The sequence below is a fragment of the Pteronotus mesoamericanus genome, unplaced genomic scaffold (genome assembly GCF_021234165.1).
Source record: "Pteronotus mesoamericanus isolate MK-2021 breed Mesoamerican mustached bat unplaced genomic scaffold, CSHL_Meso_final contig_2, whole genome shotgun sequence".
Lineage (NCBI taxonomy): Eukaryota > Metazoa > Chordata > Mammalia > Chiroptera > Mormoopidae > Pteronotus > Pteronotus mesoamericanus.
Window position 1 is genome coordinate 21,415,669 of NW_026555084.1, and position 70,372 is coordinate 21,486,040.

The 70,372-nt window shown below is 52.9% G+C and overlaps 1 protein-coding gene across 4 annotated transcripts; it reads left to right on the top strand.

Annotated features, from left to right (window-relative positions):
* The first annotated feature begins 16,208 nt into the window (after positions 1-16,208).
* On the top strand, positions 16,209-53,719 carry PCDH1 (protocadherin 1). 4 transcript variants are annotated; one of them, XM_054568275.1, is made up of 6 exons: positions 16,209-16,350; positions 24,172-25,034; positions 27,957-30,152; positions 35,268-35,487; positions 37,662-38,052; positions 53,674-53,719. In XM_054568275.1, the coding sequence occupies exons 1-6, from the start codon at positions 16,311-16,313 to the stop codon at positions 53,693-53,695; spliced, it is 3,732 nt and encodes a 1,243-aa protein (XP_054424250.1). In that variant the 5' UTR covers positions 16,209-16,310; the 3' UTR covers positions 53,696-53,719. The 4 variants fall into 4 exon arrangements, with proteins under 4 accessions (XP_054424250.1, XP_054424252.1, XP_054424251.1 ...); XM_054568277.1 differs by lacking the exon at positions 53,674-53,719 and adding an exon at positions 36,440-36,478 and having other exon boundaries at positions 37,662-37,779; XM_054568276.1 differs by lacking the exon at positions 53,674-53,719 and having other exon boundaries at positions 37,662-38,570.
* The last annotated feature ends 16,653 nt before the right edge of the window (positions 53,720-70,372 follow it).

The following is a 70,372-nucleotide window of genomic DNA, read 5'->3' on the forward strand; positions in this document are numbered from 1 at the left end:
ACTAAGTTTATAAAACATCACTCACCTAGTAGTGTTTCAGAATCGAATGGGGTAATGCATGTAAAGCATTAAGCTCCATTGCCTGGTGTATAGTATATGCTTGATGAAAGTTACTTTTTTTTTGAGAGAGGAGAATGGAGGGAGAAAGAGAGGGCGAGAAACATTAATGCATAAGAGAAACATTGATTGGTTGCCTTTCACCAGGCCTGGGCACTGAACCTGCAACCCAGACATGTGCCCTAACTGAGAATCTAACCAGCGACCCTTCACTTTGTGAGATGATGCCCAAACAACTGAGCCACACCAGCCAGGGCAAAAATGACTTTTTAATGTTGAGGGAAAGATTTGGAGCATTGGAGAAGGCTACATGCCACATGATCAAATTAAGAAAATGATAAAATTAAGAAAAGGCCCTTTTTCTTTGACGCTCATTCACTTCCTACTTTTGTGGTATCCTGTGTGTAAGTGTAAATGTGTGTTGTTAGGGGAGGGGATTGATTTAGGGTTAATTGACCCTCATAAGCTTAGTGCAGAATTGGAAAGCTTCACTCTCCCTGCCCAAGAAGACACAAAGGGGAGGGGCCTGGATGAGAGAGGTAAGAGCAGTGAGAAGAAAATTACACCTGTGCAGGCCCCATAAGAGAGGTGCAGGCCTGAGGATCCAGCCGGCCCTCAGGATGTCTCCCGCACACCCTCTAGGCGGCATCGTACTTCCTGCAGTGTGGAGGAGGCCTTAAGAGTCAGCAAAGGCGACGGCTGGATGGCCCAGGCCCAGCTCAGTGACAGTGAGGGAAGCCATTCTGCTGACTATGCTCTAAGGCACCGCGGAAGCGTCCAAGATTAAGAGCAGTCCCCAGCCAAATGGTGCTGGGATCAGCTAGGTGGCCAGGAAAAACTGGCCAGAGCCTTCTAGCTTGGAGATGCCAACAGAGGTGTGTATGTCTGGATGCTGTGACCGACGGTCTCAGAACTGGGACTGCTGTGCCAGGCTTGACCAAGATGAGCTCCCTAGCTGTGCCTCCCTAAGAGGAGTCCAGTTTGATCCTGGGGAGGCCTTCTTTCCCAACTGGAGTGTGCTGATTTCCACTCTGGGGTCTGATACGCTTTGCCACGTGGTGGGAGTCATGGAGAGAGGGGAGGCTAAACCCTGAACCCCCACCTGGACTGTGGGTTCCTAGACTAGAGACTCTTAGGATTTTTCCCATTTTACTCTGACACTCTCTGGTTAATCCAGTTCAGTAATTCTACTCACTCCATAATTGCTGAGGACATGTAATGTCCAGGTGCTTTTCTAAATGCGGGAGATACCATGGTGAATAAAGACACAGGGCCCTGGCCGAGTAGCTTGGTGGATTGGAGCGTCATCCCAATGTTGTGGGTTTGATTCTGGTCAGAGCACATATGGGAAGTAACCAATAAAAGCATAAATGAGTGAAACAACACATCGATGTTTCTCTTTCTCTCTCTTCCTCTCCTCCTCTCCCTCTCAAATAAGTAAATAAATCAATTTTTAAAAAGAAGACAAAGGCCCTGCTCTCAAGGAGTTTAGAATCTAGGGAAAAAGAGTGCAGGATAAATAATTTCAGTTATGAGTTATGTTACAAAAGGAGAGGCTCAAGCAAGCCTGGAAGAGGATCAGTAGGAGGTTTAACATGGTTTAGTGATGTTTCTCAAAATATGGTCCCTGCATGACCTGCCTCAGAGGCATTTGAGGTACTTGTAGGAAATTCAGATTCCTGTCTCTCATGCTAGATGTACTGAGTCCAAGGTTCTGAAGGTGGGACCAGGAATCTGCTTTTTTTGAACAAATTGAAGTAAAATTTACATAACATGTAATTAGCCATTTAAAAGTGTTCACTTCAGTGACATTTAGGACATTACAATGCTGTGCAATCATCACTTCTATCTAGTTCCAAAAAAATTTTCATCACCCCAAAAAGAAACCTCATGCCCATCAAGAAGTCACTCTCCACCCCCACCCCTATCTCTTGGCAACCAGTAACTGGCTTTCTGTCTCTATGAATTTACCTATCTTGGACATCTCATATGAATGAAATCACATCTCTTTTTTGTTGGCCTCCGTTTACTTAATAATTTTTGAGGGTCATTCATAAATATTGTAGCATATTTCAGTCCTTCATTTCTTCTTATTGATGGATAATATTCCAATTCAAATATACAATATTCAAAATGTATATACTACATTTTGTTTATCCATTCATCCATCAATAGGTGTTTGGGTTGTTTCCACATTTTGGTTATTGTTAATATTGCTACTATGCTCTGGCTGGTGTGGCTCAGGAGACTGAGCGCCAGCCTGCAAACCAAAGGGTTTCTGGTTGGATTCCCAGTCAGGGCACATGCCTGGGTTGCGGGCCAGGTTCCCAGTGTGGGGCACACAAGAGGCAACCATGCATTGATGTTTCTCTTCCTCTCTTTCTACCACCTTTCCCCAATCTAAAAATAAATAAAATCTTTAAAAAAAATATTGCTACTATGAATATTCATATACAACTATTTGAGTACCTGTTCTCAGTTCTCTTGGGTATGTACCTAGAAGTGGAATTCCCGGGTATGAGGTAACTCTGTTTAACATTTTAGGAAGCTACCAAACTATTTTTCACAGTGGCTGTATCACTCTACATGTTGACTAAGAATGTACAAGGGCACAAATGTTGCCACATTTTTGCCAATATTTGTTATTTTTCTTTTTAAAAATTTTTATAGCCATTCTAGTGGGTATAAAGTCATATCTCATGATGGTTCTGATTTGTATTTTCCTAATGACTAATGATGTTGGGCATCTTTTCATGTGCTTATTGGCTATTTGCATCTTTTCTTTGGAGAAATGTCTATCCAAGTCCTTTGTCCATTTTTAAATGGAGTTATTTGGGGTTTTTTTGTCATTGAATTATAAGAGTTCTTTATATATTCTGGACACCATAACCTAACTGGATATAATTTAGGTCTCTGATCCACATTGAGTTAATTTTTTGTATATAGTGTGAGGTAGGGATTCAGTTTTTTTCCCTTCTCCTTCTCCTTATTGTTATTCTTTTTGGCATGTGAATATCCAGTTGTCCCAGCACTATTTGTTAAAGAATATTCTGTTCCCGTTTGATGGTCTTGGCATCCTTGTTGAAGATCAATTGACCGTAGATATATGAGTTTATTTCTGGACTCCCAAATCTATTCCATTGATCTATATGTCTATCCTTATGCCTGTATCATACTATTTTTATTACTGTAAATTTATAGTAAGTTTTGAAATCAGGAAATGTGAGTCCTCCAACTTTGTTATTCTTCTTCAAGATTGTTTTGGCTATTCAGAATCCCTTGTAATTTCATATAAACTTTAGGATCAGGTTTTCCATTTCTGCACTGTCAAAAGCTCTGAAGGCAGGGCCCAGAAATCTGTTTAAAATAAATTTTTTAATTGTGGCAAAACATACATAACATAAAATTTATCATCTTAGCAGTTTTAAGCATACAGCTCAATCAGTGGTAAGTATATTCACATTGTTGTGCAACCAATATACAGAATTTTTCATCTTGCAAAACTGAAACTCTATGCCCATTAAACAATAACTCCCTATTTCCCTTCTCGTAACCCCTGGCAGTTACCATTCTACTTTCAGGGTGTATGAATTTGATTACTTTTGAAATATGGCATGAAGGAGAACTCTACAGATAGTCTGGACTGAGAGAAAGTTGAACAAGTGGGTCTTAGAGCAAATTAAGCCTGAAACATCACCAGAGGCAAAAATGACAAAACTAAAGCTGTCCTACTTTGGACACATCCTGAGAAGTCAGGGTTCTTTGGAAAAGACAATAATGATGGGGAAAATAGAAGGCAGCGGGAAAAGAGGAAGGCCAAATATGAGATGGATTGACTCCATAAAAGAAGCCATAGGCTTGAGTCTACAGGAGCTGAGCAGGGCTGTTGGGGATACGGCATTGTGGAAGTCATTCATTCATAGGTTCATCAGGAGTTGGGGCTGATTCAATGGCATGTAACACACACAGATACCTCATATACTTGTAAGTGGAATCATACAGTATCTGTTGTTTTATGACTTGTTTATTTTACTTAGCATAATGTCCTCAAGGTTCATTCACGTTGTAGCAGGTGTTAGAATTTTCTTCCTTTTTAAGGCTGAATAATATTCTAATGTATGTATAGGTGATATTTTATTTAGTCATTTATCCATCAATGGAGATTTGAGTTGTTTCTACCTTTTGGCTATTGTGAATAGTGGCTTCAGTGAACATGGGCATACAGTATCTCTTTGAGATCCTGTTTTCAATTCTTTTGGGTATACACCCAGGAAGATAATTGCAGGATCATATGGTAATTATATTTTTAACTTTTTAAGGAACCATCCTACTATTTACCAAAGTGGCTATTTTACATTCCCACCAACAGTGTACAAGGGCACCTTCTACATCCTCACCAGCATTTGTTATTTTCTGTTTTTGTTTTAAATAGTGTGAGCTGATATTTCATTGTGTTTTTTAAAAGAAACTTTTATTTTTGAATAATCTTAGATTTTTCCAAAAAAGTTACAAAGATAGTAAGTACAGTGATATTTCTCATTCATTTTCAGTTTCCCCTAATGTTATCATCTTATATTGTCATGGTACTTTGTCAAAACTGGAAATCTGCTTTGTAATAAAACCACACAGAGTGACTCTTGCATGCATTAGAGTTTGAGAGCCACTGACGTAGGAGTCAGGAAAGTCCTTTTTGGGAAATACATTTCAGCTGTTGCTTGAAAGATGCGTATAAGTGAATAAAGGGTGTGATCCAGGGAAAGAGAGCACACTGTGCCAAAGCTGGGGAGCCATATAGAACTTGGAGCATTTGAGGATAATCAGAATGGCCATAATAGTAATTTATTGATACTTACTATATGCCAAGCACTGATAAGCACTTTAGAATATTATTTTGCTTAATTTTTCTTAACAGTTCTGTAAAGTGGGAAATGTAATCATCTCTGTTTTATAGATGAGGTAACCAAGACTTTCAAGTAACTTGCCCAAGGCCACTCAACTCTAAAATTGCAAAATCAGGACTTGAACTCAGATCTTTCTTTTCCAATTGCTTTTCCTCCACCAGGCTCCAGTCAAGTTTAACCATCTGCTTGCAGCAAGGAGCAAAATGTTAAACATGTGCCTGCCTTTCCCGCCCCTTCATCTAGTTTTCCCACTTTCTCAGGCTATACTTATCCCTCAGGGCTCAGGGAGGCCCTCCCATTCCAAGGCTGTTCCTTACTGCTATTCCCTCTCATGGAACTGGTGGTTGCATAAGTACATGAAAAGAAATAAGTAGCAGCAGCAACCATTTGCAATTATATACTTATTTTTGTGTCTATTTGTTTAATGCTTTTTCTCCCACTATACAGCCACCCCATGTAGGTAAGGATCCAGACTGTTTGGTTCACCTAATACCGGTAGGTGTTTCCTAAGCATTTATTGTGTGAATGAAGATAGAAACTCCATAAACATTTTTGGATATCGAATGAGTGATTTTTATTTTTGAGACAGAAGAACATCACATGGGTTGTCAGATGTCCTTTAAGACATTAACCATGGATCCCCCTCTCTCTGGGGAAAAAACCTCAGCCTCACTCCTCCCACTGTCAAACCCCGTAGAAATTTCCAGTGGTTTTAGCTCCTTGGAAAGAGGTACAAAAGGGAACTTGATTTGACCCAAGAAACATACTCTTCACTGTTGGGAAGTTCAAATTCTGAGATGGGGGTGGGAAGTCTCTATTCAAAAATATCATTAAGAAGAAACTAGAACACCACCCTCACAGCCTCAGACAGCCAACTGCAAGGAGGGTAGGGGACAAGTGACCTCCCCAGCCCTTTTCTCACTCTGGGATTTTGCTTTCCAACATAGCAGTATGGAGCCAGCGGAGTGACCATGCTGCGGGTGAAGCATAATTGCTCCTTACATCCCCTGGCTCTTTCAGTGTTACATTAGCTTTATGTCAATACCGCATCGGCAGCTGGGATGAATTATTGAAGCTCATTCACTGCAATGGGCCCAGGTCTCACTTGCTTTATGGAATGGAGGTGAATATGAGCATATTATTTCTGTTTGCCTTGTTGCAATCAGTACATTTTCAGTCTTTTGTTAACATGAAGGGACTCAGCCCTGACCAGCAGGACATGCCAGCCAGCCTCTGCTTCTCATGAGATCAGCAGAGACAGGCATGGTGGGAGGGGACGAACACACAAACAGGTGTGCGGGCCCCACACTCGCAGGGCTCTTAGTTATCACAATTTAACTCTGTCGTCCCCAGACACCAATTCATATACACATAAGCGCATGCACTCAGCATTCACACACGCACGTACGCATGCATACATTCAAAGTTTCAATAAAGGTACACTTCCCGGAGGCCCAAGACCAAAACTATGGAGGGTGCCTTCATTTTAAATAATACTTTTCTAAAAGACTAGGCAAATTTTAAAGCCTCTCCTCTTCTCTCTCCTTCCAGACCAATGCTTCCCTAGCAGGCCCGGTTAGTTTGTCCCCTACACTTGCCAGACATAGTTGATCTGGGATGTCCCAGGTCAAAGGTAAGAAACCCAACTGCTGGGGGCTCCTACGTGCATGTCAGAGAACAGTTTTCCTTCTCTGCCCTCCCCCAACTCCCCCATGAGTTGACGTCTCTGTGGATTTAAAGAGATCTTTCGCTGCTTGGCCCAGATGACAAAATTATTAATTATAGCTCCGCATTTATCCAAACACACCTGCACTGACATTCATAGTCATGAACATGCATCTAGATGCCCACACACCTCCCCCTCCACTCACACCCACTATATACACAGAGATAGGCCTCCTGGCCACATGATTGGGTTTGGATGCTGTTGAGAAGGCCTCCTGACCCTATCAGTTGGGTCACATGTCTCTCAAAAATCCCACCATTAAATATTTATCCCTTTGGGAGTCCCCAGTTAAGAATCAAATACCTCTGGTCAAGGCAACACATCATAAAGTTATCATCTAACATTTTGGCAGACGCTCACTCTGCCCAGGCCTCCTCCCCCCACCGGCTGGCTGGCTCTTACTCTTTCTTCTGGTCTGACTTGGCCTTCTCTGCCACTCCCCTTCCCCCAGATTAATAAGGGAGGTTAAGTTCCCCCATTATCCACTATCATTACTCTCTTTTATTTTCCTGGGATGTACCTATTATACTTGTAATTAAGTCAATATTTGTGTGATTAAATATTTATAGTTTGTGTTTCCTATAGACTGAGCACCCCAGTTGGTTAAGGGCTGCTTTCCTCTCTGCTCTCCACTGTCCCCCAGTGCCTAGCATTGCGCCTGGTACAGAGCAGATAGCTAATAAAATTTAAATGAAGCTGGAAGGTTTGGGGAAAGAAAAACAAAGAAGGATGGAAAGGGGCATTAAAAGTCACAGCAGATGGTTCCAAACTCTTATGACTTGGGTCTCTGAATATCACTAGTCTCTCCCTTCCTCACCTGCCAGAGTGACATCAGGTCCCCCTTTCTGGGCGTGTTAAGATGTCCAGTGGAACCATAGAAGGACAGTACAGGGATTCAAGGGGACAGAGACTTCTCAGGGGGAGGGAACAGGTTTGAGGGCCATCCTGGCCTGGTTTGGCTCCCCACTAAGAGTCTGACTCCTCATATTTCAGGAGCAAGCCTTGCATGAGGAACCCTGCCTTCTAGATGTTTCCTGGTAAAATGGAAAAGATGTTGCTGAGAACATATGGTATCAATGATAATAACAAAAATACTATCAGCTATAAGGTTACTATATGCCAGACACTGGGCTAAACATTTTCTATATATTTGTGTATAATTATTTCAATTAATTTTCCAACCATTTTGTGAGGTTAAGTACATATTATTCCCATTTCGCAGATGGGGAATAAGCTCAAAGGTATCATGTCACTGGCCCAAGGTCACACAATGAGAAAGCAGCTGAGCCAGGACAGGACTGTTGAGGCCACACTTTTAGCCACCAGGTTATACTGCCTTCCTTTCGAAGCCCACGAGGAGATGCCAGCCCACCCCTTATCCCTAGACTTTCCTACTCACTCGACATACATAAACTGATGCCACTTGTGGACTGAGGATTTACTTGACATATTGGAAGCTGCTACTGTTTCCTTGTCCTAGAATCACCCGGACCTGGCTCTTGATTCCTGGAGCCAGAGAAGAGGAGAGATGCCAAAACATTTGGAGTCGCAGGAAGAAGCAGATACAGGCAGCTGGAAGGTGCCTGTTTCTGTGTTCCCCAACAAAACACTCTGGGGCTCAGGCCTTCCTGCTTGAGGGATGGACCCATGTTAGTCTTCCCTCTACTTCTTTACTCCCTGTGGTCATCCTGGGAGCTCATTACTGAGGCAGGTGACAGGTGAGCCACATAGGGCCACAGAAACCAAAGCCAGTCAGGGTGAGGAAGGAGCTGCCACTGAGCAATGGGCCCTCTTTACCCTGGATTATTGTGTGCAGCCCCTTCCAGGAAGTGAGAACTGTCTTGGACATTGGGTCATCATCTCTTCTTTGCCTCTCTCTCTCCCCAGGGCACTGACTTCAGTTTTGTTCCTCCAGCAACTAGCAGCGCCTGGGCTCTGTAGCTCCAAATCAGATCTGGAATCCCTTTAAGACTACTAAGGTCCCAGACCTCATGTGGATGAAATTTGGTCTGTCACAGACACTTTCTGGCTCATCCTTTCAACCTGCATTGATCCTGGTGTTACTTTCTCTAGTCTGTGAACTCCTAAAGGGCAGGGTCTAAGGGAGTGTTGAATATGGTCAATTGGCATGTGTCCTCTATTCCTACTTTCTTCCACTGTGCTACAAAGACTAGAAAGCCAGAATTCATTTTCCTGACTCCTTTATAATTAAGTGCACTTGTGTGACTAGGAGGCAGAAAGGAGGAAAAGGCCTTCTCTCTGCTATTTTTGGCATTCTATGGGCAAAGAGGATCCTGGAGACATGGGGTTCTCCTATAAATGCCACACCAACTCCCTGGTCTCTCCTTCCTAATTCCTAGAGGGCAAATCTCTAGCAATGTCCCTTAATTCAATAGTTCCAGTGGTGGCCTTTTGAGTCCCCATCTTTCTAAGTATTAATAGTTCTCCTGGTATTATTAGCTCTCTTGGTGCTACTTATAGGAGTTTATTCCACAAGTCTTTTAGACATTGTTGTAAAGAGTTAATTCCTTACATTAAATTCTCTTCAGTTTAAAATACCTACAGTAGTTTCTGTTTTCTGCACTGAAGCAAATCCTCAAAGAGCTGTGAAATGACTTCTTCAAGAAACTGGGGTGGGGGAGGGGAAGCAAGACTGGTGTAGGGTAGGAAGCTAGTGAACAGAGACAAACATGCATTATCATAAGCCAGCTTCTCTTACTGATAATCAGCAGGCTTTCCCATTCAGAGTATAACAACAGTAGAGGCAGGGGCAGAGCAGGTAGGTAGGTAGGCAAAGAAGCAGGCTTTTATTTGAAGGGCTGTATGACTTATATGTAGGGGACAGACAGGCAAATAAGCACACAGTTCAAATGTGGGTGTTCAGAAGTTCGCTGTAGACCCACCACGGAATGTGAATTAATGTGTGTAACTCTTAGACAGACAGACAGACAGACAGGCACAGACATATACACACACTCTGACTCAGGAAGGGTTCTCTCTCCTAGTTTGCAAATTCAACACTTTTATTCACTATCATGGCCCCAAATGTGATGAAGAATTGATATAGAAGGTAAAAGATGCATGTGTGTTGTGAGAAGGATAAGAATCAAGGTGAAATGATAAGACTACAGTTAAAGAAGGAAGAATAGAGTGGGAATATTGAAGGAAGAGCTGGAAGTAGGTGGGAGGGTATATGGGAGTGAACTTAAATTGAAAGGAGGGAAGGATGTGAAGGAAGGGGTGTTCCAAGGCAGATAAGTAAGAAAACCAATCTTCCCTTCCTGGATAACTTAATCTCTACTACACAGTGCCTGGAAAATAGTAGGTATTACATGTATATTTACTGAACTGAAGAACAAAGGGAGGATGGAGAGGCAGGATCAGGCAGGATGGAGGAGTATGTGTGTACTAATAACCACTAACATTTGCCAAGCTTCACGCTGAACCAGGCATTCTGCCTAAGCACTGTACATGCACTATGATTTTAAATCCACACAAGCACTCCATGAGGCAATCATGACATTATCCCCATTTACTAAACAAAGAAACTGAATCTCTGATAGTTTAAGTAACTCATCCAAGGACACATAGGTAATAAATGGCAGAGTTAGGATTTGAATTCTGACTTGTGTTCAAGACCAGCGCCTCTCACCACTACATTGTATGTATTCCCCTCTGAGTCCGGGGCAGGTCCACATCCCCACCCCCATCACACACAAGAAGTTTAGAGGGAACCCTGGACTGTTGGAGAGGAGACCAGGAGAGGAGGGCAGGAGCAGGCAGCTGGGGCCAGGCCAGGCCCCCTGTCTGGGGAGGGACCGTATTAAAGCTTCATCTTCAACAACAGAAAGAAAAACAATTTGAAACTTAATCATCTCCCAGAATTATGATCCCTCCCCACAGCAGGGAGCACATTAGCAGAGCTGAGAAATGATAATTCAGCAGCCCCCAACCCAGCAGGGAGGGAAAGAGAGGAGGATGAAGGAGAAAGGGAGGAAAACAGAAACAGGAAGAGAAGGGGGGGCGGGGACAGGCAAGGGCCTGGCCTCTTAGGGTTCTTTCTTCTGCCTTGTTTGAAACAAAATTGCGAGGGAGTGGCCTGGGGGCACTTGACCCTTCGATTCTGCTCAGATAAGGCAGGGGTCAAGTTACTCCTTGGGTAAGTTCTCAGCACCAATGGATACCACGTCTGAGGCTGCGTTCAGGCCCACCCAGGCCAGGTGTGATCTGCGGTCTTAGCCAGCGTGAAGGAGAGCTTCCGAGTCCCCTGAGCCCCTTCTTGTCCGAAGGCACCCAGGCAAATCGGCGGTCCGTCAGGACCCAAGGTACTGGACAGCTCCCAGACCAGAAATGCTTTTCTGGAGTCAGCGGGAGGGGTGGGGCGAAGCTTCGCCCGCGCCCTGTAGGTCCCCACCCTCTGGAGACGCGCGAAGGCTGCTGGGACCTAGTGGGGGAAAGGGCTTGGGGTCGTGAAGGGGTCTCGATGGAGATCTGGTGGGGACCTGGAGACTGAAGCCCTGGGGGCAACTTCTCCAGACGCATTCCTTCCTTCTGAGTGCAGACCCCCCACTGCCCCCACCAACCCCTGCCGGGGACAATGGCGCCTTCAGCCCCCAGAGATGAATGGAGCCTTTGAGAGCCGCACGCCACGGGGTCAGCGGCGGCCACGGGTCTGAGGCTGCCCAGCCTCCAGAGCACGCTTTGGAGAGGAAAGCATCCTATGGTCCCCGTCTTAGAGACTGGTGGCCCCTGGGAAAGAGATTCATCCCGGATCAGGCCGTTCATGGTAAAAAATGATCTGGGGAATGGTGCTGGGGAGAGAAAAACTCCCGCCCCCGTACCAGGAGCGAAAAGAGTTGCATGTCCTCTCCTTCGGAGGCAGCACAGCAATCTGCATGGGAACAGAATCTAGGAAACTTTTGCTACTTCTTCTCTCCCCTCCCCAAATCAAGGCCCCACCCTCCCTTTGGATGGGGCAGCTTCCCCTCTTCTCTCAGGGCCCGCGTCTCCTCTTCTGGGTCTGCCCTGCGGTCTGGTCTCTCCCCCCTGCTCCTGTCTCCCTTCCCCTTCCCGCAATGCACAGACTACCCGGTTTCTATAGAAACAGGCCCAGGAAGACTCTGCCAGGAGGCCAAGGCCAGTATTGCTCTTGAGGGGGAGGGGTAGATAGGAATGGAAAGTGAGGAGCAGAAGGTGAATTCTAGCTTTTCCCAGAAGGGGAGGAAACCTGTTGGGAGAGAGACTTCCACTGTTGGGGGTGGGGAGTGGGGAGCATCCGGAAGAGGAGCCAGAGATATAATTGTGTGATGTGATATGATGAGGGGCCCTTTCTGCCTCCTCCAGCTCTCGGTGCCCCAGACATCTAGGCAAGCCTCCTCAGGGGAGAAATTACCAGTAGTGGGCGCATACAGGAGGGAGGCAGGTAGTACCAAGAGCTCTGCCCGTTCTGTTCACAGGAGGCTCCATCACTTTACTTTTCTTGGGGGACATACCCACTTGAAAGAAGGAGGGGCTCAGGAAACTGGAAGGGCCCAGCAACTGGGAGGGGAAATTGAAGTGAGCATTCAGGGCTGTTCAGGAATGTCCCTTCGGCAACTGGAGCAAGAGATGGCCAGAGGCCTAGGGGTGCCTCCACTTGTACTTTCGGGGCATCCCTGCCTAGCACCTCCACTGAGGAGCTGGGGGTGGGCCTAGAGGGGGCAGCTGCCTCCCTTCTGTCCATTCTGTCAGGATTGACCATAGAAAGAAAAAAGTAGAGGTGGCCAAATAGGGGTTGGGAGCGGAGAAGGAAGAAGCCTAAGGAAGGAGGGGCCAGAAGCGGGATGGGTACTGATGTGTGCGTGGAGGTCAAGGCAGGTAGAGAGCTTCTTAGAGGCTTGACTCGCAGCTCCTGGGAAATGAGTCGCAGTCATCATGCCCTCCCAATGCTCCCACCTCAGGCAAAGCTGCCTCTTGGGCCGGGACCATTGGAAATTTTGGAGTCCTGGGAGAATGCGTGGTGGAATCCCTTGGGAAGGAGCCTCCCAGGTTATCGGAAGGTTAAGCAAAGCTTCCCTGGGAAGAGGGGGGAGTGAGAGGGGTCCCTTGGGAACATAGGGTTTCCTGGACCTGAGCCACTGGCTCTCCCTTGACCATAGGCCCCAGCACAGCCGTTTTGGTGTTTGCTTATTTTGGTTGTTTTTGATCAGATATTTTGGACTGTGCACACTGCCTCTTGTTGCCATGGCAGCCGTGACAGGGGCTGAGACACCGTGAGAAAAATACCAAAATTAATGAGTGAGCGAAAGTGCAGCCGAGAGAAAAACAAGGTTTAAAAAAGAGTTAAAACAGTAATGAAAACAGGCTTCCCAGTTCCACAGTGGAGCAGCTGCTGAAACCTCCCCAGAGCGGCAGCCCCCGCGCAGCCTCGGGCTTCTGGCATCTCCCAGACCTCAAGGCAGAACTCACTCGCCTTCCCCCTACCCAGCCAGCCACAGACGCAGCAACAGCCACTCGGAACTGTCCCAAGCACAACAGTAGGTCAGCTCCAAAAGCAGATCAGCTCCCATCTCAGGTAGCCTCCTGCCTCCCAGAACAGCATCCCAGGGAACAGCTTTTTGTCTCCTAGGCAATGTAGTCTGGACTACGGCCCCCACACAACAGTGGTCCCGCTATATTACCAGGAAACGGCCTCCCGGCTACACTCGAGCTTCAGAGCTATGGCTGCAGGCATAACAGCGTCCCAGCTAGAGTCCTGCACACAGTAACAGCCCAGTCACAAGCCTGGGCCACAGCATCTTAGCTATAGCCAATCCCTGTTCACTGTCATCATAGCTATAGCTTCAGGGCCAATAGCAGCCCAGCTACAGTCTTATACACAACAGTAGCTTGTTCTTATCTCAGGTAACAGCCTGCCTTCCTAGTACAGGCTCCTAGCAACAGCCTCTCATCTCCTAGGACCTAGGCAATGGATCCAGCTACAGTCCCACTTACGTCATATTACAATAGCAGAGAACAGGTTCTCGACTATCCCCAGTCTCAGGTGTGCCAGCCTCACACCTATAGCTTCAGACCCCACGGCATTTCAGTTACAGCCCTCCCCCCAACATGCGCACTTATAAACATACGCATACGCACACAGCTCAGCAACAGCCTCTCCAGTAATCTGATTACCTTGGCCGTAGCCTAGGCACACAGTATTACAGCATCACAATAGTATCCCAGCCACGATCAGAGGCAACAGCCTTTTTGTTACATTGCCAGGCCCTACAGCATCCTAGTCCTCTTAGCTATATCCCAGGGACACACATATCACAGCAAGTGCCTTAGGCCACAAGCATCCCGAGCACTCCCACACCTACCACCCCCTAGGCTTCTATCCCAGGCCACAATCTCGGCTGGAATCTCAGGCACCATCAGTGTCAGGAGTCCCCGCACCCTCAGTTCTCTGCTTGCCAACCAGGTCCTCCTCCCAGTTTGGTACAGGGCCAGGAGGCTGGCTTCTCTCCTCTTCAAATGTCACGTCCCAGTCCCTGTCCTTTGCCAAGCCCCCCTTCCTGGGGAAGTCAGCTCTAATCCCCATATCTACACTGCAGGCTCAGGTCCCCCACAGAGCCCAGCCTGGCGGCTGAGGAGGAGGGGATGGGGGCGGGGAGAGGAGTGGGCACACCCTGGTTTGCACTGGCCCAGTTCTGTTCCTACCACTGGTGCAGGATTTGGGTTTGACGGTGGTGATGCAGGGAGGACTGAGGAGAACATCTGGGAGATTAGCATTTCCTGCCCAGCTCTGCGGCCGCCTATCTTGCTCAGCCCTGAGCAAGGGAGGAGAACAGAGGAGCCTTTGAATGGCTCCCAGCAAGCAGACCGGGGAGGGCTTGCTGCAGTGGGCAGCAGGCACATGCTGGGGGCAGGGAGGCTGGGGCAGCTCCTCTGTGGATGATTTCTTCTCTCCGGGCCACGGATTCCTTCCTTGGAGTTGTGCTTAGTGATGGGGAGAGTATGAGTTTTGCAAGGGACAGAGAGGAGCCACTTACAGGACAGATCCTCTGTTCACTAGCTCTACCTATCTCTCATCCAGAGTCCCTGACCTGGGTTCCTGGGGCTGAGAGCTGGGGATGGGGACTAGATTAGGGCCAGAAAGGAAGTCCAGTTGAGGGGACAGCTCTGGGAGAGATCTTGGGCAGTCCTTGCTTGCCTCGTCAGCTGGCCAGAGATCCCACTCTTACCCTGAAGAGTGTCCTACAGAGAGGCCCGGTATGAGAAGGGAAGGAAGCAGAGGAAAGAAATAGAGGATAAAAGAGTGGTGTAGATGGGAAAATGGGGGAGGACATCAAGGAGGAGTTAGAGGTTATGGCAAATAGAGCCCTAGCAACCAATCACCCCATAATAGATCTTTCCAAACCCCCGCCAGGCCTTGTCCCAGGACAGCCTCCCTCATTGTTCTGACCTAGAACACTCTGCCTATGCCTCTAGGTGGCGAAAGGCAGGAGGTCGTATTGAACTGGGGCACTTGGGAGCCTGGGGTACCAAACCCTGAGCAAAGGAAAGGGAGTTCCCTAGGTGCTCCGAAACCTCTAGATGGCGCCAGAGAGCCAGAGCTGAGCGAGAGAAACAAGAGTATCCAAATGTGTAAGACACTGCGTGTGACACTGTGTGTGACTCGGTGAGTGTGAGTGTGACAGGGAACGTGTGGCACTGCGAGGGCATGTGACACTGCGCGGCCTCGCGGGGCAGGGACCCGTGTGACTCTGTGAATGTGTGCATGTCACTGGTAAATGTGTGGGGCCACAGCTCCCTGCAGCCCTGAGGTCAGGTGATTGGGGGACCCTCAAATAGCCCGACTCGGGTGCGTCACCTCATTCTCACACTTGCTTCTTTCCCCCATTCTCATTCTAGAGGAGACCCCGGGTCCCATTACCCTCCACCTCCAACGGTCCCCTCCATAGCCCCACCTCCACGGTTAGCTGCGGCCACCCGGGCTGACCGCTCTGCGGCTTCGGCCGGAGGGGGAGGGGTGGACTTCCCCCGGAGCGCAGTGGGAAGGGAGGGCCACACGGGGTGATCTGGGGGTCCTGGCGGGAAGAGGATGGATCTGGAGGAGCAGATGTCCATGGAAGAAGGCACTAGTGGAGACACTTCTCCAGCCTCGACTTCCCGGGGGGCAGGGTAGGGACAGGTGTTTGGGTGAGGTTAGGAGGGGAATTCGGGAGGGGTCCCAGATGGGGGCTCGGGTGGGATGACCGTAAAGGGAAGAGCCAGGGAGGGGGACGGCCTGTGTGTCCCGGCCCCGGGTAGTGGGGAGATAGCAAAAGGGGCTCCTGGCTTTGGGGAGCGGTGCTCGGGGTCCCCTCCCTGTGGGACCAGAGCGGTCCCGAGCTCCACCTCCCGGCCGGGGTGGAGGGGGGCGGGGAGGCGGGCGGGAGGCGGGCGGGCGGGCCGGGAGGGAGGAGGAGGGAGGGGGCGGGACGGGCTCTGCGCTCTGCTCGTTGCTGGCTCCGCCGCCTCGCACACTCGGGGAGCGGGAGCGCGGCGCGGACGCGGAGCCGCCGGGGCTGCTGCGCCCATAGCCAGCCGGAGCCGGAGCCTGAACCGCAGCGCCAGCCTGAGCCGTGCAGAGCCGCAGCCCGGGCCGGGGCCGGTGGTGGCTCATGGACTGCAAGGCCCGCGGCCGGCGCTGCCCCGAGGCGGGTAAGGATCCGGCGGCGGTGGAGGCGGCGGTGGCTCCCGGCCGCGAGCGGCCATGGCCGGCGGGAGCTGCGGGAGGGGCGCTCACCCGAGCGAGGCCAAGGGGGCCGTGTCGGTGCTCAGAGCACTAGGGCAGAGGTGGGAGAGACCGGGAGCTCGGAGTGGGGATTGTGGCCGGGGCACTCTGGCCTCCAAGGTCCGCGGCGAGAAGCGGATTGGAGAAAAAGGGGTGCTAAGCCGGCCCCCAGCTTCGGCGTCCCGCACCCATGCTCGCTTGGAACCGCGGGGATAGGAGACGCGAGGAGCGCGCGGGATGAAGATGGTTTTGGGGAAGCGCGCAGCTCCCAGTCTGGGGGGGCTCCCCGAGGACGAAACAGCAAGGACCCTCATCCACAACGCACACACACTTGTTGGGCGACCACCTTTGCTCACTCAGGCGCTTCCAGCTCCCCGCGGGCACCCTGAGGACCAGACCACGGACATAAGTACACGCATACATACATCCGTTCATATGTGAACACAGACATACCTCCCGCACACCAGCGCCCACTGGGGCACCGTCACTCGCTCAGAACCTGCTTCAGCGCCTGCACGTTCAGCGGCAGGGACATACAACCCTTGGCCAAACGGAGCAACGGAACACAACCGGTGTGACATTCGGACACAAACGCAATCCCTTGCCCACATGTGAGAGTGTCGTGCCACAGCTCCCCAGATGAACACTCAAACCCTAGACACACACACACACACACACACACACACACACACACATACATATTCCTTTAAGGAACACACCCTAACACAAATTGTTACCTACTCCTTGGCCAGAACATAGGTACACATCACAGATCGGCTGGCACCCCTCGACTACACCCACGTACACACACAACCCAGGATCTCAGCACACGCCTCGAGGGCACACACCCTACCTAACACAGTAAGTGGCACCTGCAGCAGCGCCTCACAATCACAAACACAAAATTCACTGCCTCACACGTCCTGACAGTGGGTGTCTCACATACCTTACACCAACAGCGTCACATTACACCTTTTAGCGTACACACACACACACACACACACACACACACACACACACCGTCCCTCTCCCTCGGAGGCCTGATTTCGTTCGGCGAAGCCGGGGCTTCCCGGCGAGCCCCTAGCGCCCCTTCACCTAATCACATTGTTAATGTAAATATCCGCACAGCGGGAACCCTGGAGGCCGGCGGGACAAGCTTCCTCCGCCGGCGCCTCCCCCACCCCCACCCCGGGGCTGTCTGGCAGGGTATTCCCGGAACCAGCTGGACCTGGCTGCCCGCGCCGTCCCGCCTCCCCGGGGCTCCAGAGGGTGCAAGGCTGGGGCGGTATTTGCGACCCACTTCGGGCCGTGTAGCTGCGTTCTCCGAGCCACCTGGGTCCCTAGCACACCTGTTCCCCTCTCACACCTGGGCGCCCCCTCCGGGGGTTCCTGGCTGCAGGTCCGAGTCTTGTGCGCCGTCAAGGCCCTGGGGCGGGACATCGCGACACGCGCAGGAGCAAAATTGGTAGATGAGGCGAACTCGCACCCCTTCCCCCCAGTTGTCCTCTGTAGCCTGGACTTCTGGCCTCAATTTCCCCAGCAGTGGTCGCCGACTATTTCTTGTAGCAGGAAATATTTGGGGTGGCGTTGAGGTCTTTGAGGATGGAACTCGGGGCAAACACCCTTTTTCCTCCCGGCGCGAGAGGGTCGGTTTTTTGAGAACGTCCCCGCCCGGCCGGGCTCGACGCTTTGTGATTCCGGCGCGGGATCCCTCCTGGCGCCCTCTGCGTGGCTCCCGCCGACGCGGGCTTGCCGGGGACCCTAGGCAGAGGCCGGAGATGCGGAGAGGAGATTCCCCGCAGCGGCCCCTGGGGCTGGGGGCGCTGGGGGGGGCGCGCTGGCTGAGGAGCCTTCTCGCCAAGCGGCGCCCCGCCCTCGCCTCGAGCTCCCCCAGGCCCGGCGCAGCCCAGGTGGGGGTGGAGCCGCCCGGGCCTGAGGATGATGGAGGAACTGTCGCCATCACCCCCTCTTCCCCCACACCAACACTCCTGTGTTCTCTGGGAGGAGGCTCCCCGAGAACTGGGTGTGTGCGGGAAGCTCCCACAGACCACGGCGGTGTAGGCAGGGGGCTACTCTGGCCTGCAGAGTCCCGGACGTCGTGCCAGAAGACGAAGGGAGCCTTCCATTACCTGCTTTGGGCCAACCCTCGTTTACTGCCAGGAAAGGGGGCACCCAAGGAAGCGTTTGTGGCAGCCTAGAGGTCTGGGTGTGTGTCTGAGGAGGGGTAGGGTGTTACTTTCTTGACGTGGGGGTCTGGAAGGATTGAAATTTGTAATCACAACTATACCAAGAGGCGGAACTGAGGGGAAGGGGATGAGAAAGATCTCCAGAGATGGCCAGGAACAGTGTGGTAGGGGAGCAGGTCTGGTCTCCCTGCTTCCCCCAAACCCAATCCCCAGATCCAAAAGGGATCAGCTGGGATGGGGTGTCATACTGGTCGGGCGTCCTCCTAGCAGAGGAGCCCCTGCTGTGGCCACTTTAGAGGAGCTGGGCTAGAGGGAGTGAGCTAACTGCTGGGAAGAGTGGGGCGGAAGGGCCAGGAGAGGGCCTGCGAGGGTGGGGGTGTGGCTGAGTGGGCATCCAGGCTGGCGGAGAGGAGACGGAGGAGGCCCTTGTGATGCAGGCTGAGGGCTGCCCCTACCATGAGCAAGGATGGCTGGTTGGTGCTGCAGAGATTCTTTCAACAGTGTATTGAGCACCTATCTGGCAGGGCCCATGGTGGGTGGTGAGGATGCAGTACAGTAGTAACATATATACCATCCTTTCCTTAATAGGTCTCTCGACTGGTAGGGGATTGATTTGTCTATTTACTGAACCAATGAGCACCTACTGTGTGCCTAACGCTGGGAATAGAATGCTTTAGTCAGTCATAGGGAGATAGATATATATATGTTTTTATATCTTTTACAATGTAATAGACCTTGATGCATCTGTTCTCACTCACTTAGTTCTCCCAAATAACTTCAAGAGGCAGGATTTATTATATCTATTTCACAGGATGGAAATCGGTTCAGAAAGGTGAAGTCACTTGGCCAAGGTCACACAGCCAGGCAGTGATGGAGCGAGGGTTTGAGCCTCGGCAGTCTGAGGGAAGAGTGCAGGTGCCTGGAAGCCCTGCAAAGGCCGACAGAGGGTTGTGGAAGGGAAGGGCGAGCAGCTGAGGGTTGGCACTGTTTACTGTGGGAGATCTCTGAACGGCTCCACCCCAGACAACCCTGCTTACTTATCTCCCCGCCCAGACCTTCATTTGTTCCCTGGTTGTTTTGTGCTCACTGTGCTGCTGCCTATTGTGTAACAACAGTGTGGAGGTGGGAGTTTGGGGGTCCAGGGATGACCTGGTCACTGGGACATTGATAGCTGCCTCTGTGTGTTTCCTCTGTGGCCACGGCATTCAGCAGGAAGTGGACCCCCGTCCTCGAGGTGGGCTGGAAATGAAGGAGAACCCTCTCCAGCTGTTGACGCAGACAGTGTTTTTCCTTGGCCTTTCCCGGACCCTGCCCCTCCTACCTCACTGTGCTCCTTGGGCCAGAGGAGGATAAGTCAGTGTCCCTGCTGAGGCCCAGGCTTCTCGGGGTCCTGGGCGCCCATGTCACTGGGCAGAGGTGGAGCCAGCCTTGCCAGGAAGCCAGCCAGGACTTGGGGAAGGGCAGATAAGGCACAGCTTCAAAGGCTCGGGTCAGGCACTAATAACTCCCAATAACTAACCACTGGGGCAAAGTTCAGGGCTGGTGGGAGCAGGGGAGAGGAAAGGCCACCTCACTGTTGTTATGGCTGCTCTGACTCCCTGCATCCCTAGGGTCCCTGAAGCAACCTACCTACGAGGCCTGGGGTCCCTCAGTCCTTGAACCCTAGGCTGTCTTTCTGTTCTTTGCCTGGCAGGTCTGGCAGCCCAGGGATGAGGTGTGTGTGTGTGTGTGTGTGTGTGTGTGTGTGCGCGCGCGCGCACTGCGGGGGTGCGAGTGGGGGTGCATAGCGAACATCGTAGTCTAGCCTTGGGGGGTAGTTTCTGTTGACTTCCCTTCCCCCACCCAGCCTTTCCCCCCAGACTCTAGGATGTGTTCCTTCTCAAACCCTGACTTCCACTTACTACTTCTGTGACCTAAGACAATTAATTATTCTTTTTGAGCCTCAATTTCATCAACGGTGCTGTGGGGAGCCATGTAATAATAAATAGTACTCACTTCAGAGGGTTGGGAGGATTAGATGAAATAATGTATGTAAATGCAGTAAAATCTCAGGAAGTGTTACCTCCGACCTGGCTATGACAGGGAAGATTGTGGTAAAAGTGATGATGATAGAGTTTGCACTTCTGTCTGAACTCCTAGGATTTAGCATCTCTCAAAGCTATTCCCCAAAGTTCGGGGCCATTGCTTCCTGCTTCCTGAGGATTTCTCCAGGTCCTTTCTCAGGAATCAGAATTCCTAAGGGTGGGGCCAGAAAGTCCTCATTTTTAAGGGACTCTCCAGGTGCTTTCAAGGGCCCTCTTCAACTCTTGCCCCTGCTCTAGGTACCCTCCTCCAACCCCATTTTCCCCCAAATTCTTCCTACCTCTCAAGAACAACCCCCCCCCCCCGCCCCACCTTCCTTGTCTTGGATATTCCTTTGTGATTCTCTTTCATGGCTCCTCTACTGGCTGGAGGTAAGGGATCTCTTAAGAGTGACAAAGTGAGAGAGGGAGAGAGAACATTGGGGGCAGGGGGGTGCGGGTCACAAACATGTTGTGTTTTTACTGCTGGAGAAGCGTGAGGGTTGGGATTCTGAGAGGGGGAAAGAAGCGCCGGCTGCACATCCAAGTCACCCAGCTCTGCCAGGCCACGGACCTCTGGATTTGTAGCCAAAATTTGTGAGCATTCATTTTTCTTGGAAAAATCTGAACCATAGTTTCATAAAATTTGTAAAGGGGATGCGACCCAAAAAGCTTAAGAATCCTTGATCTAAAGAGAGTGGGTGGAGGCGAGCGGCCCCTGTCTTCTTTCTCCTTTTTCTCACATTTAGGGTAAAACCCTTGTAACCCCCACCCTGCCAAGACTTATGCACGGAAGGAATTGGTGCCCATGGCGATCGCGTGTTGTGCCTGTGCTGGGGGCGGGGGCGGGTAGAGGGGAAATGACTGGAGAGTGGATCCAAATGGAGCTTGGGATAAATTCCCCCTTCTTTTAAAGAGATTAAGATTGCAGCTGGGAACAAACACACAGTAATTTGATAACGCCTCACAGACTTGAAGCTTATTCTGAGAAGGACCCGGGAGGGGCTGTGCTTTGGACAGGCTATGGAGAGGAAGTGGAGTGTTTGACTTGTGTAAGCAATCTGTGTGTTCAGTGAGCATTTGCTGAGAGCCTACTATGGACCTAAACAGAGAAAGATTACATTTGCCTCCAGCAGGTTCTCAGTAGGGGAACTGGGCAAGAAAACAAGCAAGGGCCACACCAAAAGTGCCGGGACAGGTTAAGCCTGGGAGCTAAAATAATCGGCCATTCAGGAGCCCTGACTGGAGCGCCTGCTGTGTGCCGAGTCCAGGGTAGGATCTTGGGGATTTAGGAGTCCACAGGGCCGAGGTTCTCCTGCTCTTTGCTCCGTCTTGTAGGAAAGAGAAGCAATTCACAGCTGATTTCCCAAACAACTACGTAACTACAGTTGTGCTTTGAGGGGCATTTGCTGAGGACCCATTGTGTGCTAGGCATGTAGCCCACATGATTTCAAACTCCCTAGATAACAGGTAGTATGATCCCCATTTTACACATCAGGAAACAGGCTCAAAATCATTTGCTCCAGCTCGGGCAGCCAGGAAGTGGGCAGCTGGGGTTTGCCTCAGACTGTCTGACATCATGGTCCCTGCTCTTCTCTACCGGCGGCCTCCCATGTGCCAAATGGGTCCAACCACAGAAAACGGACAAATAGTCACTGAGTTAGAACCATTGTCAGCTCCGCCATAGCAGTACCTAGGACAAAGCTGAGCACATTGGAAGTGCCCAATAAACATTCACTGAATGCATGACTGAACACCGACAGTGTGCCCAGATTTACAAAGGAGCAGGGGTGGCGCTGGGGGGTGAATGTAGGGAGCCCGGTCCCTTCCTTCTGGATGTGTGTTGTGTGAGGCAGAGAGCACAGGATTAGGGGCACAATACTGGAGCGCACATGGGCGGGCAGTGTCCCGGGCCGCGGTGATTCATGGTCGAGGGATTGGGGCAGACAATAGAAGCTGGGTTGGAGGCCAAGAGGTCACTGTGGGTTGGAGAGGCCTGGGAAGGATCCTTGCGGTCCAAAGCCTGCCTTCAGTGGGGTGAGTGCGGCCTCTCATAGAGCCTGGGGTGGGATTTTGGGTGTTAGTGGGGAGGTGGGGAAAAGAGACTGGACCTGAGCCCTTTGTTAAAAATGCTGGGCCAAAGGCTTTGAATTTTAATGGAGGGGCTGGCTATGGTTTTGTGGGAGAGGAGGAGAGAGTCAAGACTGGGACAGTAGCTGGTAGGTCTGGCTGGAGTCTGCAAATGCACAGCCTCAAAGCTGGGGGGAGATGGGCCGAAGAAATGGGTTATTGGGGTGTTGGGGTGCATGTTGTGGTTGGCTAGGGCACAAAGGGCTAATTGGAAGGCCCGGGGGGGGCGGGCAAGGAGAGCTGGGACTGGGCTTGTTAAGGTGGGGACAGGCCAGGTGTGAAATAGGGGTCAGATGTTTGCAGGGATAGGGATCAAATAGAACCAGATGTTCACAATCAAGAGACTGTGAGCAGGGAGGGGGTGTGGTCAGGGAAAGGCTGATGGTGTCATTGGCACCTCTGTCCCAGTTAGACCTGCTGGGCTCCCCCTTGCTAAGGACAGGCCAGGGCAACTCCCAGTTCCAATTCCAGGGCTAGTCAGGCCTGACCACAGTGCTGACCCCAACCTCATCCTTTACTACCTTCCACATAGCTGCTGGGGTCTCCCAGATGTGCCAATGGAAGGCGGGGAGGGAGCTGGGAGGCGCCCTGGCAACTGTGTGTGCCCACAGGTGTGCCAGCTCAGGGCATGTGTGTTTGGGAGGGAGTCTGGGGAGGCCTAACACCTTACTCCTCAACCTGAACCGTTCCCAGGCCTTGACCGGTGCCCAGTTCAAGATGGCCCCTCATGGGGGATGGGGGACATTAGGCACTGTGGGTGATTTCTGTCAGACAAGAAGGATTTGAGATGTCATAACTCACACACATGTACTGACTTGGCATCTCAGAAGAGACAGAAAGAAGACATCATCCCCTCCAGCCAATCTGAGCGGCCCTGAGTCTGGGTCTGGGGAGTGTAAGAGGTACTTCTGTCTCTTTGCTGGTGTGTGTGTGTGTGTGTGTGTGTGTGTGTGTGTGTGTGTGTGTGGCAGCGGTGTGGGGGGGTTGTGCTGGAGGCCTCGCCCTTTCCACTAGCTGTCTCTCTATCTCAGTATCAGGGTAATTACCATGAGTGACTAAGGCAGGATACTGGTGAGGAGGTGCTGGGCAGAGCCCTGAGTAGAGAGCAGGGCGGGAAGGAGGGAGTGTCAGGTGGGTCAGGGCGTTCCAGGGGCGGGGACTGCTTCAGACCCATTCCAGGTCCCTTACCGGCTCCTCCAGCTGGGGCAGACACCAGCTGCTACGCCCAGCTCTGGCCGAGACTCAGGGCTCTGTGCTGGGCCGAGCTCTCCTTACAGGCGGCAGAGGGAGAGTGCGGGGCTGGCTCGGGGCAGCCCTCAGGGCCAGATCCCTGCTGTCAGCTGACCACCTCTTTTGCTTGTTCCCCTTGCAGCCCTCCTGATTCTGGAGCCTGCCAGGATGGGAGCCCTGAGGCCCAGGCCAGGCCCTGGGGGGCAACAGTTGCTACTGCCGCCCTTGCTGCTGGCACTGCTACTCCTGCTGGCGCCATCCCCAGGCCACAGCACTCAGGTGGTGTACAAGGTGCCGGAGGAGCAGCCGCCCAACACCCTCATTGGGAGCCTCACAGCCGACTACGGTTTTCCAGATGTGGGCCACCTATACACACTAGAGATAGGTGCCCCGTACCTGCGAGTGGAGGGCAGGACAGGCGACATCTTCACCACTGAGACCTCTATCGACCGCGAGGGGCTCCGTGAATGCCAAAACCAGCTCCCTGGTGAGCCCTGCATCCTGGAGTTCGAGGTGTCTATCACAGACCTGACGCAGAATGGCAGTCCCCGGCTACTGGAGGGCCAGATAGAGGTACAGGACATCAATGACAACACACCCAACTTCGCCTCACCGGTCATCACGCTGCCCATCCCTGAGAACACCAACATCGGCTCACTCTTCTCCATCCCAGTGGCTTCAGACCGTGATGCTGGCCCCAATGGCGTGGCATCCTATGAGCTGCAGGCCGGGCCTGAAGCCCAGGAGCTCTTTGGGCTGCAGGTGGCAGAGGACCAGGATGGGAAACAGCCACAGCTCATTGTGATGGGCAACCTGGACCGGGAGCGCTGGGACTCCTATGACCTCACCATCAAGGTGCAGGATGGTGGCAGCCCCCCACGTGCCAGCAGTGCCCTGCTGCGGGTCACTGTGCTCGACACCAATGACAACGCCCCCAAATTTGAGCAACCCTCCTACGAGGCTGAACTGTCTGAGAACAGCCCAATAGGGCACTCCGTCATCCAGGTGAGAGTCCCCTCTGCCTCATTGTCTGGGTGACCCACATTGAGAAATGGGAGCCCACCCTAAGCTGGTGAGAATTCCCTTCACTTAGGGGGAAAACCACCAGGATAGTATGGTGAGACCTCTCGTCCCTAGCCCCAGCCAGGTGAGACCTTCTCACCCCGCCCTAGCCTGGGATAATTTCTTTCCTCTGTCAAGTTGCTTTGGTGACAGTGACATAGCACGTGACTAGTAATTCCCCCTTCCCCAAGGCAGACTCAAACTGGAGAAATCTCAGAGAGGTAAAGCCCCCTCTCAAGTCAATGGATCTTCTGCCCAGCTGTGTGAGTGGAGCTGGAACAAGGGAAACACCTCTGTCCAAGTAGGATCTCTCCAGAGGAGAGGGCATCTTCCCAACCAGGGACCCTTTAGCCATATGAGATTTTCCTGAAGCTGAAGGACAGAGCCTGACTTTGCCCTCCTGCTTGACAAAGGCAGATGAGATCATTTTAGCCAGATGAGTCCTCAGAGTTCCAGAGAACTGCACTCAGATGTCTGTATACCGGCTTTCTCCACTAGGCACAAGGTGCCCATGGGTGTGGGGTGCTTGGCGCAGGGGGTGGTTGGTAGCCTCTGCTGAAGTTCTCAGCACCCCTCTCCGTGGGAACTGCCCCAGGGGTTGGGCAGCTTGGTGGGGCCAGAGCCTGGGAGGGAGCAGAGAAAGCGTCCCAGCAGACAGGTGGGTGTATCTCCCACTGCCATCTCAGCCCTGGCCTCCTGCCAGCCCCAGCTCCTTTCTCCTTCCCCCTGGGCTGAAGCTGTCTGTCTTTGATGTGAGGGAGCTGAGGAGGCCTCAGCCTGCCCCGGACACCGTTACCCGTCCTAGGTACCCAGCCTAGGAAACCCTCCGTCCTGTGTCCTCAGACTGAAGTGGGGCATGAGGAGGCGTTTCAACCCTTTTCTTTAGAGGCTGGTGGACTGGCACCCATAGAAGAGACACCAAGAAAGGAAAGGGAGACAGACAGTCGGGGATGGGGAATAATAATAGCCTAGGTGCCAGGACTGCTCTAAGCACATTACGTGTATTATATCATTTAATCCCCACAGTACAAGGTAAGCATTATGCCCATTTTACAGATGGGAACCTGAGTCCATAGAGTTTAGGAAACTTGCCTGATACCATCCAGCCTATATGCTCAGATACCACCTTGGCTGTGCCCAACAGTCTGTCTGGCTTCAGAGCCTGTGTGTATAGCAGCTAACGCCCCTCCCACTGGGTGAAGCAGGAGAGTGGGGCAGAGGGAGGGGGGAGGGAGACAACCAGCAGTGGAAAAGAGGCAGAAAGAACTGAGCAAGGATAGGAGGGAATCAGAGACAGAAGTCGAGTCCTCGGCAGACAAAGGGAGATAAAATGTCAAGAGAAGCAGATAAGAAGCTGGGTGACCAATCTGGAGACAGGGAGACAGTGGGACTCATAATGAAAATGTCGGGCACAGATAGATAGATGGGGTGAGTGGGTTGAGGGGTGAGCAGAAACTGCTTGGTTTTCAGAGGGTGAGAGTTTGGCCCATAGCGGTGAGCAGAGACCAGGGTAGCCGTGAACCCAAGCCTGGGTGTCTCTACTATGTCAGAAAAAGTCCTGGCAGAAAGAAGAGACTGGCAGTGGCTTGAGGGCCCATGGGTGGGGTGCCCAGCACTGTGTTAGCACTGGTCTTCAGAGAAGGACAGATAGGAGGATGAGTGGATAGATGGACAAACGAGGGATCAATGCTATTTAGGGAGCACTCGCCATGTGCTGGGCGGTATTGGGCACTTACACGTATTATTCCATCTAATCCTCACCACAGCCCCATGAAATAGGTTCTATTGTTATCCCCATTGTATATATTTGTAGACCGACGCTTGGGGAGATTAAATAATTGGCTCAAGTTCACACAGTTGGGAAGTGGTGAAGTTGGGATTTGAACCTGAGACCTTTCTGCTCTGCTCCCCAGAACTCTGCCAAGTTATGCCTGTCTCCTCTTATCCCCCAGCCCACCTATCATCACATTCTTTTGTACCTAACTTATGGCCATTTCTACCTGGTTCCCGTTGCCCCCATGTTTGTATAGAGTGTGCTTCGGTGTTGCCCTGGGAGGGTGTGCCCAACGCGAAGGGACAGACAGTTCATTGTTTGAAGCTGGGAGCCCAGCCTGCTGCCAGCAGGCTCTGTGGCCTGCACCAACCCCTCCCTCCTGGCTGCAGGCTCTGCTGGATTCCTCAAGTTGGTGCCTAGTGAGCACCAGCCCAGTGGGAGGGGGAGAAACAGGTTTCCCCGGTTTGACAGAACGGTGGCCTGGCCAACTCCTTCTGACCCATATCCCTACCTGGCTGCTTTCAAAAGAAATCCCCTCACCTGTGTCCTCCAGGTGGACATGTGGGTCTCCAGTGAGATGCAGACACACATGTGCACAAACACATATACCTTCTTCCACAATCACAGATTCACACAATCGTAAATGCGTGTGTGCATGTGTATTATACACATATGTCATACATACACACCATCTCTACTGCTCACACCTTTCCAGCTCTTCAGAAGGGTGGAAGGCCAGTTTAATTGGGTGGAAGGGCTGTGCCAGTTGGACAACTGGCTCCTCATTCCCATATTTGGGCAGAAATGGTCAGTAGAATTTAACTCTGCCCTCTCCCGTCTGCAGTAGCTGCTTGCAGCTCTGTTGAGGACTTGCAGGCAGCATCTGTGTTCTTTAGGGAAGTAGACGGGGAATGTGTGCCCGAGTGTCAGGACTGGGAGAAGGGCAGTACACGTGCTGCTCTGGGAAAGGGTCCTGCATGAGACCCGTCATGTCTGCCGTGCTTGTTGGAAAGGCAGCCTGTGCGTCCCTTGATTTGCTGTTCTGGAGTAACCTATCCCTGTTTTCCTTGCTTTCCTCCCCTGCTCTGTAGGTGAAGGCCAATGACTCAGACCAAGGTGCCAATGCAGAGATCGACTACATGTTCCACCAGGCGCCCGAAATAGTGAGGCGTCTCCTGCGCCTGGACAGGAACACTGGACTAATCACTGTGCAGGGTCCCGTGGACCGTGAGGACCTAAGTACCCTGCGCTTCTCAGTGCTTGCCAAGGACCGAGGCACCAACCCCAAGAGTGCCCGTGCCCAGGTGGTGGTGACTGTGAAGGACATGAACGACAATGCCCCCACCATTGAGATCCGGGGCATAGGGCTGGTGACCCACCAAGATGGGATGGCCAACATCTCAGAGGATGTGGCAGAGGAGACAGCTGTGGCCCTGGTACAGGTATCTGACCGAGACGAGGGAGAAAATGCAGCTGTCACCTGTGTGGTGGCAGGTGATGTGCCCTTCCAGCTCCGCCAGGCCAGTGAGACGGGCAGTGACAGCAAGAAGAAGTACTTTCTGCAAACCACCACCCCACTCGACTACGAGAAGGCCAAAGACTACACCATTGAGATCGTGGCCGTGGACTCGGGCAACCCTCCACTCTCTAGCACCAACTCCCTCAAGGTGCAAGTGGTGGATGTCAATGACAATGCACCTGTCTTCACCCAGAGCGTCACTGAGGTCGCCTTCCCAGAAAACAATACACCGGATGAAGTGGTGGCTGAGGTCACTGCCAGTGATGCTGACTCGGGCTCCAATGCTGAGCTGGTTTACTCCCTGGAGCCTGAGCCGGCCGCCAAGGGCCTCTTCACCATTTCACCTGAGACTGGAGAGATCCGGGTGAAGACGTCCCTTGATCGGGAACAGCGTGAAAACTACGAGTTGAAGGTGGTGGCAGCTGACCGGGGCAGCCCCAGCCTCCAGGGCACTGCCACTGTCCTTGTCAATGTGCTGGACTGCAATGACAATGACCCCAAGTTTATGCTGAGTGGCTACAACTTCTCAGTGATGGAGAACATGCCAGCATTAAGTCCAGTGGGCATGGTGACTGTCATTGATGGGGACAAAGGGGAGAACGCCCGGATAGAGCTCACAGTGGAGCAGGACAACGGTGACTTTGTTATCCAGAATGGCACAGGCACCATCCTCTCCAGCCTGAGCTTCGATCGGGAGCAACAAAGCACCTACACCTTCCAGCTGAAGGCGGTGGATGGCGGTGTCCCACCTCGCTCTGCTTACGTTGGTGTCACTATCAATGTGCTGGATGAGAATGACAATGCACCCTTTATTACTGCCCCTTCCAACACCTCCCACCGGCTACTGACCCCCCAGACACGTCTTGGTGAGACAGTCAGCCAGGTGACAGCTGAGGACATTGACTCCGGTGTCAATGCTGAGCTGACCTACAGCATTACTGGTGGCAACCCTTACGGACTCTTCCAGATTGGGTCACGTTCAGGTGCCATCACCTTGGAGAAGGAGATTGAGCGGCGCCACCATGGGCTGCACCGTCTAGTGGTGAAGGTCAGTGACCGCGGCAAGCCCCCGCGCTACGGCACAGCCTTGGTCCACCTTTATGTCAATGAGACCCTGGCCAACCGCACGCTGCTGGAGAACCTATTGGGCCACAGCCTGGATACGCCGCTGGACATCGACATTGCCGGGGATCCAGAGTATGAGCGCTCCAAGCAGCGTGGCAACATCCTCTTTGGTGTGGTGGCTGGTATTGTGGCCGTGGCCTTGCTCATTGCCCTGGCGGTGCTCGTGCGCTATTGCCGGCAGCGGGAGGCCAAGAGTGGCTACCAGGCTGGTAAGAAGGAGACCAAGGACCTGTACACCCCTAAGCCCAGCGGTAAAGCCTCCAAGGGAAACAAAAGCAAGGGCAAGAAGAGCAAGTCCCCGAAGCCTGTGAAGCCAGTGGAGGATGAGGACGAGGCCGGGCTGCAGAAGTCCCTCAAGTTCAACCTGATGAGCGATGCCCCCGGGGACAGCCCCCGAATCCACCTGCCCCTCAACTACCCACCAGGCAGCCCTGACTTGGGCCGCCACTACCGCTCTAACTCCCCACTGCCTTCCATCCAGCTGCAGCCGCAGTCACCCTCAGCCTCCAAGAAGCACCAGGTGGTGCAGGACCTGCCGCCTGCAAACACATTCGTGGGCACCGGGGACACCACGTCCACGGGCTCTGAGCAGTACTCCGACTACAGCTACCGCACCAATCCCCCCAAATACCCCAACAAGCAGGTAGGCCAGACCTTGCGGCTCAGCACGCCCAAGCCCCCACCCCACCCCTACCACGGGGCCATCTGGACTGAGGTGTGGGAGTGACAGCGCAGGTGTGTCGGGTCTGTGTGCTCACCAGCCCTCGTCGGGGCCGGACCAAGGCAGCGGTGGGAGGTGGGACCAAAGAGCGAGGGGTGTGGAGATGCTGGGGTCCTGGTCGGTGCCTCACCCAGGTATGAAGGGTTAGGCGGAGTGAAAATTGAGGGAGGGTATAATCTCCTCCTGTTCGCTTCCCACTGGGAGAGGCCTGTGACTTGTCAAATCCCGGGACACTGCACCAGCTGCTGGGTCTTGCAGGTGGGGGCTGATGGGCAGGTGAGCAGAAGGTTTGGAGGCAGAGGGGGAAGGGAAGTGGAGAAGTCCCCTCCAAACCTGGGTCTCCGTCTGAGGCCAGCCATGGTGCTTCTCTTGAGGGAAAGGAGAGACCTGGGTCCTAGCAGGTAACTGGGTGGGGACTCTGTCAGGGAGGGGGCCGCCCCATTTGTGCCTTCTATGTGTACTGTGTGTCACCCGCTTCCCCACGCCAGGCTCCTGGGGCTGGGTCTCAGTTTCCCAGCCCCAGTTCCAAACACTTATCTTTGACTATAATAAAGTTCTCTATTTTTGGAGTTTTGGTTTCTTATTTTCCTGGAACTGAGAGAAGGAGTGAGAGAGACTGGAAACAGCCCTTTGTCCGTAGGTCCTGACCCAATTTTCCCATCCCTTCTTTCTGCCCCTTCCCACAACCTGGACCTGCCCCTCTGCTCCAACCTTTGTTAATGTACCATCTTCCTGTCCACCCATGTCCATGTCCTTGTCCCGGGAAAAGTGCCCTTCCGAGAAGCCTTCAACATGTCCCCTTACGCCATGTTTGTGAGGCCTTCACCCCAGAAGTGTCACCCTTCACCAAGAAAGGGCAGGTGGGGATGCACTCAAGTCCTGCCCTTTCTCCACTGGCTGAGACTTGACCTTGCCAACCTGCCCATAGTGAGCATCTCTGATAGAACAGAACTCAAACGGGAGCACCTGCCGCGTGTGGAGTGTAGCCTGCCTGCCTCCGGTGAAGGCAGAGACCTTCCTGATTTACCAGCTGCCTTCCCTCGGGTCAAGACCTTCCCGAGTCCCTTTCCCAGCCTCTTCATCGTAATACTCAACACCCAGCAATTAGCTGGCCCTTCCCTGTGTGTCCCCAGCATGATCACCATCCTGGGCTGCCTGGAGGGAGGGGCTAGGGAGAGGGGAGGGGATCCTCAAGTCCTTTGAATCGACCCGCTCCCTATCCCCACTTTCAGGGTGCACCCTGCTGCCTGGGGCAGAGACATCCTAGTCCTGCTCCCTTCCTTCAGCTCCTTGCTCTGGCCACCTGGGTTGCCGGCTCTCACTCTCTCTCTCTCCGTCTCTCACTTCTTGCTCTCTTGGGTCTTCTCTAGCTGTTTCTGAGGGGAAGGGGAGCTAAAGTCTGGGTGAGGGGCCTCAGGTCCTGGGTGAGTCTCTGAGGCCAGAGGCAACCTGTCTCCATGGCGATTGAAGAGGCTTGAGACACTCCCAGGAGGTCAAAGGCGCCAGCTCTCTACTCTGATTCCATCCACAAACTCCCCCAATCCCCTAGGGGTAGCCCCAAAATAAAAACTCCAGGGGGCTTTGGAGGAGTGGGGCATGGGCAAGTGAAATCTAGTTTCATCTCCTGTCTCCTGGACGAAATAGCATCTCCAGGGCGACCTCCAACAGCTCCTGATCAGTCATTGTTTTTCGTTCGCATCTTGCTGCCACCAGCTCTTCTATCCTTTGGCTATTCTTTAGCTCCTTCCTCCTTTTCTTTCTCAGAGCCTGAGGGGTTATCCCTTACTTGGCTCCAATCCAAACCGTGCACGGAGTCACATTGCAGACCTTCTCTCGCATTCGGCCTCAATCGAACCGAACTGCCACACCACTATCATCACCAAAACAAAGACTGAGTTCCTAGTCTGTGCTCAGAAGAGTACTAGACCCAGAAGAAAAATGGACACCTTTGTACAAGACGTACCAGTGAGAAGATGAGGCACTCGAGAATCTTAAGTGTCAAATGAGAAGTGCCATAGTAAAACTTTTCCCAACTTGTCCCATGACTACTTCTACTACTTGCTTCCTTTTTGTTTTTTGAGTTTTTACTAGGTGCAATGTACCATGCTAAGCACTTTATGTGAATTAGCTCATTCAATGCTCATAACCTTTGTGACATAGGTCATTATAATGCTCATTTTATAGAGGTGAAAACTAATTAGTGATGAAGTCAGAATTCAAGCACAAAACATCATGAAACTTGATTTCCAGAGTGCTATTAATCATCATACTATTAAAAAAAGCGGGGGGGTCCATGATCAAGTTAATTTTGGTAGTAAGAGCTGCATTATCACATTGTCCAGTTACAGGCTCTGCGGAGCCTGCAAGAAAGGAGGAACCTGTTAAACTATGTATCACTGTTTCCCAAATTTACTTGGCCATAGTGCCCCGTCCCTTTCTCTGAGGAGCACAGTATGGGAAGACCTGCATAGGACACAGGGTGGGCTCCTGGGAAGAGAACGTGGAACGGACAAGCAGGAGTTGGGCGGGAGGTTCACTCTGAGCCAGCTCCTCAGTCAGGAGTGAGTATGACCACATTGGGGGCAGGGAGAGGGCAGAAAGCAGAGCGTTCTGGCTGCAGTGGAGGGTGCGGGAGAGCCGCACGATGAGCCTGGGAGAGCTATATAGGTGGCAGAGGACACAGCTGCCTTGCCCCAAGTTCCTTAAGAGGAGATGGGGGCCCCAGAGAGCTCATGAGTTTTGGATGAATTGAGTTTTACGAAGTTCAATGGAGTGTATGGGAGACTTAAAGGGAGTAAGGGGAAGGTACAGGATTGAAACAGTGGTCTGAACTGAGCTGGTGGCAATGAAGGATGGATGGACGGATAGATGGATGGATGGATGGATTTGGCTGAATTTAGGGAGAAAAGACCCACGGGACTCAAGGGATAGTTGGATATGGAGTAGGGATGGGAATGAGGGGAGAGCTAAGCAGGATTCCCAGGTAGATAGACTTCATCCTCCTGAGTCTGGGTGACCAGATAGTGATGACATATAGATCATTATCCATGCAGAAGTTGACTGAAGAAAAAGAATTTGGTTTCAGATCTTCTGAAGGGCCAGTGGAGACAGCCAGTTGAATAAATCCACCAAGGGTCTAGAACTACAGGGTCAGAGTTTGAGAGAAATTTTGGATCTAGGCTTTCTAAGATTTAATAGTAGAGAATTAAAGGAAACGTTTGGTGTCGAGTATAACCCAACCCTCCATTTTACAGAAAAGAATCAGGAAAAAGAGACCAAGTGACATGCCTCATAGGCAGGACTGCAGGAAGCCTTAGGCTACCAGGTGCAGGATCTGCGGGCAGGGAGGAAAGGGAAGCGCCCGGCCAGGCTGCCCTGCTTCTGCGACCCCTCCTGGAGCTTGTTCACACCAGCACCAGGTGGACGACGCTCCTTTACAACCTCTCAGCCTCACGTGTCTAGGTTAATTTGGGGGTCCTTGTCTGTCATCACCCAGATCCTTCAGTGTTTCAGATCACAACATGGATCCCCGAGAAGGGGTGTCTCTTCCTGAAGATGGGGTGGGAGCCAAGATGGGAAGGCAGCTCTGGGCTATCTTCCCATCAGCTCCACAGCTCCTTGTCCTGACAGCCTCCCCAGCTCTGGCTGCCTTGAATGGGACGGAGATGATGTGGGGTATCAGGAGGCGGACCTGCCATCCCAGAACCACCTCTCCTGGCCATCTTGAAAACGCCCCTGTGAGGGCGTTAGAGGAAAGACAAAGCATTTCCAAAACCTGAGTGGACTGGAGGGAGCCCGGAGACTCCTCAGCCGGGCCCTGGGCCTGGGTGGCTCTCACCCCTGCCCCCTGGGGGCCCTGGCGCTGTGCCCTCCACAACTCCTAATTTCTGGTTGACAGGAAAACTAGCGGCAGTCCTAGGTGGGTGTTTGGGTGAGCTGCTGGTTGTGCCAAGAGCCCAGCTGAGGTTGCCAGGTTCCTGAGGTTATCATTAACCCCTGGCAGGCAGTCAGGGCTGCCAGCTGGGAACACGCTGCCACAGTTCCACTCCCCCACCCCAGCCCCCAGTCCAAGCTCCCGAGTCCTGGCTCCACCAAGCCCTCAGTCCTTCCCAGAAGCTCCTTCCTGTTTCCGAGGAGTTCGTCTGAGGCCAGCCTTCTTGACCCCTGATGGCAGCCAAGCCCCTCCCCCATGCCCAGGTCCTCCCGGACCCTAATCCTCTACAGCCAATGCTGTTTCCTGATCTGGACCGTGAGGCAGTTCCCATTGTTCCGCTTTTCCACCTCCAAGGTGCCCTGGTTCGTTATCTGGCCCCCTTTCCTTCTTCCCTCCCACCTTTCCCACTCCCAGGCCTCTCTGGAGGGGAATGAAGTGGGGACAGGGGAGCTGGGAGGGAGCGGTCTCAGCAGGGAGCCTGGGGGAGCCCGCAGTGTTACACGCAAGGCGAGAAACAGGATCAGAGAGAGGTGGGCACCTCACTTGGATGGAGGCAATGGGAAGTTACAAGAGCAATGAGACAGGTGAGGAGCTGGAGTTTGCGGGTGGGGGTGGTGCTGTTTGGAATATAGGGGACTGTTGTGGTATTGGTGAGCTGTTTTGGAATTAGGAGTCTATTGCTTTTAGGGAGCTGTTCTAGAAATTGGAGGCTTGCTAGTGTTTAAAGGCTCTGCTTATATAGGGGCGCTGGCCGGTGCTGTGCTGGAATTGGGAGGCTGCGCTGTAATAAGCGGTCCTACCGGATCAGGCTTACTGCGGTGGCCTGGGGGCTGTAGTGACATCGGGCCTGCGCTGCGTTGGGACTTTCAGTATGTGGTCTTGGCTGTACTGGGAGCTGTCTTAGAATTCAGGGGAAGTCCTCTATGGGGGGATGTGCCTTCTGGGGCTGTGCTGTGCCAGGGGGCTGGGCCTCTTCTCCGTGGCTGCTGAGGGGGCTGGAAGGTCTGGGGGTGGGCGGGCCTGGCCCAGGCTGGGGCCTGGTGTGGTGGTGGACCCCACAGGGCAGCCCGGCGGGCCTGCAGTGACGCGTTCTCTCCCTACAGTTACCTCACCGCCGCGTCACCTTCTCCGCCACCAGCCAGGCCCAGGAGCTGCAGGACCCGTCCCAGCACAGTTACTACGATAGTGGTCTGGAGGAGTCTGAGACGCCATCCAGCAAGTCCTCCTCGGGGCCCCGGCTCGGTCCCCTGGCTCTGCCTGAGGATCACTATGAGCGCACCACCCCCGATGGCAGCATAGGAGAGATGGAGCACCCCGAGAACGGTGAGGAGCGTCGGCACGGTCGGGCACCCCAGGAATGAGCAGAAGCCAGAAATGGTGACGAGACCTTAGAAAACTATCCTCCATTTACTGATCTCATTGTATGTTCAGCAGTAATTACTGTGCTGAGTGCTTTCAGGTACACGTTTATTTAATCATCACAAGCTCTCTCTGACCTGAGAACTTTATTGTGCCCACTTTACAGTGGAGGAAACTGAGGCTCAGAGAGGATGAGTCACTTCCCCACAGCCATACATAGAAAGTGACAGAGCTGGGAGGGATTCAAACCCAGGCTTCTCTGACTCCAAAGACCTTGCATTCAGCACATTATCCCGTCTCCCTGGAGACAGGACCCCTGAGAATGGTGGCCATAGGGCTCAGGTAGTGGTGATGGGACCTTCAGGGGACCTTGAGGTAAAGAGGGTCCCATAACAGGAACAGAGGGCCTTGAGAAAAGGGAGGGGACCCTGGGTGCTAGAGGCTCTCAGAGGAGGGTATTGTTATCCTAGGATGGGGAGGGGGGGAGGAGCAGGAGAGGGTTTGGCTGAGGCAGGGGAGTGGGGAGGTGTGGAGAGGTGTGGGGAGGGGAAGGGCTTCTCTGCGAGGGGTTAGGAGGGTGATGGCCAAAGGGAGGTTCTGGCTGGAGCAGAGGTCAGTGTGGGAATGCGTGGTAGGTATGTCGTCAGAACGTGTGTGTGCGTGCGTGTGAAGGTGTCCATAGCAGCCTGCGGAGGGGCAGACTAAATAAGCCTCACCTTGGGATGAAAAGACTCCCCGGCTTGGAGCTGGCCCCCCTCCCTCAGTCCAAACTCTCCGAGCTTCCGCAAAAGGTGGTAAGGTCCACCCGCAGCCCTTAGGCACGGGCCCTTGTCTGACCTCCGGGCCGCCGCAGGTCGCAGAGTGCCCTCCATGCTCTGTCTCATGCGCATCTCGTCCTTTTTGTGCCCCCGCGCAGAGCCGGCTGGTCGGAGCAGGCCCTGAGGCGGAGTGCCAGGTATGTGGGAGCTACTCTGGGGTCTGGGGTCTGGGGGACTCGGCCCAGCACCCGGCCCCACCCACCCAGGCTCCGTGCTCTGCTCCGTGCCACCGTGGGTCCCCCAACAACTCTGCCTTGAGCTGAAGAGCCTTGGTGCTTTGAGGGTTAACGACAGAGCTGTCCCCTCCTCACCCTGCACTGGCTGGAGGCCAAGCCTATATGGGCGGTGTCAGGGGAGCCCCTGCCCCAGGCAGTGCTGCTCAGCCATGTCCCCTGAGAGGGGTCACCGCCTGGTACTGTCCCTGAGCAAGGGCGGGACAGGGGCAACTGTGACAGGAAGTGCTCATGGCCTCACTGTTCCCATGGAGACCCTGCTGCCCAGCAACCACACCAGCTACTGCTGATGTCAGGCGGCCAACTCCTGTTCCCGTGGGTGTTCTGGGCAGGGAACTGGGGAAAGGCCAGGGGTGGTGGATGGTGTAGGGGCCGGAGTGAGGTGGAGAGGGGCTGCATGAGCGTGCTTGTGGGTGTGTGAGTGTGTGGCTCCATGTGAACTCCCCACGTAGAAGCTCGTCCCCTCTCCCTGGCTTTAGAGCAGGGCCTTGCTGCGCTGGGATGGGCTTCCAGGACAGCTGGGAGCCTGGTGAGGCTTGAGAGGGTTCAGAAGGAAGGTATGTGGCCTCTTTGTCTGAGGATAAAGATGCCCAGTGTAGATTTGTGTGTCCGCACTTATCTGAGGGCAGGGTGTGTGTGCGTGCGTGCATGTGTGTGCGCGTGTGTGTATGTGAGAGAGAGAAAGAGAGAGAAAGACTCAAAGGAGGATGGAGGTGTCCTCACCCCCATCAGAGGGTAGATTAGTGTGTCTAAGAATGTCTGGAGATAGATGACTGGAGTGTGGAGATGAGCTGTGTGTTTGTGCACCTATCTGAGGGCAGATGTGATGGGTGTGTGTGTGCAGAGCTGGAGGGTGGGTGAGGAGGGAAGGAACATGTCTATTTAAGGATAGATTGTGTGTGAGAGAGAGAGAGTGAGCATGTGGTGGATGGTGGGAGGGCGCGCGTCTATTTGAGGGTGCATGTGCCTCTGAGCCCAGGGGGCAGCAAGGGGTGTGCACCGCTGCTCTGAGGTGCCAATGGGAGGCCATGGAGCAGAGCCTTGCCAGGCCACCCGACCTGATGACTGTCCTTGCTCTGTCCTGCAGACCTGCGCCCTTTGCCTGATGTTGCAATGACGGGCACATGTACCCGGGAGTGCAGCGAATTTGGTCACTCCGACACGTGCTGGATGCCTGGCCAGTCGTCTCCCAGCCGCCGGACCAAGAGCAGCGCCCTCAAACTCTCCACCTTCGTGCCTTACCAGGACCGAGGAGGGCAGGAGCCTGCGGGCGCTGGCAGCCCCAGCCCACCGGAAGACCGGAACACCAAAACGGCCCCCGTGCGCCTCCTGCCCTCCTACAGTGCCTTCTCCCACAGTAGCCATGATCCCTGCAAGGACTCGGCCACCTTGGAGGAAATCCCCCTGACCCAGACCTCGGACTTCCCACCCGCAGCCACAACAGCACCTGCCCAGACGGCCAAGCGTGAGATCTACCTGTGAGCCCCCTTCTGGCCGGCGGCCAGCCCCTCATCCAGCCGCCGGCCAGCTCCCAGATGGGCCCATTCCAGGGCCCCACTCCTGCCCCCTCCAGCGTGGACTTCCTGGCCAGGGCCCCAAGTCAGGGGCGGGGGGGCAGTACTGGCCTCATGACCACGCTGGCCCTTCCCCCATGCAGGGTCCAGGTCCTCTCCCCTTACTTCAGCCCCCAGCCCCCAGGGAACCCCCTTCTTCCCCTTTATGGGGCTTCCCCAGCTGATGCCCAAGAGGGCTCTTCTACAGGGACTAGGCTCCCGTCCCTCGACTTCCAGGGAGCACCCTCACTTTGGGCAGACGGTGGAATCACGGGTGGGCAACACACTTTTAACTCATTGTTTCCCGCATGGCCGACCAGGGCGGGGATAGGATGCCCCCATTCCAGCGCTGAAGCAGGGCTGAACTGGGGAGCCCGTCTCCCTGGGCACTCCCAGAGGAACGCCTGACCACCCGGGGCTCCCTGAAGGGCTTTTGTTACCAAAGGTGGGGTGGGGATGGAGGTGGGAGTGGGGCGGAGGCCTTGTCTTCCTGGGCTGACCCACCCGCCCACCACATGCCCGTGTCTGTCCCATCTGGGCCCCTCTCCCTGCTGGTCATGCAGTGTCTGTATATAAGGACCTTGGAATGATGTCCCCATTTCTGCCTGATTTGCAACTTTTCTTGTTGATGTTGTGTTGTCTTGGGGGACCCCTCGGGGGGGACCTGCCCTATGTCCCCTACTCCCTGCCACAGTGCTCCCCACCCTAGGCCTCTATTGTTCCATGTTGTAAATACCCTTGGGGCCATGGTGGGATGGGGGTGCAGGCCAGGGAAACAACAGGTGGGTGGGGGTGGGGACAGGGGTAACATTTGCCTATCAGCAGAGCTGGGCTTTTATTTAATTTTTTTTAAAAATACAAATCTCTATTTTTTTGGAACTGTTGCGCTGTGCCCTGGGGGGAGATCCCCGCTCAGGCTGGCCCCCCACATCCAGACGAGCATCACAGAGGGGCCCTGAGGTTGTGGGGGGCAGCTAGACAGGGGAAGGATGACTGTGCCTCTGGCCTGGTTGGGTGAGTTGGGAGCAGGAAGGTTTGCTCAGGGGGTGGCCGATTGCTGCCCCCACAAGGGGGGAACCTGCACCCTGCTTCCTCCCTGCCCCCCACCCCCAGCCCCTGCCATGACTGACCCGTCAGCCTGTAAAACCACCATTGCCTTGATCTTGGGGTGGGGAGGGCTGCCTCAGGGCACCCTGGGCTCCTGGCCCCCTTCTTCCAATTGGGCTTCCCTTTGCCAGGGTCAGGGGTCCCGCGGGGGAGTGGGTGGGGAGAGTGGGGGGCAGAGAAGCCCAGTCAGCCATGATGAGGTGGGATTCCTTTCTTCACCTCAGGGGGCCAGGGTGTGAGGGGCACCCTGAAGAGCCCCCGTCTCCCACTGTGGCCGTCTCAAAGCCTCAGTCCCTCTTCCTTCCAGAAAGCCCACTGCCTTGGCCCATACCTCTTCAGCTCCCCAGGGGCCCAGGCTGGGAGGCTGAAGACTCAGGGTATGGCCCTCGCTTGACTTAGTCTAAGCTTGGGGGGGCAGCCCAAGGGTGGGAGGGGTGGGTACAGGCTGCTGGGTTGTCTGGTGCCTTTGGAAGCTGTGTTGCTGGGGTCTTGACTCCTGTAATCCCAGAGACCCCACCTCTACCCCAGAAACGCCGGGGGGCTGAAGAATCACCCTGCGCTCTGCTCCTCCCCCTAACTTGGCTTGGAGTAACAGTGCTGGGAAGGAGAGCATTGTGAGGCTGGTGGCCCTGGCGTACGCAGCCCTTCTATGGAGGGTAGGAGGTAGAGTGGGCTGGGGTGACAGCAACCAGGTCTAGGGGTTGGCCAAAGGCTCCTTTCCCTGGGGGAGGCCCAGGAAGTGGGCTGGGGCTTGTTAAAGAGACAGCCCCTTCCCCCTGCACAAACGGGGCAGGTGCAATAGTGGTGGAGTTGGGAACATGAGGTGCCCGGTTGGTGGGACAGTGGCCTCGAGGGCTGTCCTGTGGGTCCTAGAGGTCAGGATTCTGGCAAGAAGATTGTATGAGGCCCATGTGCTTGGTGGAGAGGGTGGCCTAGACAGGGGGCATTCCTGGGGTCAGGGGACTTCCCCCAGGTGCCCCTGGTGGCCTGGGCATCCTGCTCTGGTCTTGGAGACCCCGAGCACTGGGTGGAAGGGCAGAGAAGCAATTTGCACAATGGAGAAGCCAGAAGGAAGGGGTGGCCCAGATGGCTGGGAGGGCTGAGAAGCACAGCGGAGGAGCCCTTCCGCAGACGAAGGCAGGACCCCTAACCCCCTGGTTGGGGTCGGGGCGCGCTGAGTCTGTCACCACCTGGGCACTCGAGAGGTGAAACCAAAGGTGGGCAGGGGATGGGTGACAGCATTGGGGACCGCTCCTGCTGGTCCTAGGTCTGTGAAGCCCTTCCCCAATGCCTTGTGTCGTGTACAGTTTTATGTACAAATAGGCGACATTTGGCCAGAGGAGACCCCCCTCAAACCCAGCCTGACCCAGTCAGTGTCTTCCTAGAGGGGACCTAGTCGGCCCCCATCCCCTTACTTCAGAGCATGTCTCTTAGTAGGGGGAGGGTATATGGGGACATATTCCTCTCCTAGGGTCCCTGAAGTGTATCTCACATCCCCTGGGAGGGTCTCTGGAGCATCCCTCACCTCTGGGGGCTCCCTAGCCCCTATGTCTCTCCCCTTGGGAGTCTCTGGGGGGACCGTGTATTCCCGCTGGGGACCATGGGAGCATGTCTCCCCCCTACCCAGGCTCTCTGGGGAGCCTGTTTTCCTCCCGGGGTTCCTGGGAGTACTTAAGGCATGTCAGTCTTGGGCCATCTCTCTTCCCAGGGAAGAGGGTGATCTCCGAAGCATGTCTGGGAAGGGAAGTCCCTGGCCTTCCCTGCATCTCAGCTCTGGGGGTCTCTGACCTGCAGTACTTTGGGAAGAGACCGGACAGCTCTGAGTCGTCTTTTCTCCTAGGGGCTCTGGGGTACCTCTCTCTCCTGAGGACACCCCTTCCCCCGGCCTCTGGAGCCATTTCTTCCCTGGTTGGGGGCCGTCTCCTGGTGGTGGGAGGGCTTGCGTTGGCCATGAGAAAGCCTCTTCAGGGGCGTCTCCACGCGGGACTTCTCTGGGATGGGGGACTGTTTCTCGCCCATGGGGTTCCCAGACGGGTGTGTCTGCCCGTGGGGAGGAGGAGACTGTGTCTCCTCCGGTTATCTGAGTGGGGAGGGGGGCCGTGTCTCTCTCGTGTGTTGGGGGGTGGGGTTGGGGAGGGGGGTTTTGGGCGCGTCAGGCGCCCACACTGGGGTCGTGTTTCTCTTGGTTAGTGCCACTTCCCACCGCCTCGCTCCTCCCGGGAAGGGCCCCCGCCCCGCCCCCACTCCACCCCCTGTCCCTGGCGCTGCGAGCACAATCCCGTTGATTTGTAATGATTTCTGTCTCTTTCTGTCTTTTCTCTTTCTCTGACCTGCCCCCCCACCCCCGCCGCGAGCATGCGCAGGCACCGCCCCTACCCTCCTCCGGTTCGGTTCGTTTCCGGTTTGTTTGCTGAGCTGTCAATGAAAGACCCGTGTAATTATTCCCAAGCTTTACAATAAAAGTGTGAAAACCGGACCCCACTTCGCTTCTTCCGGGAGTTCAGTCCTGCGTCCCGGAGAGACTGGGGGCTACGAGTGGGGTAGAGGCCTTGGAGGGGGCCAGGGGGCGCGCTTGGGAGCAGACGGACCAAGACCCACGCTGGGATCTGTCGGTGTCAAGCAGGAATGGGGACAAGAGGGCGCAGGCTGAGGACAGACATTTACTTCATTCGTGCACGTTAAAGTGCCCCCCAGCCCGTCCGCTGGGCCCAATCCGTTCCAGGTACCCCATCCCCACTAGGAGCTGAGGTGTGGGTTAGGGATGGGGGTGGGGTGCAGAGCTGGGGAAAGTTACGCCGCGCTGCCTTCTTCTAAGGAGCAAGTAACCATTCCCGCTCCCCGCTCCACCCCGCGGCTCTCCCTTTGGTAACGAGCACGAATTGCCGAGCTGGATGGGAGAAGGGGTGGGAGACATCTGTCTGTCTGTCGCTCCCTCCCACGCTCAGGAACGAGGGTTGGAAGTCGATTTGGGGATCCGAAAAGGTCTCAGCCCCATTCTCCGACCGCGATCCCCTCCCCCCAGCTTCCGGCCGAGTTCCCCTCTCCTCTGTCCGGCTCCCAGGTAAACACCCCGATCCAGAGAGGTCGGAGAACCGAGACCGGATCGGCCGGTTTCCTGGCCCCGCCTCTCGGGGCTGCATCCCCCACCCCTCCCCGCCCCCTCCTCAGCGCTTCTGCTCCGCCTTGTGCTTCTCCCCCACCCTGCTGCGCGGGCAGGGGCCTGGCTGCAGGACTTCGGGGTCGGTTCAGCAGCAGGGATTAGCCACCGCAGGGACTAATCCTGGATGAGCCTCCGTGTAAACCCGGATCTACGGCGGGCTGGGGGCGGGGGATGGAGGGGGGCGGTCACAGGTGTCCCTTCATCCATTCCCATGCGCAGGGCCTGGCGCCCATTCCAGATACCCCCCTGCCCTCCCTGCATTCAGAGACACGAGATTGGATCTGCTGTGGGGACAGCCTGGCAAGGTGGTGGGAATGAAGATGACCCTGCCAAGGTCAGGCCTGGATCAGATACTCTCAAGCCTTGCTTTGGGGGTAGGAGGCAGGGAAGGACAGGTAAAGGCCCCTCTGGCAGTCTCTTGAGTCCCCAAGGTCAGGCCAGCTCCCTGCACAGTGTGCAACCTGGTGCCCACTAGTAATCTTCCAGCTACACAGAATCAATAACCCTCCCTCTACCAGTGGCCCGGGTCACCCTGACCTCCAGGCGTCACCTCCAGATCAGAGGAGGCAATGAATCAACCGCAGGGTCCCGCATCATCCCCACCTCTGATTTGGCCAGAGAGTGGGGGACGAAGAACTTCTGTTAAGCCAGGTCCTCAAAATGATATCAGAGGTCAAGGAATTTGGCTACTAGAGTCCTGCACCTGGTTGTTTTACTTGTTCCACAAACATTTCCTGAGCCCCTCCCTTGCGCCAGCCTAGCATAGGGAACTTCGATACCCCAAGAATGACACACAGTCTCTAAGGGAAAGGCAGACAGGTAAACAATGACCACATCACGTGTTTAGCCCTGCCCTGAGCTGTAAATTCAGGCTGGAGAGCCAAAGTTAGGTGCTTCCTCCCAGGAGTCCAGGAGGCTTCCTGGAAGGGGTGGTCACCAGAGTTGAGTTTCAAAAGGCAGATGGGGAACAGACCACTGAGGAAGGGGTCACTGTTGCAGGCTGAGGGAGTGGTGTGCGCAAAGGCCTGTGCGTGGAGGAGGAGAAGGCGAGGACCTTCAGGAAGGCAGGAGAAACAGGAGAAGAAGGTAGGGACCAGAACTAGGAGGTCTTGTTGGTAAAGCCACGGAGGGGGAAAGGGGCTCATTTCAGGATCCTGTCTTTTAAAGAAAAGGCCAGATTTACACATTACAGATTTTAATCGTCCTCTTTCCTCTTCTCCCCAGGTTTCTCTGGTAATGCCTGGCTTGGGAGTAGAGACACACTCAGAGACAGACAGGATGAGGATCTGGTGCAGTGTAGATGAGGAGAGACGGTCCCCACCTCCTTCCATCACACCCGGGGTCAGAGACCTACCTTAGAACTCTGGCTGTACCCGTTCCTGGTGGTATGACCTTGGACAGGTGACTGAGCCTTGGGTTCTTTATCTGTAAAATGGGGAAACTAATGTTTACCACCATAGATGATTATTGTGGGGCTTCAGTGAAATAAGCTGCCCACTGTTTTAATTTACCTCATGTTTAACACCTACGAACTGGCAGGACCTGTGCCAGGGGCTGGCATTTGCAGCACTGAAGACAGGCATGGTCTCCACTGCCTCTTGGGACTTACATTCCAGTGGAGACAACAGACAATAAACCAACAAATGAGATAATTATAGATTGTGTTAAAGTGCTGTGAAGGAAACAAGCAGTGGGCCAGGAAGGAGGATAACTGGAAGCCGGGGAGCGGAAGGGGCTGCCTTACCCAGGAAGCCTCTGAGGAAACCTGAAGATTAGAGCTCAGAGCAGGGCATTCCAGGGGTAGGAACCTGCAGCTGCCAAGGCCCTTACATGGGAGCCCATAAAGAAGTAAGCCTGATTCCTCCAAGATGCTAAGCTTCCTGAGGGCAGGAACCGAGGTTTCTCATTTCTCCCAACCTTCTGGATAAATAGTGGGTAAATAAAAACAGGTGGCATTTCCAGCTTGCTGGACCAACCTCCAGCCCCATCCCCTGGAGTGGTGTTGGGGGCGCTGCTGGGCTCTCACCCGTCGGCCCACCCACACAGCTTCATCATCACCCCAGCTGTCCCCCGTGGGAAAGCTCTCTGCTCCCTCCAATTCTTTTCCTGGGGTTCCCCAGTCCTCTTCTTAGACAGGAGGTGCATGCAGGTGGGGACCCCTCCAGAATCTACCAATCCAGAGCCTGGACTGAGCAGAATTTAGTACCTGACCTGCGTGGGGTAAGGGGCAGGCTGTGCCCCAGCTGAATATGGCCGAGGGGTTTAGGGTCATTATGCCTTGGCCTGGGTCTTGGTTCAGGGGGATCTCGAAGAATACTTCCTTGCACATGGGTACGTTTCATATACAGCCACCCGAGATACAGAGCGCACACAGCCCTTCTCACACACTCACCATCCAGCTGCACACTGCGTCTCCATGGCAACCAGTAGGCCTGGTCCATGGATGTTAGAAATAAGTGCCAGAGGAAGAAGGGGGCAGGGGAGAGACGGAGAGGAGAAACAGTAGACGTAAAGATTCTCAGAAAGATAGCCTTCCAAGGAGGCCCTCACTCTCCTTGTGCTCCCTGCCAGGAAGATTTGAATGGACTCAGGGCCTGAGGATGGAGGGTCTCAAGGTGGGAACTAAGCAATGGCTGGGGGCTGTCTGGACACAGGTAATAGGGGCACAGTGGGCAGGATGAGGAGAACTTCAGTAACAGCCTGGAGCCTTGGGCTATGATACTAGGCCTGGGTAAAAGGCAGGTGAGGGGGATGGTTAGGAGCAGCGGACTTGGGGAAGTTACTTTCTCTCCTTCCAGGCCTAATCGGCTGTTCAGGCTGTAATTGGACCTTAGTCACATAGTCCAGTTAGGATTGTTGGTTAGAGGACAGTGGGGGAGGGGAAGAAGCTGGGATGAGAAGGGGGAAGGGTGGGTGAAGATAGCTGGGTGGGGGTGGGGTTGGGAGTTCCATCACCTTCCATCCATTCTATCACCACACAGTGGCTGTGGGTCGTTCTAACTCCCCCATCCAACTGTCACTGGTGTTCCCTCACACCCACCTGCTTTCTGTGCTGGCTCTCTGTTTCTCTCCTACGCTGGCTCTTGCTCTCTCTCCTGCTCGCTCTCCTCACTCCCCTTTGCCCCTTCCTCATGGTCTCTCACTCTGGCCAACAATGTTTGTCTAATAAACAGGTGAAACATTTAGAAGCCGGGGCTGAAGATCCACTTTGGAGTGGAGGAGGAGCAGGGGAAGGGACTGTACTGAAAACAGCCTCATTTTTGTGGAATAAGAGGGAAGGGGGCAGACCCTGTCCAGGCATGACCCCCCCCACTATGCACACGCGCGCACACACACACACACATACACACACACACACCCTCTCTACTCTTGCCCCTAACTAAGCCTTGTCACCTCTATGTAGTTTGTTGCAAAGGACACAGTATGTGGAGCTTAACCTCTGGAGCTGGACTGTCTGCATTGCCTTGGACCAGTTTGTTAGCCTTGAGCATTAGTTTCTCTAGCTGTGAAATGGGCATCATAAATCCTCTCTATATAGTGCGGATTTAAGGTGATAATGCAAACTGCTTAGCACAAAAATTGTAAGTGCTCAATAAAAAGCAGCTTTGATCGTCACTCCCAGACTTCTTTCCTTTCCCCAGGGCCCGTCAGGAACCTGGACACCTGCAGCTTCCAAATCCCCTGCGAATTCTGCCTTCCCATTCTTTTGAGCCAAAAGTTACCTCTTAGTTCCTAGACTCAGCCCCCTTGTCTGTCCCCAAGAGCTACACATCAGGGAAGGTATTGCCCCCGTGTAGGGGGAGTGTCTTGTGGGAAGTTGGGCCTGGATCCCACTCCCTGCCCAGAGGGTAGGGACAGACCCTCCTCCACCCTGGGGTCTGATTCTCCCTTCTCTGCGTCTTTGAAGAGGAGGAAAGCGGGGCAGCCACCGTGCTGTGGGGAAGTGTGCTTGCTGAGGGGGACAGTCAGGGATGAGCAGCATCCGGAAGCCTAAATATTTCATGGGGCTGCAGCGCTGGGAAGGGCAAAGTCCCCACGATGTGTTTGTGAATGTGCTCACGACTCCACGTGGCCTGGCACTCTTCCACATGCCCGTTGCCCTCTGCACGCACCTCAACCCTCCAAGTGCTGCGCCCACAGAAAACTGCCCTGATGAACCCTTTCCTGGCCATGATCCCTTCAAAGGTCTCTCAGCACGTGCATATTTTATTCCTTACAGCTGCAGTAGTTCAGGATTGAGGCTGTATTTGGACATGGTCACGTTTTTCCTGCCCGTGTATTCAGTTTCCTCCTTTAGGTCCCCCAAGACTATAACCTTGCCCCTCACCTCCTTAGTATTGTCAGGAGAGCCAAGTCGTTGGAAACAGCTGGTGAGCTGGGAGCAGGGGCACGGGGGTGGAGGGGTGGGAGGGAGTGTGGGGAGGGGGTGGCAGGGAGGAGGTCTCCCCGATTTTATGTCTTTGTCATGATTACTGAGGAGGAAGGTATCTGCCAGAGCAGGTGGGGAGTGGGGAGACAGCAGCAGGGTCCAGTGGCTTCCATGTCTGCTGCTTACGGAGGAGCCGGGGGCTGCCTCTGCCAAACCTCTGCCAAACCTCTGCCTCCAGGTGGCCCCTGTCCTCTGCTCTCTGTGACTCTTTCTCCACATCTAACCAGGGGCCTAGAAGGTGCCTTTGTAATCTCTGTCACGGCTCCCCTTTTGTCCTTTTCCTTGACCTTATCCCAATCTATCATTATTTCATTTATTGGTTTACTTGTTTAATTTCTTACTCTTCCCACTAGAATAAAAACTTCAGGAGGCAAGAATCTTGTTTAACTTATTCCCCACCACTCAAAAATGTTTGCTTAGTGAATGTATGAAAGAAAGAGAGAGAAAGAGAGAAAGAAAAAGAAAACCTGCTTGGGGGTTCCACAGCCAGAGCAAGAAAAGGAGGGCAGACGGGGCGGGGCGGGCACAGGTGTGCAGGGAGGTAGGTGAGAAGTACTGTGGTGGGGGAGGGGAAGGAGGGGAAGGAGGGGAAGGAGATGGGGGAGTGGGTGGGATAAGGGTGGGGAGACGGGGGAAGAGGTGGGTGTGAGGAGGGAACTGGGATGAAGCAAGAGCCAGCAGGCATGGGCTTTGGGAAAGGCATTCAGGCCCCCAGAGGGGATAGAGGGGCTGTAGCAGGAGGAGGTCAGGGTTAGAATAGGGAGCCAAGGGTAGGGTCTGCCCTCAGCAAGGCTATGCTGGGAATTTGGGTTTGGGGCCAGACTGGGTGGAGTACAAAAGCTGCCAGGAACAGCTGGGCCACGGGAGTTTTCTAGGGCCGGCTGGTGCCATCAATGACCCTCCAACCTACCCTCATCCCAAATCTGGGCTCGATGCCCAGCCTCATGTTCCTCCCCTTGCCTTTCTAAGCCCATAAACAGGAAATGCCCCAGGCTGGCCTGGTCAGTGCTCCTACCCTCAGAGAACGAGCCAGGGATCCTCCCAGGGCAGGGGAGGTGCACAAAACCAGCAAGAGGTTCTGACCATTTGATTGCCCATATTCTACCCAAGAAGCCCCTTTCAGAAGCCTCTCTTCTCCCAAATCAAAGGTGACAGCAATATTAACTCATTATCACTAAGCCCCCAGAGGAAACGTGGGTGGAAGAGCTTTGGGTTTCCAGGGGCCAGGGGCTTCCTGAGATGGCAGGCAAGGGACAGGGAGGTAGCCTGCAGTGAGGATGAGGAGACTCCTGTCAGAGATGGTGGGTGTCTACCCCAGCACTGGCCAGAGCGGCTGTGGTGGGGGCGAGAGGAAGAGACTGGAGGTGTGCACCTGCAGTGGTTGTCATGGCAACGTGACTTGCCTCCTAAGAGGGTGGCCTCTCCCCCAAAGCCCTATGAAGGCTGAAACACAAAAGTGGACACACACACACACACACACACACACACACACACTGGGTTTTCAGAATTATTCCTGAGAGTACCATCAGCTTCCTCTCTCATCTCTGTTTCCCTGGGACCAGGGCCATGAGGAGAGGATGCGTCAGGGGGCTAGGCAGTGGAGGCCCCCCACCAGGCAGGTGTGCTGAGTTCTCAAGTGCGTTGGCGCAGCATTATGTGTGCAGTGTGCCCGGGGTGGTGCCCCAGGGTGTGCAGAGGACCTGTGTATATGCAACTGACCCACCCACAGTCCTGCAGTCAGACCACACAGGAGACAGATCTGGGAGGGAAATGATTATTAACAAAGACAACAATAATCACAGTTAACCTTAATTGAGAGCTTATTAAATCCCAGCTATGTGATTGTGGTGAGCATTTTACAGTCAGTGTCTTTTTTGATCTTCACAGCAACTGTACAAGGTAGGAATTACTAGCCCCATTTACAGATAAGAAAACTGAGATACTCAGAGGTTCAGTTATTTGCTCCAGGTCCAGGCACTGGAAAGAGACAGAGCAAGACTCTGCCTGAGGGAAGGAGGCAGAGGACAGGGGTGCCAGTCCCTGAAGCCACTAGTCCTGTCCCCAGGCCCCATGCGCTACTCGCACCCATGAGTCACTAGGACTCCTGGCAGGGTTGGTCTAGTACTGTACCAAGAGGCAGGGCCTGGAAACCTCAGATCGTGGTGACTGCGTGAGGCTGGGGTTGCTGAGGGCACCTGTGAGCATGTGAGGACAGAGCGACGGGCATCGTGATTGGCACAAGCCAGGGGAGCGGCTGGCAGCCTTGCTCCTGGTAAACATGAGGAGAGGTTACTTCACAAGGAAACATTAATTAACTTTAATTAGCACCTTGCATCTCGGAATATTATTAACATCTCAATTTCTCTAATCAAGGCAGCAGGAGAGGGGCGGCATCTGCCTTGCCGACTCCTTCCTGGCCATGCTCCCTGGCTTGACGTGGTTCCTGATAGGCCACGGGCCCCTGGATGGCACCCAGGGGCACCCCTTCATTGGTGGGTTGACAAGGGGTGCAGGGGAGTGATAAGGCAGAGAGCAGGTCCAGGCCAGGGCCACACAGCCAGGGACAGGGCAGAAGGACAGGAGCCAGGGCTTTGTAGGGCCACCTTCTCTTTCCAGGTAGATTCTAAGCACCAAAGACAGGACTAGGCAGGTGTGTGTCTCCTGATTCAGAGAACAGACAAGGCTGCCATGCTATCCCCTTCTTCCTTCCCCCCTCCCTCCTTCCTTCTTCTCCCCTCTCCACTCTCCCGCTTCTTTGAACTGGCCTGCTCTTTTTCACATCTTCCTCTCCCTTCTTTCTAACTCTTCTTCTTTTTCTCACCCTAATTTTCCATTTCAACACATTTCTTAAGCACCTGTTACAGGCCAGGGGCCGGCTTTCACCGCTGGGGTTGCAGCAGTGATACAGGATAAACCCTGCCCCGGGGAGCTGAGGATCCCACGGAGGAGATAGGCTTGGGTATGAAGAGCTCTAACTGGGCTCCATACAGATAAGCGTCTCATTGGAGGTGCAGATACAAGGCTGTGGGGTTCTAGGAGGAAGGCAGGCATGGGAGAGGCCAGGATCCTAATCACAGGGCACCAAGACAGAGACCATTTGGGGTACCACGAAGGCAGGAGGATCCTAAGGCAGGAGGGCACTTGGTGCTGTCCAGTGCTCTTCAGAGGGCCATCAGTGGACGGAAGACCCTGAGGGCTGGTTGTCCCCTTTGGTTTAATTACAGTGGCTGCTGCTTGCACAATTTGTTATTTATTTGGTAGTGTTCTTACGGCTGCCTCCCCAGTCCAACCAATTTGTGTTTATTGAGCAACTACTATGTCTCAAGGGCTTGGTCTGCTCTGGAGCTCACCCCAAGTGCTGGCGGTCCTCTCTGCAGAGACTGGAGGGGTCATGAGAGAGCTGCCTGCAGGTCTGGGCCTCCCAGCAAAACAACAGCAGTGTTCGCAGAGGGATCTTGGTAGGGAGGAGGCTGGATTCACATCGGCCTCGACAGCCCCTCTCGTCCCCAGCTGTACTGTTCCTACACTGTCATCTTTGCACCTCTCCCACCTTTATTTTGGTTTTTTTAGGATGTCATTTATTTATTTTTAAAGAGAGGGGAAGGAGGGAGAAAGAGAGGGAGAGAGACATTGATCGGTTGCCTCTCGCACGCGCCCCAACTGGGGTCCGACCGAACCCAGGCATGTGTCCTGATGGGGAATCAAACCAGTGACCTCTTGCTTTGTGGGATGACGCCCAACCAACTGAGCTACACTGGTCAGGGCTCCCACCTCTATTTTTATACCATCCAGAGGACAGCCACAGAAGATTCAGGTTCAACTGTAAATCTTGTCCAACATTAACCCAGAAGGCAGATTAAATGTTCAGTGGAGACCCCAATCTCAAACCCACCTAGTTGAGGAGGCCACACGCCATTTGATTTTATTATTTGCCTTGGTTCAGAAAACTGATCACAATTCCCATTGCCAGATACAAAGTGGGACCAGTTATGTCTGACCACCCAAATGTGGGCCAATGATCGATCGGGAAGGGGTCTTTGCTTTTCCTCTGCTACCTCTCTATTTGCCAGTCAGGGTCATTGACTCAAGCATTTCATTTTATTCTCACGGGAATCTGGGGAAGCAGGAATTCTTATGCCCATTTTATAGTTCAGGAAACAAGACAAAGAGATGAAGTCACACAGCTGGAAAGTGAAAGCAAAGAAGGACAAGAAATGTTGCTGTCTGTCACAGACTTGGGGTTACTTTCTTAACGGGTCTCCCCAATTTATCATGAACCCGCCCTCTGCCAGGACCTGGGGTGCTGGGGGAGGACTTAGTGTGGCTTCTGCCCTCAAGGACAACCAGAGCAGGGCCACTGGTCTGTTAGCAAATCTTAGTTCACCCTCTCTCCCTCCCCTCCCCTCCCTGCCCCGCCCAGCCCCCACCCCACTCCCACCCCAGCCCTAGCTCCAGCTCCAGCTCCAGCTCCAGCTCCCCAGGGCCTGGGGCTGGGCCTCCGTAATTGCAGAGTAGCCAGCGCAGGGCGGGGAAGAATCTGACGTTTCCAAAGGCCTTTTGGATGTTGATGATTATGGTGATGCTGAAGCTGTCCGTCTCCTACCAAGACTGGGGCCTTTCTTTGTTCCTCTCTAGATCGAGGTCCCTCTCCCTCTCCCTCTGCCCTGAGGACTGGTATTGTCAGAGGATCGGCATTTGCTTCTCTTTGAGGGAGGAAGGGGACGACTGGGCTGAAGTGAAACCTGGGAAATTAGCCCACCCTCCACCTTCCCAGAGCTGGGCACAGGGGTGTGGGGATGTGACATTAGCATGTCATTTGCATAAGGAACAATTGAGGAGATTGGAGTCGTGCCTCAGAGGAAACACCTGCAAGGAACTGTGAATGAAAGCCTCTGCCGCCCCCCACTTTGAGATCCCTCTCAACCCCCCTCCAGGGTTGGGGGGAAGGGCAGGAACCCAACTTTGCCTAATGATGATGACGGTGACCACAGTTACCATTCATAGAGTGCCTACTAAGTGCCAGGCACTGAAGTAGATGTTCTGTTTCTCTTAATCTTCACAGCCATCCCAGATGGGACATTTTATTATTTTATAATACAATTTACAGAGGAGGCAGCTGAGGCTCACCCTCCCCCCTCCCCCTGCAAAGCCATACACATTCTGTTAACAGTAGAGCTGAGCTTTGGAATAGGGCGCTGGGACTCAGAGTCCAATGCCCTCAACCATTGCAGCGGATTGGCGTGCTCGGGGCTCGCCCCAGGCACCGAGATCCAGTCTCCATGGGCGAGGCCGATGGTGGGGGTCTTGGAACAAGGACTCAAAAACAGACTCTTACACATAGGCACACACGCTCACGCACACACATGCACAGCTGCTCTGCCCTGCCCCCAGCTGGGCTTCTGGAGGCAGGAAGAGCTGGGCTGACTCGGCCCATAACCAGGTTAGCCAAGATCCAATTAACTAGTTAGCGCAGGCAGAGCTGGGGGCAGGCAGGGCGCACGGGAGAGCGCGACGGATGGGTTGGGTAATGTGCAGAGACAGCCAGAGACAGCGACTCCGCTCTAACCTGATAAGCAGCTCCCAACATCGATGAGGCCAGCCTGGCAGGCGGAGTGGCCTCAATCCTGGCGGCGGCGGGTGGAGGGTGCTGGGACAGCCTCTGACCCCGCACCCGTCCCCCTCGAGCGGACGCACAGCCTTTGCAGTGCCCTCATCCTCTGGCCTCCCCGAGCTACTCTCACCCCTGCTCCACTTCCGCTAAGGGCTGGGAGAAAGCAGCTTCTGTGAGATATGCTTTCATCCAAATGAGACTGGAAATACCTGTCATCATGCAAGGAAGATATGGGGGATGGAACCATCTCCTCCAGGTGGGAGGGTAGAATTAATGGGGGGCTGTAAAAATAATAGTAGCCACTATTGGTAGAATTTGCCATGCGCCAGGCACTGTGCAAACTATGTACAATAATAGCAAGTCCTCAAATAACATCATTTCGTTTAACATCATTTGGTTATGACATTGAGATGCCCTAGGAAGTTAACTCTTGTTTGTATCAATTAGCCTGTGGTAAAAGTGCTTTTGGTGTATGTCGTCTTGCTTTAAGTCGCAGCCTATTGCCCAGTCACCGGCATTAAGTGAGGACTTCACGGTACATTCATTTACACTCACGACAACCCTTTGCTGTAGGTACTATTGAAATCCCCATTTTGCAGATGAGAACATTGAGGCATAGAGAGGTTAAGAAATTTGCCCAAGGTCCCACAACTATCGAGACGCCTCTGGCTCAAGACCACCACGCTTTGTACCACCCCTGAACTAGGTCTAGGATTAACAATTTTACTGACAGCAATACGTCCTGCTTTTGTATATCACTTTAGAGTTTACAAAGGCTCTTTGGTAGATTTATCCTGACAAGTTTATAAGGTGGATGTTTTATTTCTAATCCCTACTTTACAAATAAATGAAACTGAGTCTTGGGGGTCAGTGTGGCTTGTCAGAAGCCACCCAGCTGGTAAGTAAGAGGATTCATCCCCAGGCCAGGGCTTCTCCGACTCCTTGTCTAAAGCTCTTAAGGAGATGATGGAAAAAGAAAACAAAGACATCCGTCCCTAAGTCAAGGTTGGGCAGTCCCTCCGTGTACTTGTTTATCACACGCTTGTTGTAAGAGTGTGTGCAAGGTGAGGGCTCGGCAGGGGCGGAGGAAGCAGATGGCGCAGGTGGGGAGGAAAGGCCTGAAGCCAGTGTCTGTGCTCCGAGGGCTGTGCTCCCAGGGCTGCCCTGCTCCAGGGAATGCTCCCAGGGAAAGGTCTGCCCCTTAGCGCACCAGACCATCTCTGATCTGATTTCTTCCAGTTTTTCCAAGGGCTCCATCTGAAGCCCAGAGCAATGTCAGTTCCCAGGGTCACACAGACAGACAGACACACCAGGTCCCCTGACTTCAAGGCAAGTTTCTCTCAGCCTGGTGGCCGCCCATTCATCGCAGGATGAGGACTTCTAACCCTGTAAGCTCCAAGTCTGTCTGATGTCCCCTTACCACCCACTGGGGAAGGGGCAGATGCTGTGCCAACCATCCCTAAGGGATGCACCACATTTCCCTCTTTCTGGGTGAACCAGTGGAATTCTGGCGGCTTCAGGCCACCTGGGGCTTTGGAGCCAGGACTCCAGGGTGAGTGCATTGAGCAAGGCGGCAAGTGGAAGGCCTCACCTGTGCGGAACACAGCATTTGGGCCACGGCCACAAGGACGTGTGTGCACATCTGAGTTGCTCTCTGTTTTCCCTGATACCAGCGCCAGAAGGGTTAAGACGTCCCCAGCCTGGGGGACTGAGGAGTTGTTGGTGCAGGAAGCTGCTCTTCCAGTCCCAAAGGCCTGGGGGGAAGGGGGAGGGGAGTGACTCGCTCAGTCTCTTTCCCAGGCTCCTCAGCCTCCCTGGGGATCCAGCTACATGCCTGAAAGGTGACCCTTGACCCATCCCCCTCCACATGCCAGCCCTCCCCAGCCCAGCTGGTAAAGACTCTGATCCCAGCTCTGGGTGCTGGGAGAATGGGATTCCCCCTACTTCCTCGCCTTGGGCTTTCATTCCCACCTTCTCACTTATCCCCCTTACTGTTTAACTCCAGTCCCGTCCCATAGTCACCAGGGTCAGACCCCTGAGCGTCTTCCCTTGCCCAGCTCTGGGCCCCCAGGCCTCTCTTCCCAGCCCCGGCATTTGTAATCTTCTAAAAATAAAAGCCTGTGATTCAAGTAGGCAACTCCGGAAATACACAATCCAGCCCAGGCATCCGCTGGGTGGGGGCAAGGAAGGACCAGTGTACTGAAAAATACCCAGACACAGTAGCCCCCACCCTCCCAGGTAAACACAGGAACACAGTCTGTGCCTGAAAAGAAAGGAGGCAACCGGCAGAGGATGGGCACGGGAGGGGGGACAGCAGGCTCCTGGATGGGGCTCTTGAGCTGAGGTCCCTAACGAAGAAGGCCTGGGGTCCCCTCATCGCCATCCCTGCCTGTCAGGGTGAGTGATCGCTCCCCTCCTATTTTCTCAGCAATTGTTTGGAGAAGTGGTGGGCTGGATCCCCCCAGGACTGGCCCTGATATCCGGTCAGGACTGGAATCCAGGGAAGTTCCAGCAGGTTTGATCCCTATCCCCTGTTGCCCGCTTTGGACAACGCTGTTCAGAGACATCTATACTCCAGCCCGCGACTTCCTCCTGGACCCTTGCCAGGACAAAGGCCAACTCAGGTCCAGGAGGAGCATCATCTGAGATCCTTTTGTGTTTTCCAGCTGTGCAATCGATCAGGTAGCCATGGGAAAGTGGCTCTGCAGTGGCCCTCTGTGGTTGGCCTGGGCCACTTCCTCGGGATGATAGAAGGACCAGGACCAAATCACCTGGACTTTGGTAAGAGTCACTCCCACACAGGCCCTTGTGGACTTCCTGGCTGGAATTTGAACAACAGGAATAATTAATTAGGAAAACAATAGCTAACATGTTTCAAGCACTTACTATGTGCTAGACCTGGGCTAAATACTGCACATGCATCATTCTTACTTCATCCTGTCAGGAGCGCATTTGTATCTTATAGGTGAGGAGACTGAGACACAGGTTCTCACAAGGCTGTTCCCAGGTCACACTGCTTAATGGCAAAGCTGGGATTGAAACTCATGCCTGTGTGATTCCACAGCCTTTTCTTCTTGGCCTCTGTGGTATGGCCCAGTATGATGCACTGCTTGAAGGGCACTTCCCCCACCCCGCCCCCCAAGATACATAGGAGAAGGGACAAGGGAGGGGAAAAGGGAGAGGAAGAGCAATGTGAGAATCGATCGGAACCTGCAGCCTAGGCATGTGCCCTGACTGGAAATCAAACCCACAGCCCTTTGTGGACCTACAGCCAACCAACTAAGCCACACCAGCCAGGGCTCAAGGGACATCTTGAAAGTGACTGTGGTCTCACCCTGGCCAGGTAGCTCAGTTGGTTAGAGTGTCAAGGTTGCAGGTTGGATCCCCAGTCAGGGCACATACAAGAAGCAACCCACGAATGCATAAATAGGTGGAACAACAAATCGATGTTCCTTCATTCTCTTTCTCTCTCTCTCTCTCAAATCAATAAATACAAATTTAAAAAAAAAAGAAAGAAAGGAAGTGGCTGTGGTTTCAAGGCTGAGGTGGGCACCCCTCACATGCCGGGAGAGACGCCTGCGGGGAGACTGGCCTTGCTTCGGGAGCTGGCCTGGCTTCCTCTCCACATGACATGGCACCACCTGGGCACAACACAGGGGGTTACATGATCCCTGGCTCCTTCCACCCGTGGCCACTTACAGTTCAAGCCTCAGGAAAGCCGCACAGAGGCTGGTTTCAGGGCATCTGGGAAGCTGCCCTTTCAGCCTCATCTCTGGATCCTTGCTGCCAGCTGACAGGCAAACTGATTGCGGCCCACAGGCCTGACCGACCCTTGCTAACCTCTTACAGGCAGCCTCACTACCAGCAGCAGAAGCTCTGCGTTTGCCTTCCCATTTCCTTGGGGGGTCAGGGGACTGAGCGGGGCTGGAAGCCTGTCCGGGGCTGTCCACAGCATGATTGCAAGGGAGACAGACTGACTTGGGAAGCTGCCCTCTCTGTGGTCAGCGTCATGGGGCCCTTTCCCAGCCTGTCGCTCCGTCCTAATGCTGTTCCCCAGACCTGGCTTTTACATCCTAGGGAAGAAGGAGCCCTTCCTCTCAGGGCCCAGGGGAGCTGTCCAGCTCTTCCTGTACCGCACACAGTCCCCACCCAAGAAGAGGCATTTTGAATTGCAGCCTTTTTGGTTTAGGCAAAATTTATCTACCCCATGGGAATTATTAGACAGTATGGCTGGCAGAATCCTACCATTAGTTTGTAACACAGGTAAACATTTTGGCCAGCACCTGGCATATATACGGTGAATGAATTAGGGGGTGACTCAGGGGGCCCCTTAAATGCATCGCCCATGATAATAATGCTAACGTTACCCGCTTGCTAGCTACTGCTTATTATCAACCAGAAGCCAGACACTGCCCTGAGCACTTTATACACATTCTTATTTAATAATCACAATGACCTTGTGAGTTCCATGCAACTTATCCTCATTGCACAGATGAGAAAACTGAGGCCAGATCTCAGAGTTAGTGAGTAGATAAGCTGGAATTTGAACCCAGGCCTGTGGATAAGTGCCTTTCCGTGGTCATTCTGTTTCTGGCTGATTGACCCTTGGGCATGTCTCACAAGTGTACGTGTCCCATAGAAGAACTTGACAGGAATTCCTGACGTTCTAAAACTGCTCCAGGCAGCTCTGATGAGATAGACCTGTCCTGCTACGTGGATCAGGCTTTGCTTTAAGCCTCTGGTTGGCTGCTGGCCAGCACTCACCTTTCTGTACCAAACTCTTCTGATCAATTACTAGTGGATGCTTTTATGCTCCTGAAGCACCCACCATACGTCCATCTCATTATCACAGTTCTTGATAGCTCCTCCCCACCAAAGAATCCCTTGCCCCTTTCATGTTTCTCAGCTGAGCTACTAATTTATATGTTCCCTTTATCCTTGGCTTTTAAGTCCTACCTGGTCTTCCCTCCCATTGTGACCTTGGGGGTCCAAGATAAATTCTATTCAAACTCTCCCTCCCGATTCCTCCCAGCGTAGGCTTGATACATAAATTTAACTCTAGCCCCTCTGTCTCTCCGCCCTGTCATCGCTTTCTTTTAATATTTCTCTGGTCACATCAGGCCTCCTCCTCTGACCATCTCTGGTGTCTCTATCACAGCCTCCTCCCCCTTCCCCCGAGCCAATGACACGGAATCACCCAACACGTGTTAAGTGTGACTACCCAGAAAATGTAACTTTCGAGGAGCCTGAAGTTGAGTGACAGTAAACAGAACCTTAGAGACCCAGACATCATCTAGGGTTTACATGGACTCAGCAGCAGGAACTTAGAAATAAGGCAAGATTGGAGGAGAGGGAGGGATGGGGATGATCAAAAGACAGGCTGGAGGGGGAAATGGGGAACAGGGAAAATGATATTGATTCAACCAGGCCAGAGGAATCCTTGACTGTCAGTGTTGAAAGGGCCCTTAGAGATCACACAGTCCAGGAATGGGAAAGTTTCAAGTCACGAGTTAAAAGCTGAATGATGAGTAGCAGCTGCCGGGAGAGTGTCCTGAGAAGAGAGTGCTGTTATTGATTGGCGATGTCTGCCACGGGCGCTGGATTAGAAATGGTGGCATCTGTGTCAGAATTTACATCCCTGATCTAGTTTCAACCTCTTTATTGTGGAGCAGCTGAGGAGCCCAGAGGGGAAGAAACTTGTTCAAGGTTTACACAGAGAATTGGAGACTGATCTCAGGGCCCTTGCTGTCTCCTAAACCCCAGGTGAAGGCTGTACAGTGACACAAAGATACTGGGCCCAGGGAAAGTGGGCCCTTCTATGGGATAATCAGCAGAGTCCTGAGTATGGGAGAAGCAGTTAAGGAGCAGCCCGCCTGAAGCTGCGAAGACTGCATGTATTGGAGACCTGACGCTGGGTGAGTATTCAGTTCTCACGGTGCTGTGGATGTGCCCAGCACCCTGGTTGTGCTGCCTCTGGCCGTTTCCACATTTGTCCTCCCAGGGAGGACAAGGAGGCTCCCTGGAGCAGAGGCCTTTGGCTGTCTCTATACCAAGACGGGAGAACCCAGACAGAGGGAGACAAGAGGAGGGGGAAGTAGGCTTGAGGCAGGGCTGGCACTGAAAGGGGTAAAGGCACGACTGTGCACCAGCGGAGAGGGCTCTGGAGAAGGTGGCAATTAGGAGGAACTGAGCACCGGGCAGGAGAGCACAGAGGCACCTGTGTGCAGGTTTGGGGTGTGGGCCAGAGGAGAAGAAAGAACCTGCAGGTGATGAGAGAGACTGAATGGGGATAATGATACCCTGACAAAGCCTCGGGGGCTTGGAGCCCAGCCAGGCCAGGGTGCTGGCACAGCTGAGCCATGACGCATCACTCACGGGCTGGAGGACGTGGGCAGGGAGGGGAGGTGGGCTGAGGCACTCGGCACCGGCGCAGCGGCGCAGCCTTGGAAATTGCTCGTGAGCTTCTGCCTCCCTCCTTTTCTCTGTCTCTGTTGCTTTTCCTGTCTTTTCCTCTTTTCTCCCTCTCTGCCCCTCTCTGTGCCACAGCATGTCCACAGGGAGCAGAAATGGGGAAAGGAGTGGTGAGGACGGTGGTGACGCAGGAAGACCTGGGAGCTGCTTTAACTTGCCCAGGGCTGTGAAAAGAAACCGGGCTGCAAGAGTGTCCAAGAGAAGAGGATAAGAGCTGATCACCACGCCTAGAGAGAACACCAAGACCCGGAGAAATGAAGACCTCTTTTGCTCGATGTCATGTTGATCTGCCATCCCATCCCACTCACTCATCTTCCTTCTGCTGCTGAGCACTCCCAGATTTTCCCTAGGGAACCACCCCTTCCCTGTCTCTGTCCATTTGGTTTAGAACAGCCTGGCTTTACCTGGCCTGACCCCAGATTTCAGGCTGAGCACATGGCTGGAGCTGGACCATCTGTGCCTTCTATCCCTGGACCATACGATTCAATGAAAGTTGACCCAGTAAGATCAGCACTAGATATTTTGCTAAACTATTGGAAAAGGAGTGCTTTCTTCCCCTGGGTTCGCCATGTTGGTAGGCTTAAGCCTGGACCTGCTTAACCATTTGGGGAGTGGCTACCAGAGAGTAAAGCTAACACAAAGAAGAGCAGAGTCAAGAGTTGGAGAGGGAGAGGTGCCAGGTGACATCATCTGATGGCTGGATCCAGCTACGCCTGAAGTCTATCCCTGGGCTTTTTAGTTATGTGATCAAAAAACTTATGCCAGTTTGAGTTGAATCTGCATCCAAGAGACTCTAAGTCAACTTAGAGAAACAGAAGGAGAGAAAGGGGAGAGAGAGAGAGAGAGAGAAAGAGAGAGAGAGAGAGAACTGCAAGGATAAGGACTGATAAGTCTAAAGGGAAAGTAGTTGTGTGTGCTAGAGAGAGAGGGCTGGTCCATTAGGATAACTGAACTGGCATTCAAGAGTGAAACAGGAATACCAGCTCACAGCAGGAGAGAACACAACCAAAGATGATTTTCCAGGCCAATCTGAGGTTGAGTGAAAGCTTTTCTCCCGCTACGGAGGCTGTCTATCCACATGATAGACATTTATCTGAGCTCCTAGTCTGTGAAGGGCGTGTCCCTACAGGGATCAGGGAGGAGGACCGTTGGTTGCAATTTATCTCGATGGTCAGCACCCAGTTGCACTGGAAGTTCCTACTAACAGCTCTTAGGATGCAAACCTCATCCCAAGACAGATCTTTCTTTCTCCTTTTCTTTTTATTTTTAAGATTTTACTTATTTACTTTTAGAGAGAGGGCAAGGGAGGGAGAAAGAGAGAGAAAGAAATGATTGGTTGCCTCTTTCATGCCCTGACCAGGGACCTGGCTTGCACCCCATGTATGTTCCCTAACTATGAATTGAACCAGTGACCTTTGGGTTTGCAGGACAATGCCCAACCTACTGAGCCCCACCAGTCAGGGCCACAGATGGATCTTTAAGACAAATGAAAACAGTCAACCAATCCCTGCTTATCTATATGCATTCCACATCCCCCCAATCCCTTCCTCATCCGATGTCCCCAGATTTTATCTGATTTACAGGATACTAAACTTAGTGGTAAACAAGAGACAGAAGGAGGAACTAAGTCACACGTTTGACTCATACGTGGTCCAAGCTCTGGCATACCACAAGATGCCGCCCAGAGAGGACGAGATAAGCTCGCCAACCTCAGGCCTTGTCTGGGCTGCTTACAGGAAGTGCCGGGTGGGTATGTGGACAGCAGGAGAAAGTCCTGCCCAGCCCTGATAAAAAACTCCCTTCCCTTGTCCCAGGACCATTGGTGCCTGCACTGAGACCCCTCAGGGGTGAGAAGAGGACATGACCCTAAAGAAAGACAGGGAGGGGTGAGGGTCCGTTCCTGGGGCCCAGCGTTATTGCCCTCCTTACCCTTCCGCACCTTTTCCCTCTGGAAAACAACTGATGCCTTAAAATGAAACCACCTAGACAAAATATATACATACATATAAAATGTAATATGTATAAATATGTACAGCATTTAAGTACAGTCATTCCCTTCCCCTTAACTCTCTTATTTTTATTTTTTAAAGATTTTATTTATTTATTTTTAGAGAGAGAGGCAGTGAGGGAGAAAGAGAGGGAGAGAAACACAGATGTGAGAGAGAAACATTGTTCGGTTGTCCTGACCAAGGACCAAACCTGCAACCCAGGCATGTGCCCTGATCAGGAATCAAACCGCTGACCTTTCACTGTGCGGGATGACACCCAACCAATAGAGCCACACCAGTCAGCACCCCTTAACTCTGTTTTAGAGAGCTTTCCATGCCAGTCCAGTTAAGACCTGCTTTGTCCTTTCTTACATCTACATGGTAATTGTTTATTTATCCACTCCCTTATTGATGGGCATTTAGGTTGTTTCTTTTATTATGGTTGCAAACAAGAACATTTACCATGTTTTGTGCAGTGACCATCTAATTCACTTTATGCAGATGTAAGAGTGGTTCTTGAGGATTCATTCCTAGAAGAGAAATTGCTGGCTCAAAATGTGTATGAATTTTTCATTTTGAAAGATACTGCCAAGTTGGAGTGGAGACCTTTTTCCTGTGAAGGAGCCCTCCCTCAGAGATGAAAGGCATTCAGGGTAGAAAGGACATGGGCTTTTCAAGTTCAAATCAAAGTCTACATGTTCAGGTTCAAGTCCTGGCTCTGCCATCCTTTTTCTGTGTGATCTTGGGTAAGTCACTTAACCTATCTGAGCTTTCATTTCCTTAACTGCAAAGTGTAGGGTTGTAAGAGCTGTCTCACAAGGCTTCTCCAGGGACCAAATGGCATCCTCTAGGTCAAGCCTCTGGCACCAGCCTGGCACACAGGAAGCTCTTGGCCAATGTTAGTGCCCTTTCCCTGCCTGGACCCCCTTCTGCATCCATCATGGGAGACCAGCTCTGGGGAGAGGCCAGAAAAGATGATTTATTAGTGAATGTCAGTCATGCACAAGTTAGAACTCTGTGGTGGCTCCTTCTAAAGATCACTCAGGCCATTCTTGGAGCAAAGGACTATTTCAACTAAAGCATGAGGACTTGATTTTGAAAACACATCCACTGGGGGACCTTTCACTAACTAATCCCTTCACCCCAGCCACTCTCCTCCTTGTTCTCAGTCTTTGCAGAGAGGAGGAAGGGAATCCTCCTCAAGAAAACGAGTGGAATGCCTCAGTTTTGTCATAGGATGGGGGTGGACCGCTCTCCGCACGAAGAACAGAAGGAGAACACGCACAGCAGTCAGGACTGAGGCTGGGCAGCACAGTGAGATGTCTCAGAGAGCCAACGTACGCATGCGTGCAGAAAGCTGCAGGCTGCCCTGCTGGCGACCCTGGCCGGGGGGCGGTGGGGTGGGGGGCTTGGCTTGTTTATCTCAGTGAGGGGAAGGGTAGTTCCACGAAGGATCTGGAAAGCTGGCGGGGGCGGCCATCCTTTGGGGTACTGGCCAGATTGTGTCCATAGTCCCAGTCGGATCCCTCACAATGCCTAGAGCCCCTTTGCTACAGGCCACACTGCACTCTGCTCTCAAGGTGCCCTTCCCCAGCCTTCAGGGCTGTCGGGCCTTCTTCTGGAGGCTCCCTGAGACAGGAGAATCCAGAAGTGGGCTGCCCTCCTGGAAGAGGATGAGTGTGTGAGCCCCCGGGGGGTGATTTTGGCAAAAGAGGTGGAGCTGAGCAGCATGGGGACAGCAGTGGTGACAAGGGCCCCAGGAGAGGTAGTTACAGTGAGCGATGGTGGCGGCTTGGTGGGGGAGGCTGTGGGGGCCTGGTAGGAAGAACAAGCGCTTCTTAATTGGAGACTGACTACTTGGTTTTTCAATCCCAGATCCATTTATTCCAAGCTGTGTGGTGTGAGGGAAATAGCTTACCCTTTCTGACCTTAATTTCTTCATCAGTAAAGCAGAGACACTAATATCGCTGACTTCTTCAATGTCTCCAACCAGCAGGTGTCTTTAACATGTCAGAGGGTGGGAATGAATTCAGGTGGAGACGTTTTGCTGAAAACAGCCTGGAAGGGGAGATGGCTGAGCAGAACTGGTCGCATCATCCTCAGAATGATGTCTTGTGTCCCCTGGAGACCCCTGTTACTATGACCGTATTTCCTGGTTCCCAACTGCCGCACTCTGGGGTAGCTGAGATCTCTGGCTCTTGCCTCACTTAGCATCTCACAGTGATGTCCTGGCTTCCTGCCCAGGCCCCACTCCACCAGTGCTGGTGCTGAACCTGCAGGCCCCTGGCTCCCTCCGCAGGCCTGCAGGCAGGGCCCAGGCTTGTTGGAAGGAACAGACAGGAGGCCTGCGTGAGAGCCAAAAGCTCTCAGTGCATAACAGGAGTCGACTACAGTGGCTGAAGGCTGGGCCAGGGCAGTCTCGTCCCAGGGGTTGTCTGGTGGGGGTGGTCAGGAGACTTTTAGCTCTATGCCTATGGGGAGAGAAGAGGCATTGGGTGTGGGGAGGGGCAAGAAGCAGGGAAATGTCTTCTCCAGGTAGTCCCTTAGCCCGTAGTAGAGCAGGTCCTAGGCAAAGTGGCTCCCCTGCTTTGTCCATGTCCTATTCATGCTGTAGAGAGGTGGGCAAAGACTAAGTAGGAGACGCTACCCAGGAGAACCAACTTCGCATGTTGAGATGGGAGACGAAGGCCACTCAGTCCCACCACTGCAGGAAGAATGAAAGAAAGGAGTGGGATTGACCAGGGCTTGCAAATAAACGGGAGGGTGCCGGGTGGGGGCCATTACCCCTTGTGGGGGAGAAATGGGAAGGGAACTATCCTTTATTGGGCACCTAGGAGACGCCAGACACTGCACCCGCATAATGTCATTCATCCTCATGACCACCTTGTGTGTGGTGGGTGCCATCTTCATAGCTCCATTTGGCAGAAGATGAAACTGAAGGGTCTGAAATGTTCAGTCATGATACTAGGAAGAGGCTTACCTGGAGCCTACGCCCGGGGCGGCCCGTCTGACTGCGCTGTCTGACTGCTGACTTGGTGCTGTGTGTTCCGCACCCACCCTCCCAGGGCTCAGGGTCACCCGCCCTGCGCAGCCACCTCTCCCAGGCCCTGCCTCCTCCAGCTGCTCTGCCTCCTGAGAGCTCCTTGAATCCTCACTCACTCCTCACCCTGCTTCCTCTTTGGAAACCAGCCATAGGCTTTCTCCCTCCATCTGAGGGAAAGAAAATGGTCTCATTCCCCACCCCCAGGTCTCTCCATCCTCTCATCCATCCAAACCTAAGCATCTCTCTCCTGCCCCTCCCCCCTTGTTTTTTTCCCCTTTCTGTTTATCCATCACTAGAATCCACCCCCTTCCCCTCTTGCCTGTAGGTTCTGTGGCTATAATCAAATCATAACTTTTATTAAATTTAAGATTACTTTTTAATGGAATCAATTTCTTGTGTGGTGCTTCTCTGCCTGCCCGCGGGCTCCCCCAGCTCTGCGCTCAGCATCCCTACCCGCACAATTGTCTGCCGCTGGCGTTTCTGGCTAAGCTGCCTCGGCAGGAGGGGTAGGTCTGCCATCCCTAAACACACACACACACACACACACACACACACACACACACACATACATGCAGGAACACATACACGCAGAGCATACACACACACACAATAGGATACACCTTCCTGCAAAGTCCCCCCCACTTAATCCCCAGCCCCAAGCACCCACGCTGAGTGGTGGGGGTGATAGAGCCCACAGAGGTGCCAGGGGCAGGAGGAGGGAGCTGCAGAGGAAAAGACTGAGGGCACAAAACAAACACAGAACCCAGCCGACATTTCTCAGCCTGTTAATTTCCTACGGTTCTGTTTTCCAGCCTCAGAAACGAGCTGGTGTCTGCTGGTCCACCCCCTTTCCCTAACTGCATTGTGCAGCTGGTGAGCAGGGAGAAGGTGCAGGGAGGAGGGGGGTTCAGAGGAGCCATGAGGAGAAGACTCATGTCTTCATTGGATTTCTAGAACTTAGGCAAGATGCAGAAATGTATCTGAAGCTGGGACCCCAAAGAAAAGCCCACCTGGGAGATTTGCAGGCTGGACCAGTCTAATCATAGAGGTCTGGGATTACAGGAGGAAGAAAGCCTGGGGGTGCTGCAGAGAACATTCTGGAGGTAGGAGAAATAACAGGGAAGAGAGGGATTGGAGGGCCACTTTGAAGGAAGGCGCAGGGGCTAACAGATACTGGGGGGAGTTCTCCTAGTGAGCTCATGGTGGGGTCTAAAGATGGGAGTTCGCTGACTCAGCAGAGACTTGGCAGCCTCCTCGAGCTGTCTGGGTAGCTCTGGGCTCTGCTCCAGCTTTCTTGGGAGGCTCCCTGGACAGACTTAGGTAGGAAGGACATTGAGGTGGACAGACAAGTAGATCTGAGGCCTGAGAGTGGCCACTCCCTGGCTTTTCACGCGGGCCTCAACACACCTTGTTTGCTGAGTGTTAGGAAGGGGACCTCTTGTCCGTCCAGGTGGGAGGTGCAAAGCTTACTTGGTAAAAGCACAGCCTTGGCACGAGGAAGTCTGTAAATCTAGACTCTGACGCTTTCCAACTATATGACCTTGAACAAGGGACCTAACCTCTCTGACCCTGTTTCCTCATCTGTAAATGAGGGTTCGGTGAGATGAAGCATGTGGAACATCTAGCATAAAGACTGGCACATAGTAAGAGCTCAAATAAATGGATTATTAATATTTGTATTGCGTTTTCTCAGTGAATGGAAATGTACAAGCACACAGCCTGTGGCCCACTGAGCCCAGCCAGATTGGGACCCGAGCCGGGGTAGGCTGGAAGGCAGATACCACCAGGCAGGCCTCAGCTCCTGGATGAAAATCCTGCCCCGACCATAGACGAGCTGTGAGTGACAATCCCAGGACTGGAACCAGGGCACAGCAGGGCTCTTCTTCCTTCTTCAGAGGGTGAGTGGCTGATGCTGCAGAGCCCACACTACCTTGTCAGGAGGGGAGGGACTGATGGAGGGTTCCAGAGCCCCACGGCCAAACTCACCCTCACCTTTCACTTTCAGGGGCCAATGAGCCCAAAGCAGGGGCTCCCTCTGGAGCAGGTATGAGGGAGAACTGCCTGTGGTCCATTCCTCCCCTGGAGCCTCTGAGAGTCACCTGTTGGTTCTGGAGGCAAGGCCCAAACAAGAGGAGTCCGTAAAGGTTTAATTAGGTACTGTGCACAAGTGACCTTTGCTTCTCATTTCTGTCCTCCAGCCCTTAGGGGGAAGGAAGAGACTGGTGTAGAATGTAAACAAGGGTCAAAACTGGGAAAGGCTGGTTCTGTTAGGGAAGCCCCCGTGGGACCAGCTTGGGAGCAGACGACAACATGGCCGCAGTCACGGTATAACTGAGGATGGCAGCATGGCCCCATCAGGGTCGCACTTTGGGGCCTGAGAGCTGCCTTGGAGTGAGGAGCAGCTGCAGACCCCTCCCCCAGGCCTGAGCTCACCTCTCACCTTTCCATCCCCCTAGGAGGAGGCTGGTGCAACCTGCTCAGCATCTCCTCTGTTTAACCCCTGGTCCAGGCATGCCTGCTGAATCAACACCTGGACCTCCAGACCTGTAGGGTCTTGTCTGGGCCTGGGTGTTCCCACAGGGCCATGTATTAGTCACACATGTAGAGCTTTACCGCTCAAGGGGACTTTTGAAGTTTTAATATTATTTGCTCCAATTATTTCACTCGGAAAGCAACCAAGGCCCAGACAGGGGGATTCACATGAAGTGAATGACCAAGATCCCCGGAACCTTCCAATGCAGCCTGCTGTGCTTTGTGGCCCCCTCTGGATGCGGCTGTAACCCCCACGGACACCTGACAGCACAGAGCGTCACGCAGTGTCTCCATGAGCTGGCACTTCTCATGTATTCCCAGCAGCCCCGCGAAGCAGGTGCCATCGCATTCCCCATTTTACACATGGGGGCTGAGGCTCAGAGAGGCTAAAGAACTAACCGAAGCTGAAAGTGGTGGAGCTAGAATTTGAAACTAGAATGTCTGGCTCGGAATCTCAGCTCCTTTAGGCTGCTGCCCTTCACCTGAAGCTTCGCCTGTACACATTTACCTTCACTTTCCCCTTCTCTTTTTCCTTACTGTCACCATCATGTTGCCAACACTGCCACCTTCAAAATCCATCATTTTCTCTTTTTTCATTTCAGTCTAAGCCAGATAATTGCCCCAGACATAGGGCAGGCTCCAAATCGTCAGCACACTCCCCTTCCTCTTGATCTTGCCCATCATCTCTGCCATCATCACCTTATCATGCCCGCTATCAGCATCACCTTCACCATCTACAAAATCCTTATGTGTGAGTGACTGTGAACCAAGAGACCAATGCAGATATAACTCCTGCCTTGGGCTGGAAGGGGAGGGCTTACAGTCACCTCCAGCTATATATCCTCCCCTTCAAGTAAACGTACAAAGTCAGGATATGGAAAGGCAGGCTCTCTCTTAGAGATTTTTCTGGAAATAAGAGGGGTGGTGGGGAAAGACATTGCAAACAGCTAAAGAATGTCTGTTGAGGGAAATTAATCAATGGCCAAGGAGATTGCTTGTCATCTTTCAATATCTATAGAAATAACAAGCCTCCAGGGAGGGGGCTGAAGCTTCAGGAGGAAAGAGAACCAGAGGATAGCCTGCCCAACCTGTGCCTCTAATGAGCTACAGGGGAAAGATGGACGCACAGGCTGCTTCCATCTACTTTGGGTGTCAGCCAGTACCCCGTCTTCCTAGCCACAGTAGCTCTCACAGTCCCTGGAAAACAGCACCAAGCGACACTGCCCAGAAGTTTAAAAAACTGATTATTCCTTTGTGTCCAAATCCCACCCACGTCCAGCCTGCTGGTTGGCTTTCCATGAGTGCTGGCTGCCAGGGGGTGTCATCGTCCTACACGGGATCGAGGTAAGAGGAGGAAATGGCTTCCCGGACAGAGCCTCCACCCAGAATTCCAGTCAAGGCCTCAGAGATCCCAGGACCTGGAAGAATTTTCCCCCCTGGTTGTGTTTGGAATTGGCTGGTTTTCTGGGCACCAGGCCCAGCTCAGTTTAATTTTTGTTTATTTTTATGTACAGATTCTCTTCTGTTTGGGGAAGAGCTTTGTGTAAATTATTATTATTTATATGATAAAGAATAAATCACACCAAATAAAAAAACCCACAATCTCTTTTTCTCAATAGAATTACTAAATTAGGGGCTGAAAGGAACAGCCGATATGCTGGGGTTTGGTTTCAGGAAGATTTTGGACATGAATTCTCACGAAATCTCTTAGTAAATGGGCTCTGTAATCCTGGATTTCATGCTACTCAGAGCTAGCAGAGGCATGTGGGGCCTCCCAGCAGGACTGCAGTAGTCTGAATGTAAGGGTGCTGGTTTCCTGGTCCTCCACACATCCCATCCCTTGAGAGATGAGTTGGACATTTTCAAGTGATTTGCTAACTCAGAATGGGAAAAGAGGAAATAGAGGAGTTGGAGTTTCTTGCCAGAAACATGATCAAAAGCCCTGAATTGGGGTGGGGGTAGGGTACATAGGAGTTACTTGAATAATGACATTATTACGTCAGTGGGAAATGAGCCAATCACTTCTTTGCCTGTTCATCAAATTTGCATACTACAAATCTATTGGTTGGAATAAAATGAGTTAGGAGGCAGGGATGTAGATGGGCAGAGGACCAGCTTGGCCCAAAGAGTGTCCCCAAGTGGCCTTCATCCCCAGCCAGGGTAGGGAGAAGACCAATTCATCTGAAGTACCAGGTCCCCAACCCCCATGTCCACTCTTGCATAAAGTTCTGTTTGGGGGACTAAAGAAAGGCATACATAGAGTAGGAATCCAACCTGGGGCTAATCTGCTAAAGGCCAGAGAGGTAAAAGTCTGCAATCATTGGCTTTTTTTCTTTCTTTCTTTCTTTTTTTAAAAAATTTCCCAGGATCTCAGGCTACTACAGATTAAAAAAAACAGGCAGACCTGGATTGGCTTTAGCTCAAGTGGTTATTTCATCTTGGCAGACTACTAAAAAACAGGCAGACCCAGCAGCATTGCCTACCAGCTTTTGTGTAAACTGCAGCCTCCTCCTGGAATGGAGTTCTATCTATCCAACCAAGTCCTACCTTTGCTGCAGACAAAGCTATGACCACCATTCTGGTTAAGAGCAGGGGTCTGGACCTTCCTTTTGAGCTTGAAAATCCACTCTGCTACTTAATAGAGGTTGAAAATTGGGGCAAGCTGCTTAACCTCTCTGAGCCTTAGTCTTCTCATATGTAAATGGGGTGATAATAGCAATCACAAACACAGAAGCTAATAGTGAAGATTAAATGAGGAAATTCATGTGAAAAGGGCCTAACACATTAAGTATGCCATCAATGTGGTCTTTATTTTATTTGTCAGCTTTTTAATTTAATTTTATTTTTAAAATGATTTTATTCATTTATAGAGAGGAGAAGGGAGGGAGAAAGAGAAGGAGAGAAACCAATGTGTGGTTGCCTGTCGCACACCCCCAACTGGGGACCTGGCCCCAATCCAGGCATGTGCTTTGACTGGGAATCGAACCAGTGACCCTTGGGTTCACAGGCCAACACTCAATCCATTGAGCCACACCAACCAGGGCTATTTTATTTTTTTAATTTTACTTTATTGATTATACTATTATAGTTGTCTTAACTTTTCCCCCTTAGCCTCCCTCCACCCAGCAACCCTTACTCCATCAAGCAATCCCCCCCCTAATATTCATGTCCATGGGTCATGCGTATAAGTTCTTTGGCTACTCCATTTCCTATACTGTATTTTACATCCCCATGGCTATTCTGTAACTACCTATTTGTACTTATTAATCCCCTCACCTCTTCATCCACTCCCCCTCATCCCCCTCCCACCTGGCAACCATCAAAACGTTCTCCATATCTATGATTCTGTCTTTGTTCTTGTTTGCTTAGTTTTTTAGATTCGGCTGTTGATAAATATGTATTTTTTTGCCACTTTATTGTTCATAGTTTTGATCTTCTTTTTCTTAAATAAGTCCCTTTAACATTTCACATAATAATGATTTGGTGATGATGGACTCCTTTAGTTTTTTCTTGTCTGGGAAGCTCTTTATCTGCCCCTTGATTCTACATGATAGCTTTGCTGAGTAGAGCAGTTTTGGCTGTAGGTCCCTGCTTTTCATGACTTTGAATACTTCTTGCCAGTCCCTTCTAGCCTGCAAATTTTCTTTTGAGAAATCAGCTGACAGTCTTAAGGGAATTACCCTGTAGATAACTGCTTCTCTCTTGCTGCTTTTAAGATTTTTTCTTTATCTTTAATCTTTGGCATTTTAATTATGATGTGTCTTAGAGTTGGCCTCTTTGCATCCATCTTGTTTGGAACTCTCTGAGCTTCTTGGACTTGCATGTCTATTTCTTTCACTAAATTAGGGAAGTTTTTTTTCACTATTTTTTCAAATAGATTTCCAATTTCTTGATTTTTCTCTTC

What these genes read in the sequence shown, in the direction of transcription:
- PCDH1 (XM_054568275.1), top strand. Translation starts at nt 16,311, where the DNA reads ATGGACTGCAAGGCCCGCGGCCGGCGCTGCCCCGAGGCGG. An exon ending in TAGGGCACTCCGTCATCCAG is followed by an intron (nt 25,035 to 27,956) that starts GTGAGAGTCCCC and finishes CCTGCTCTGTAG; the next exon opens with GTGAAGGCCAATGACTCAGA. An exon ending in GCCAAGCGTGAGATCTACCT is followed by an intron (nt 38,053 to 53,673) that starts GTGAGCCCCCTT and finishes GATTTCTTCCAG; the next exon opens with TTTTTCCAAGGGCTCCATCT.